The sequence below is a fragment of the Ruditapes philippinarum genome, unplaced genomic scaffold (assembly GCF_026571515.1).
Source record: "Ruditapes philippinarum isolate M1 unplaced genomic scaffold, ASM2657151v2 ctg2500_1_1_1_1, whole genome shotgun sequence".
Taxonomy (NCBI): Eukaryota; Metazoa; Mollusca; class Bivalvia; order Venerida; family Veneridae; genus Ruditapes; species Ruditapes philippinarum.
In genome coordinates this window covers 50,086-122,174 of record NW_026852457.1, presented here as the reverse complement: position 1 = coordinate 122,174, position 72,089 = coordinate 50,086, and the positions used below count along the sequence as shown (strand labels likewise).

Sequence of the window (72,089 nt, the reverse complement as noted above, 5' to 3'; positions counted from 1 at the left end):
TTGAACATTAAATACAATATAAAAATATAATAACGTTTCGACTTCATGTTGTTGTATATAAATACTAAACACAAGTTATTACGAAGTGTACAAGTAGATATGCAATTTGTAATTTTCTGTTCAAGAATGACTAAAACATCGATTGATAATATTAAGTATAAAATTCTTTGTACATCCTTTATGAAAGACATGTTATATCCTATATCTTTAAAGCCACAGCAATTCGATATTCTGTCGAAATCATATTTCATTTGCTTTAATTCAGTTCTATGCTATATGAAGTTCTTTTATATTTCTTCTTCTTATTCTTAACAGAGTTGACTCTGAGGAAATGCGGTGTTATAGTTTAGAAGTAAGAGGTACAGTTATAAATTTTTTAATTAACTTTAAAATTTTTTTTTTTAAAACTTAACCCCATTAAAATTATTTTAATTTTAAAACAAGTTATTTTTTTCTAAAAACCCCAAAATTTTTTCTATACTTAATGCTTTTAAAAAACATATACTTTTTTTTTCGGGACATTTTTAACAACTCGGTGTCAACTAAAAAACCCGGTTATGTGTTTTTTTGTGTTTTAAAATTTGTTATTTAATCCCTTAATTTTTATCGTGTACATTAAAAATTATAACTCATTTTTTGCTTTTGGGCCCCAATGAAATGTCATATAACGCCAAATTTAAAAAAGTATTTTGGGTTTTGCGGGGGAACCCAATTTCATTGTTTACCCCGTTTTAAACCCAAATTTGTAAATTGAAAAATTTTTGGGTTCCATTTGCTTTTTTTCCCAATCTATTTAATTTCGTCTGTTTTAAGTATATTGAACATTAAATCTAACGAAACCCATCTTTTTTAAAAATTTTTATTTTAAAGGGTTTTAAAATCGGGATTTTGTTTCATTTTCTCTTTTATATTCTGTTTAAAATGGAAATCTGACTAAATTTGTTTTTTTAAAAGTAACTTTAGGAATTAACAATGTAAAAATTTGCTTTAAGCTTTATCCCTAAAACGGGCGTTTAAACATTTTTTTGATGCTTTGGGCCTACTTATTTTGGGGTTTTCGGGCCCGAAGGCTTTTTTGTTTTTCTATCGTTTGGGACGCGGGGGGTTTGGTTCAAAACAGTTTGATATTTTTTTATACTTGTTTCCCGTAAATTGAAATTCTAAAAACATTTATTGTACCATTTTTTACCCTTAATTAAAAATGCTTAGTCACAGGCGGGAATTGCTTAAAAATTTTCCGTTTGGAAACTTTTAATTTGAAAAACAATAAAAACCTAAGGGGAAAACCTGTATCTAAAAGGGTCTAAAATAAAACCCCAAAAAAAAACTTTCTTCGTTTTGTCTATAAATTAGGGATTTTTTTTTCTTTTATTGTCGGTTTTAAAAATGTTTTTAAGGGCGCCTTTATTCTTTTTAAAGGTGTAAAACAGTCCTGTTGTTAAAAGGTTTTGTGGATGAAAGGGTCGTTAAGAAAACCCTTTTGACTTACAAAAGGGGGCAAACCATCTATAAACCCATTTTTCATTTACTCACATGATGCCAGGTGTTCAGAGAATATGTCTTATAGCGACAGATGATAACAAGTATGTATTTACATTATCTAACAAATCCCGGTTTTCAAGAGTTTGTTTTCTTTAAAACTATAGAGAACAAGAAATATCTTAAGGCGACAACAGACACTTCCCATGGTTCTACAATAAATGTCATTTAAACCAACTTGATTTAGTAAAAGTTGTTATTTATTTAAATCTTGTGCATTGAATGTGTTTGATCTTCATATAAAATAACATATTTAAAATGCCTTTGTAAATACATATAATTGATTTGAAACATAATTTGTTTTATTTTAAATCGTCTTTTCAAAGTCATTCTTTATTTTTATTTTTTGTCATCAAACTTTTGGAATATATACAGGATAATGATATCTGACTAACCTTGTCTCATATTTTTCCAACTTTTTTCTTTTTTTTTTACCTCAAGTCAAACAATTTTTACAACATTTTTCACAGTACATATTACGTAATCAAAGATCGCTGGATAAGCAAACAAAAATCCTGACACGGATTCCTCCGAAAATGATTACCCTTTCGTGTGCTTCAAACCGCATGTTCTTTACTTGATCATTAGAATTGTTATGCCGATTCAAAGTTAGTCCGATTCGCAACAAACAAAGTGTCATAAATCGGCTGTTCTCTGTCACAATAACGACTACGACGGGACACAGGCTGATCACATCTACCATACAAAACAAAGCACAACTCAGTACAAACTATTTAACATTTTAATTACAAAAATAAATGATTATTTATAATGAAAGTAAATGTATGAATGAATGAAAAAAAAAAGTTCCGTGTCACGCTTCTAATGTCCTGTCGAAAAGCACCTTTTCCCGATGGCTGACTCAAAACAAATATTCACTGATACTCGAGATGTGACCCATCCAAAGCAGAAAGATCGACTCTGTACTGTCTACAAAGTGTAGATCCAAGACTGTGGATGTGGCGTATAAAACATGGTTAATATCCATGGTACACAAATATAAGGGTATAAGTATGTCCCTTTGGAATAGCCGGACCTTTGTCGGATTCTTATATAGAAAGCTTCTAAAAATATAATGACCCTTATGGAACGCCATACACACTGGTATAATAAATTTCACCATTGATTATATATCGTAAGCACGTAGTTGTAAGATATAAAACATAAAGCCGACCGGAATGCCACCTAAATATCGCCAAAAATCCTTCTTGAATCGAATCCATATTATTTCGTAAAAAAAGAAAATGATGATGAGTGGAAATAAGAGATTATTATAAAAAAAGAACATCTGGATCGACTTAAGCGTGTTTTAGACTGCGAGCGCAACATTTTTCAATTTTGTTGGGCTTTCTTTAGGGATTTTCTTAGTTTCTCCATTTTTCGCCCCATCAGCATTGTTTGTGCCCGTGTGGAGGCTGTAAAAAGTCGCCCCGTACATTAATCAGGGATGTTATATTTCCGATCCTTAAAGTCGTTCAGCACGGCCATTATTGCTGTACTTGTGGATTTTTAGTTCTTTCTACTTTTCTGATCTTACTTGTTGGGGCTGGTTCCAGTATTTTCCTAAAATTGAATACTGTTGAAATCACCCTTTGGATATGTGCCTGCTTTTTGAATTTGTCTTTGAAGTCTATCTGTGTTATGCAGGCTACTAAACCTCAGATCCCCCTTTTCGAAAATCCATTTTTTTGTTCCGGGCCCATTTGTTTTTCTCGTTTAGGGGCACACACATTTTTTTACTTGGGGACCATATGCGCTTTTCGTTGCATGGCCTAACATTCCATTGAAGGGTTCAATGATAACCCCATATAAAATCTGCGGATTGTTTCAAAATTCTAAATTTTTTCCCAATTCAGTAAAATGTTGAATTCTGTTAAAAGCTGGTGCTAGGGGGCGTTGGACGGTTGGTTTTTGCCTTGACGTTCCGTGCCGATGAAACGAGGCTCAAAAAAACCCAGCCGCAAATTTTCAATTTTGCCGTGTTAGGCTTTCTTTATGGATTCTTATTTTCTCCCCTTTTAATTATAAATGATTTTTTGTGTATTAAACAAGAACTGAATCTTTTTTCAGAAAAATTTAATGAAAAAGCATGATTTAAAATAAGTGCACTCAAAGGCCAAAGGCCCTTTCCCAAATAAAAACTATCAAAAATAATAAAAAAATTCCCTATTCAAATAATGAAAGAACCTAGAGTTTTTAAATCCCCAGAAAAGGGGCAAGCTTAAAAATTTTTAACAAAAAAATAAAAATGTCTGTAAATTGACCCTTTTGCGTTTTAAATCTAATTTTCGAGTCCCCAAAGAAGATTTAAAAAATCGCCCATTTATAGGCAAATCACCCTGATGGGAAACGTGAAATATAATTCACATTTTCTTGCTTCCCGAAATGTTTTAAAAAATTTGAGGACCCCTAATATAAATTTTTTTGAAATAAATAAATTTGCAGTTTTCACAAAAAACTAACTTTCTTTTATGGACCAAAATTTTTTTGAAAAAATTTTTCAAAAAGCTTTGGAAAAGATACCCAAAAAATTTAAAACAAACAATAAAAAACTGAATAAGTAATTTTTCCCCGTAACTCTGAATTTTTTTAAAAAATGTACAATAAATTTAAAAATTGGATTTTATTAAAATGAGGTTCGGCATGAAAAAATAAAAAAATTAAAAAACAAAAATACTGAAAAACACCTGAGCATTTCGAAATATTTCTTTTGGACAAAGTTTTCAGCTAAATTTTTGCATTACCTTCCTGCTTCCTTTTTTTGAATATTCATCTTGACGTCATAGAGATTCAGTTTATTTTTGGACATACAATAAATTCCATACTTTGTCCCAGGTTTATTAGTACTGTTTACTGGTGAACAATATATTCAAAGCATTCGCTTAAAATATATTTTCATATCTGTCCGATTTTTTTATTGATTTGTAACGACATTAACAACCGCTCACTATCGTAAAAATATTTAAAAAACTTTTTCGGGACTCTGAAACCCCCGTCATTACGCGTTCACCTTCCCGATTCCCCGGGCATAAAAAATTTTTTCAAAAATTAAAAAAAAAAAAAGGAGGGTTCATTGTTTCAAGCATCCCGTTGTCTTTCGTTTTCTGCTATGCTAAAATTTTTTGGTCATCTTGGGGTCAAATTTTTTAATTTGTAAAAGGGGCTAAAAAAAAGTGCGTATTATGTTAGATATTTTAAAAAGATGTGCTTTGTATGCTATTCCGAGTATTTGCATAAAATCGCCCATTTTTCCCTCTTTTGCCATTTTTTTAACGGGAACCAAAATATGTCTTTTAAAAAATCCACGCTCATGTTTTGGGCCCGGTTTTACCTATGCGCAATACATACGGGCCCCAAAAAAAAACAGAAAATTTTGGGAAATTTGCCTGTTTTGCCAAAAAAGGCGCTCTTGTTATATTGAAAAGATTTTTCGAGGCCTCAATACATAAAGCGAGCACATTCAGGTAAATATGCCCGGGAAACACGGGTTAAAATCGCCGCTAATTTGGTTGTTGCCTTTTTTAGAACGGAAGTTTCAAAAGTAAAAAAATATCTTTATTCTTTTTTAAACCCCCGATTGACTAAAAAAAACAAATAACAAAAAAAATTGATAATGTTGTTTTTTTGAGTTTACATTGTAAAAAGCTTTTATATTTTTTTGAGAGAATAATGTTTGTGCCTGATGTTTTTAAATTGGTTTCTTTGAAAAAAAAAAGATTCTGGGGGTCATGATCTTTTTTTTCCTCAAAACTCAAATCATTTTAGGAATTTTGGGGTCATGTTTTTTCCCTTTGTAAGTTATTTAATGTTTAATTTTTTGCGTTAAAAATCTCCAAAGTTACTTTTTTAAAACAATTAAAATTCAAATTTTGTTGGGTTTGGCATTTGTATTTCTCAAGTTGTTGTCGGGAAAAAAAAAAACGCAACGTAAACATGTTAAAATTGGGTAAATCCCCGCCCAACAAAAGGGAAATAAATTGTTTTTTGGACTATATGTACTCAAAAATCTGTTCAAAAATTTTTATGCTTAAAGTCAACCCCGTTATTTTTGTTATAAAGTTGCAGGCCCATTTTAACTTCCAAATCCTTTCCTCGGCTCTGCGACGTTAAAAACCCGGGAAAAAACGTGCGTTAACCTTGTTCATTTTTTCCGTGTTGGGTTTTCTTTGGGGATTCTGTTTTTCTCTATTTCCTTGTCACACCCGTTATTTGTCATGTGGGTCTGAAAAAAGTCTCCCTGTCCTTTAATAATGATGTTATATTTCATTTGAAATCGATTAGCACGACATTTTTTGTGTAAACATTAGATGGATTTTGTTTCTTGATTTTGGCCTTTTTCAATTTGGGTGGTTTCCAGTTTCCTTCTTAATACTGTAAAATCCGCTGTTTGTTGCCGCTTTTTTTTTTTGTTTTTTGACGTTTTTCTGTGATATGCAGGTTCATAACCCCTGTCCCCCTTTCAATTTTAATTTATTTTGTTCCGCCCCTTTTTTTTCGTTTGGTACACTTTCTTTTTCTTGGGGGAAACCCGTTTTTTAGGGAAGACACTACTGTGTCATTTGAAGGGTTCCATGATAACCCCCGGTTGCAAAAAAATCTGCGGATGTTTTAAAAATTTAAAATTTTACATTTTTGTTTTTTAAAGTTGAATTTGCTTAAAACCGGGGCAGGGGCTTTTACGGGGAAATTGAATTTCCATAAACCGTCCTGAAAAGGCTCAATCAAAACCGAAACCCGCAAAATTTTACAAATTTTTTTTGTTAGCCTTTTTTTGGATTCTGTTTTTCTCTATTTTTAGAATAAACGGTATTCCATTATCTGGTTTTTTTTTGTACATCAACAGGGGGGGGGGGCGTTTATCGTTAACTTGACCGGTTACGATCTCATAGCAGATCAATGTTTTACAGGCACCGTCTTAAACGTTGAAAACGATGTTTGACGACTGCTTTCAAATTAAATCAGATGGTTCAGAGAAGGTTTGGTATTCTCTTTTGAGGTATTTTAGTGTAATTGAATACGTTGTCACCTTTAAAACTGGCACTAACCGTGTAAACTTAAGTTAACATTGCGGAAGTATTTCTAGTCGTTTTTGTTCAGTTTAAGTCGGAATAGAACTGTTATGTTACTAGGTACGTTTTTACATTAAAATGATTTGTTAATAAGTTCTAATTTCCCCTTTATCTATGAGTTGAGCTTTAATGTGTTTATGTAGATTTCAATGAAATTATTATTTTTCCTCTATACTTATTCCATGCTTTTTCATACATTCATTTCACATCATTCATTTCATCAATACAATATATGTAAATCATTATATATTGTAAAATATTTAATGTTTTATTACTTACTTAACTTTGTATTGTCTACTGTTTTAATCTTTCATAAAAGGGATTGATGGTGAAAGAGAGGATCTATCCATGTTTCTTTAAAGCATATTTAGTGTCATTATCTTATAATGTGTAATGGTTGAATGTTTGTGGTAGACAGAGTAATACTTTAATTTTAAAATAACCATTTCTTAAGACGGTACCAACCCTGTATTGATAGTTTCATTTTCTTTTTCAATAGTAAGTTGAGTTTTAGATGTTAAGAAATGGTTCGAAAAACAGGTAATTTTGTTATTTCTGTTGAAAATTAAAGATTTTATAAGTACATAGGATTCATTATCTTTCAACTGTTTGCGCAATTACCAACCTTATGTTCGTTAACAGAAAAGGGTTCCGTTTAAAATTAGAATCTTATTATATTCCACTAGTTTGAAATATATAATCCAGATAGTTATGCCATATGTTTAGCGCTGAAAGTTACCAATTAACAAATTTGTACTTCAATAATTTCATTTATAGTTTTATTTGTGAATATTCGCATATACTATTTTCTGAAAGTTCGTTATTTTGGTTCAGAGTAGTTCAATTTGGCTTATTACTGTTCCTTTTATTCTTATTTTCCCATTATTCTCATTTATTTTCAGATTATTTTTGTTTTATTACCCATTTCTTCTTTGTAAGTAATTAATTTGGTGTTTTACTTTCTTTGATTTGGGTCTTTACTTGAGTATAAATGATATTTTCATCTTCAAGATTTTGTTATATATCTTTTATGAAAACTTATTGTTCGCGATGTCATTTATTGTTCATCTTTTCAATCAAATGATAAATGATCTTTAGGTTTGCTACTTATAACTTAAAATTGCTTATCATTTTTTCGACATGTCAGTGATGACAAGCGATTGTATGTTGTTGACTGACCTAAGCTTAATGTTTTCAGTACTATTGTGTTGAATTAAATTCCCGGCACAAAAACTCTCCAATTTTAATTTCGAGGCGTAGCCTTTCCACTGGATAACTTTAGAACTATATTCGAGATATCAAACTATTGCTTTAATATGCACTATACATATATTTAACAAGTTTTAGTTAATTCTTTGTTAATCTTCCCTTGGTTCGTTTTAAGTACTTTTAAAAACGACAGAGACTTTGTGAAATGGCACAACTTTTCATATTTTATACATGATTAGACTTATATTTAGAAGTCTATAAATGTGTTATAGACTTTCACCAATATTTTGAAATAGTCTGTTTATGTTTAGTTAATCGTATTAATATAATCTTGTGATTAAGATTATACATTTTATTCGCCTTCTTACGTTCAATATTGCATTATTTCATTAATAGTATTGGTCCCGTTTTACAGCGACCTGACTTTCTTTCAGTTGATGGGAACTTTTAATCTTACTAAGATTGACATGTACTATTTGTAAGTGTTTTTCTCATGGTTGAACTTAATGCGAAAAGTTCTATGCCAAAAATATCACTTGTGCATGCTGTGAGAACTATCATCTAACTTTGTTAATTAAGATAAAAGTCATTTTACAACATTCTGTTGCCTATTATTATTACAACATAGTTTTACTAAAGACTCAATTGACTTTTTCGGTCGATTTTTTAAGTCGGATTTTAGCATTTTATATACAAAAAAAATATTTTTATTTTCTTATGTTTGCACGGTTTTGACGAAGTAGTTTTGATATTATAATAATGTTTAGTCTTTAAACTAAACCTACCTAGCTCACAATAGATAAAATTCTTTTGTAAGGTCTTTTTCACTTAAAATAATTTCTTGTAGAATTTTAAATGTACCTTTTCTATGGAAATATTTTAGGAAAACCACATCACCCACATCCATTGATTAGATGGGTACTATCAATTACTGCTTAGAAAGCTATATGTGTGAGCTAAAATGTTGTTGAGTTGGTCGCTAGTGTACTTTGTGCTATAGTTAAAGATTTACCACAGGTATAAACGATAACTAAATGAATTTAAATCTGAACAATTTCAATGTCTTCATGTCGTAGTGAAAATTAATATTTCTTTGAAATGGACTCCCTCTATAAAATATCCTTACTTTTTGTTTTTGATGTATCAACTTTCATTTTGCGAGGTTAACACTACTGTTAATAGATATATATCCTACCTACTGCAATTTTTTTCCAGAGTTACCAATTATTACTATGTAACCTTAATGTAATATGTATTAAATATGCATATAACTATATTGTTACCCACTATGGCTGTGCATAACTACTAAATCATTTATACATGAAGAAATGGAGTAATTCCTTTTTTTTAAGCAAAGATTAATTGGGAGCATACTTATTTTTCATTATTGCTTTATGTTGATACTAGATTTCATTTGTACAATACAATTTTACTTTTAGATTATCTTTACCAAGTTTGCTCTAACTATATCCAAAGCATTGAAAAGACGACGAAACAATGGTTGTTTTTCTGTTTCTCTACCTATTTTGAACTGTAAATAATTTCCAAGCATCGCGATATGTAATGCATTGTAATTATCATAATTGCATTACCTATTTTAATTTCAAAAGGACAATTAGCCTCTGCTCATTACTCGGGTTTTCATTTCAAATAGGAGTTTAAAACACTTATTTAAACAGAGATCATTTTCTTCATAGTGAAGACTTTGTTCACAATTGGTCCCCGACTTTCTTCATTTTTAATTGTTAGTTGATGAATTAGGCTATGAAACATGTTACTCTAATTCAGCAAACAACATTAAAATATTATTCTACTTAACGCTCACAAGTGTATAATCTTGAAGCTGTAAGCATTTACTGTCAGATACTGCTAATATAATTTCATGATGAATGATAATTTTTAATTTTTAATACGTGTTTTTAGCATGTTTCTAATCACTACATTCATATCATTCCATGGATTTTTTCTGTTACAGTCGAGACTGAGATTGACCTTTGAATGATATTTAAGCAACATGTCTTTTTACTTTACCTTTCTATAACTCTGTGAATACTGCAGGTAAATGTTTGTTGTATGGTCCTTTTCAGATGTATGAATGGTCTGTTTATGCCTGTAAGGACATAAACATACGCCTTGATAAATAAATAAATAAATAAGATAAACAATTTTTGGCGCAAACCAATAGAAATATTTATATCAAAGTGCATAAATACAGTTCCGAAATACATAAACGATCAATGGAAATATGCATGATAATGAGACATAATGAATAACAACAATTACCTGTAAGGACATAAACATACGCCTTGATAAATAAATAAATAAATAAGATAAACAATTTCTGGCGCAAACAAATAGAAATATTTATATCAAAGTGCGCATGCATAAGATGGTTTTTCCGGGAAGTTTGTAAAAGCGGTGGCCCGGCATGCAAATTATGTCAAAATGAAATATGAGAAATTAGTTGTTATAATGAGATGATGAAATGGAATGATATAGGAATGATTTGGGATAATGGATTGTATATCGGACTGTAAAAAAACATAGATAACAGACAAATATACACAAAATATATATATACAAATACAAGGACAAAATGATACATAAAAACGATATTCAAAAACACGAATATCGACCACATGTTACTTCCTCACTTTGGGGAATGTCGCCCCGACATTCATAAAATATTAAAGAGGAAGAGCTTGAATCAGACATTGCAAGTAGTAAGCTTAGACCATAAAGTAACTAAACTACTAGGTACTACATAACTAAATCTAAATACTGAAGGCAATTACAACCTGTGAGTAAATATATAATACCCGGGCAAAATACCTTAAACTCAAGCATGTTCCACAAAAATACCGTATGCCGCGAATCACGAAAAAAATATATGTCACGCGGAAATAAAATTTTAATTTATCAATAGATCTGTGAATTCATTGAAGATGTGCACTCTCAACAATAAATCCTTTATTTTCAAAGTACTGTAAAGTACATTTATAAATTATCAAGGTAAAATATATGGTACATGATATGAAACATAAAACGAAACACATCAGGTACCGAACAACGCCTAACTTCAAAGTTGAAACACACCTATATAGAAAAGAAAAAGCATAAATCTAATTTCCAGTTATCATTTAGCATCCATCCGGGTTTCTTTCTTGTACGTTTCTGCCTCTGTAAGTTGTTGTTGTTGTCCTTAGTTGGATTTCTCAGTGCAGGAATAACATATTTTGAACCTGTAACAGAATGAGATGGTTTATTTGGAACAGAATAAGAAGTTAGAGTTGTTGACGTGACATCTTGTTTGCTGTTTAATGTTCCTGTAAAAGAAGTTAACATACAATTGTTAGAATCATGTATTGTGGAAGAATTGCTTTGTGATGGACTTGATGTAAGTAAGGAATTGGAATCTAACGGAGCTGTAACGGAAACATCAGAGGAGGGATTAGAGAACGAGTTCTGATCCGAATGTAAGTCAGAGGAAGCTGACTTGTATAAGGCCTCAGTTGTTCCCCCACACTGGCCACCAATGTCGTATGGTCCTTTTCAGATGTATGAATGGTCTGTTTATGCCTGTAAGGACGCCTTGATAAATAAATAAATAAATAAGATAAATTTCTGGCGCAAACCAATAGAAATATATCAAAGTGCATAAATACAGTTCCGAAATACATAAACGATCAATGAAATATGCATGATAATGAGACATATATTACCTGTAAGGACATAAACATACGCCTTGATAAATAGATAAATAAATAAGATAAACAATTTCTGGCGCAAACCAATAGAAATATTTATATCAAAGTGCGCATGCGTGAGATGGTTTTTCCGGGAAGTTTGTAAAAACGGAGGCCCGGCATGCAAATTATGTCAAAATGAAATATGAGAAATTAGTTGTTATAATGAGATGATGAAATGGAATGATATAGGAATGATATGGGATAATGGATTGTATATCGGACTGTAAAAAAACATAGATAACAGACAAATACAAGAGATGTATATACAAATACAAGGACAAAATGATACATAAAACGATATTCAAAAACACGAATATCGACCACATGACATGTTGATACCAAACCATTTAAAGAGATCTTCATGTTCTTTAAAGAATTATTTTTTATCATAGATTGCCTACGTCCGACATATGTCAGAACACAAGTAAAAGTATTTTTCAGGAGAAAGTTTCCCCTGAAATATTTATCCATAAAACATCACACTGATTCGTTAATAAATTAAGTGTCATTTAAAATCAATTTATTTTTACATGAATAACAATCGCATACGAATAACTTTTACTGGAAGATTAAGTATATTTTCTATGCATTATAATATAGAAATAGAACAGAGAATAACGGAATCCCTTAAAAACGCAAGTCTACATTTAGATCTAAGCATCCATCACTTCAGGTCTCAGTTGACATAACAATATCATAACTATCATAAGAAACGTTTGAAATAGTCACTTTTAAATGTTAGTTCTTTTTGTCACTAGCCCCTGTACATTCAACAAAGCACATCGTTAATAAACCATATCCACGTCGTCTTTGTTGACACCACAGAAGTTAATTGGGTCGTCTCGTGCTGATGTCTTATAAAAGTAATTTGCAGTTTTTGCTCTCTGTTCTCTGATTCACTACAACAGTAAGGCTTGGATTGTTGCGTCCACCGGCGCCTAAAACTACAGGTGACGCGCACGTGGATTATGAGCCAGTGCTTTACGTTGACTGTCCCAGCATATGTTAAAAGCTGAATTGATCTATTTAGTGACTTGTGTATTTATGAAAATGGAAAAAGATATACACGTAATCATTTGATTAAGGATAATTTGGCGCGGGTTGCATTGGCCAAGTGGTTTAAATAGTGATGTGCGGCCGGAATGGGCGAGCGCTGGGACGAATATTTTGTCGTAACAGTTTTCTCAGCATACTTATAGAGCCCCTGAATTGGCATAATCAACATTAAATGCGTCTAAGATTTCTAATCGAGGTTTTGTCGCCTAGTCACTTCGTGTTAATAAGCATTAGTCATATATTCAAAACATTAAGTGGCAAGGAGTAGAGGTTTCTAAAACATTTTTACTCAGCAACTCTCATTACAGCCCTTGATATTGCATACAAGCATAATAATAGTGTCAGCCTGTGATATTCGATTTAGATGTGTTGCTCTATAGCAATTTATGTTTATATTGACTTTGTTAAATTTGGCGATAATTAATGGTAGCATTGTAACATACATAATTGGTAAATCATCACCCGGCATTTTTCTGTTTGACCCATTTTTAGGTAACATGTTGCTTATCAACGCAATGATTATAACTATTGTATAAGTAGCAATCTCACTGTTTTGTCTATTGAATTTATTTGAATAGTTTATAAATTTTATGTATTGAAGCTAACATGTGAAAGCGCCGATCATTTGTCCTGTCATGGCCTTTATAAAGATAAATGAATAATAAAGACAACATAAAAATATGTATAAATGAAGCCATGTGCAATTTGTCAGCAAGGATTCCCGAAATTCATGCAGGTTCAGATTGTTTATGGTCATGTACCAATAGTTGGTGTCTATCTCTTGTTAAAATAGTGTAAACGTCACGTGTGGTTATACATTTATCAGTATTTTTTCTAATGGAATATTTGCAAATTGATGTGGTTCAAGTATTAATTAATGATGTGTGTCAGGAATAAGTAATATTACTTGCGTATTCTAACGATCGGTGCTTTGAAGTTGATAGTTACTGAACTTGAAATATAAAATTGAGGTGTAGCTGTTCAGGCATCCTAATATAAGGGAAAACTCTGGGATATTTCGATTTGCAATACTTTAGTATAAACAACGACTGTAGGAATAAATAGCTCGCAGAGATTCAAATAAATAATTATGCTAAATATTAAATTATTATTTTGTGATATGTTGATCTTTGTGGCAGCTGGCTAAGACTGAGTAATGCTTTTGTGGTATTTGAGGTATTTATACTCGCCACTTAGGTGCCCATAAGGCTGTCCGTCAGGCTTTGAGCTCTAATTGTTCGGCAATGATGAGTTTATTTTTAATGATAAATGCAAGTGAGGAAAGTCAAGATCCAGAATATTTGATTACTGGGTCTGAATATTGGTCACGAATGGCAATTAAGTTCGAATGCGTTGAGTACGAATTGTTCTAACTGAGTTTATATTTTACAAATAAAAAAAAATAACCTGGTTATATTTCAAAATAGATGGGTTATGAATATCATGCTTTTATATTAATAGTTTTATTTATGTATCTTTTTGTAGCTTAGCTGATAAGAAATATTGTTTTAAAGCAATAGATGAAAATGTCATCCATATTATCTGTTTTCGCAATATAGGTTTAAACCACTAATAGATATGAAAGATCTAGTGCTGAAGAGAATAAATTGTCACAATACATTGGACTTGTTAACCACTGCGATTTGTTTTTACTCTACGGCGTTTCTTTTGTAACACCTTGCGATATTAACTTTCTGAGTTAGCGGGATATACATGGTGAATACCGGATAAGCTTTCCTTTATTCACAGACCAGAAACAGCTGTGTAGTATATCAAATATAATGTCTATCGCACCGTTAAGTTGCGCTATAAAGGTTCAGTTGTATAATGCATAGAACAAGATGAATATGTCTCATATTTAAGCGCTTAATCTTACGTATTTTTACGACTTATCGAATATTAATATCTCGTGCACTGGACAGTTAATAATCAGAGTAGGATGAGACAGGTGAATAAATCAAGTCAAGTAGGCCGGAGTGTAATTTTTTATCTCATTCCAGTGACCATGCGTCGAATGTTTGATCAACACCGGAAATTGGCTCTCAGGTTTGAATTTTAACTTTATTGTCATAAACCCTGTAATGTTTGTAAATCTACTTTACAGGTAAAAAGGTAGTTACGTCCTTGATTATTATAGATTCAAGATTATCATTTACTTAGAATAATGCAAAAGTGGTAAACTAATTAAGTCTAACTAGAAATTTTAAAAATAATTTGTAGGACGGAGCAATGAAGGTAGTTATATATTCTTAATATATAAATTTTAAACGATTTTCCTAAAATTGATTGTATAATTTAATTAAAAGAGTTCTGTTTTTAATACGTTTATAATTCAGATGCATGTTTTATCTGCCATGTTCGAAACTCGGCTACTTGCAAACGATAAATTGAGAGGGGAACTTTCTTTGTGATGTGTATATTATGACAGTTTTCAAAGAGAAGGCGGTTGGCGAAATAAGTAAGGTGTTTTTGAGACATATATATTGATGTTTGACTATATTTGATCAATATAAATTTGAGTTGGAGAATCTAATGTGTGGATTCTTTAGTAAATTTTAAAAAATTTTTAGATATACATATACTGTTTAATGAGATTAAAAAAGATTTGGTTTATTAAGACACAGACTATCTCAACCCAAATACATGTATTGATCGGCAATACAAGGAGAAATATTCACTGGCTTCATGTTATTGTGTGAGATGATTTAAGCCATCATTGTGAAACATAGTAAAGCCAAAAACAATACTTTACTAAGAAATGTTGTGACTTGCATTCAGATAATTAGGTTACGGTATATGATTAAAGATAACTTGTTTTGTCGCATATTTTTGTTGCTGACAAGTTTTCAGCAACCATATCCACTGAATTCCCCAAATCTCTAAGGCATTTTACTAATATTAAGTTCAATTGCAATATGCATATGTGGATGTTTCTAAATAGAATTTTACTCAGTTATATTAAGTGTCAAATTGCTGTTTAACCAGATAAAGGGGGCGGTGGTACAGCAAATGTGACGTTCTTTACCTGAACAGTAAAGCTCAGTCAGAATTAGCCTAAAATTTTCAGTTTGTCGTTCTTGTGCAATCTTTGGGATTCTTTTTTTTTTCTCTGTAAAGAGATGTCAAGAGATGCTCGCACAGAGTATGACAATTGATGCATTTCTTTGTTAGGTTTGTCCAGTAAAACCAAGATATTGTTATTTTCCAAAACTTTCAATGAATACTATATTTGATAGATATGGTCAATGTGTAAGACATTTCCCTGTTACTTTATTTAGTGATTGGTTTTTCCTTACGAGGCATTTTTGAGGATTATTGTTTGTTCTTTTCTTGAATTATTGTTAAAGTGTTTAAAATAAAATTATCATTTAAAGAAGCAGCTTCAATTTATGCTTATATTTTGTATTGAACTTGAATTTAGAGCATAGTATTAATTTAGTGAAGTTCCAAAAAGTAATGTAATTTACACATTTCAAATTGGCTAACACGGATGTAAATTACATTAGAGCTAAATGCTGCAAAAGAATAGCTTATCACTGATAGCTGCATAGAATACTGAAACAGATCGGATTAATCGCTAAAAACATAGTATTAATAATAGCATTTTGTATCTTTATAATTTTTTAGTTACATGTTTTCACGTGTTTTTATGGAAATATTTTGCTCTGCTCGAAGCGGCTCGGCTTTAAATAAAGTAATTCAAGTCATTTTAAATGGACTTAAAATTCTACGGAGATTACCAAATACAGGTTTCTATAATAACATTATGCCTTAGGCTAGTTATTTTCAGTGATTAGTAATCGAATACTAAATCTGTTTTTAATTCCACAACAGTCATGCAATTATGGCTTGAATATGAATGTTTTAGATTTTTTAAACTAAGAACAATGTTTGTGAAGATAATCTATTTTTGAACTATTTTAGCCTCATGATTCGAGGATAAGTTTATTATAAATTATAGATATACTTAGTTGTTCAACTGACATACAATGTAAAATGTATAATATCCGTAGCGGATTATTGGTGCAAAATTTATATAATATTAATTATAACAAAAAAGTTGAATATTTCATTAAGTGTATTTTTGCTCAGAAGATGTGAAATTACATGACATTAGCATTGCAAATTTATCACATCGTCAAGTCCATATCTCAAAGGATAAAACGAGTATCAATTAAAATTGTTACTGCGTTATCCTTATAGTATCCTAACGAAAAGTACACATTTATGGGAACAATACTGAATGGTATAGTATCAATTGGAAATGTTATTGAAATTGTTTAATGAAGGATTAGAGTCAAGTCATTTATAGCCATGTGATATAAATATTATCAGTTTGCCAGTTAGTTGATGATGTTTTGATGGCTTGACTGCTTCTAGACCAAATAGGATGGTAGTTATTAATAATGTACCCAGAATACAAACCATAAATAGTGAAAATCACAGAGGAGTACATAGCGCACTTCGAGGGTTATTTAGATAAAATGTACTGCAGGAATTGTTCTATGCCCAAATGAATTTAACATTAAAGAGTAATTTGAGGGATATGTTATTTATTGTAACGCATGCTGAAAACATCATTGTTTTAAACTTTATCATGTTCGGAACGTAATTAAAGAATTGGTAGATATCGCGCGAATATTGTAAGTTTGGGCAAATTCATTTTCATTGTAATTGTTTTTCATTATACTTAATTAAAAAAGGAATAACAGAAACGCAGTATTGCAGAAATTAAATTAATTGTTGCTTTGATGTTGCATAATTTTTATATATATGATTTTAATTAGTTTCAGAATAGTGTTTGACCGAATTTCTCAGTATTTCATTACTCTGAGATACTAATATGTTGCAATAATATTAATAGCCTGTCCAAATATATATTCTGTTTACACAAATGGTCTCTATAGACATTGACTTCGTAGTCTACTACGGCCAACTTGTTGAATTGAAATTCAAAGTCTGTAAATAGTTTTGGGGCCATTATGATACTTGGTAATTGTTGGATGATATCATAACCATACAGCAGTACGTATCTTATTCTTAAAGGGACCTAAGTAGAGAAATTGAGTTTTAGATGCTTCGTCGGAGTCAGTATACGCTGAATGATCGATGATTTATCGGTAAATGTGTCGTCCTGAGTGCTGAATTAGTATCCTGCAAACATGGAATACATTATAATTTTATAAATCTGTTGAATCACGGCATCGTAATTTTATTAGTGGAGAAAAAGATAAATTATATCTTTAATTCAGAAAAATTTGAAGTAGATATACGTTTACATAAAGAAGATTCTTTCCATGTATAGTTTAAAATGAACATGTAGGATCTGATGAAGAAGTTTGTAAAGCCTCCCTGTTTTATTAGATGAATCTTAGTATCATGTTTGAATAACAGTTATCATATCAGATAATATGCATTCCAAATGGAATTATTGTGCAGTGAGTACTGAATTATTTATTTATGTTAAGTTTCTTCACATCAGGAAATTAGACATGCATTAATAACACTTCCCGCTACTCTAAGTGAAATTCTTAACATGATAATCCTTGTTTCTATCAATATTCCTAAATAATTAAAACCAGTGAACTAAATTGAATGCATATTATCTTTTCTAGATTGTGAGACATTTTATCATTGTCTACTAAATAGTGAACTAAATTTGACAGATTTTGAATTTAGTATTGTTATATCAGATCGTGGTGGGATGTACTCAAGCTACATCATATGGGTAAATCGCAAGTAATAAGATTCTAGAGGCGTGCGTATTGTTGATGAGTTTAATGAAATGTTGAATTTAATCATTACTTTGGCAAACCTTTATTTAAAACAGGCTTGCATAATTGGGTAAATATTTTATAAAATTTATCTATGAATTCTGATTCAATTTAAATTTAATTATTATTTAAAAACGCCTTTAATGACATGGTAAAAGCATGATTATTGTGGTTTAAAACTGTCGTCGGCTAGGTCTTGTAATTTTCTGTGTCTTTACGTAAAATATAACGGTTTATTAAAAGAGTTATTATCCTTATATTAAGGCAAAGGTGTTCAAACCTTTACAGTTGGGACGCTGACTTCTTTTTCTTTTGATTACAATCTACGAACTCAAGTGGGAAACTATGACGGAAGTTCTTTAAGCCGCTTTGATTGAATCGATTAATTTTCTTACTGTCTTGCTTTCGTTTGGGCCTTGTAGGTGTTTTATGTTGCCTGCTTAATTTAACACATCGAAGTACTTGGTAATGGTCATTAGGGCTATAGTTTTTGTACAATTTACAGGACGAATTTCTGTGTCATCTTATCGTTTTAAGGTTACATGATATGGTAGGAACTCACTTGGTGGGGTCCTGGCTTTCATCTAGAAAGATATGGGCTTAAGAAGTGAGGTTTAGGGCGCACGAAAAAGGTTAATTTCTAGTGGGTACATGACTTAAGACCTATACAGGCGGTATCTCTGTGTTATTTACGTTGTTTCATAGATTGTATGTATTACTTGTTTTGAATGTTGCATGTTTGTGAGTCTTCCTATTAATTCGTAACGTGTTAGTATGTTTCACCCCACGCTTCTCTCAATTATGAATACGTTTTTGTCACCCCTTGGTCTTTATTTTATATGAACGTGTTTTAGTCGTTACCTCATTATTTCAACACAAAGATTACTCCACTTTTTTCGCCGCCTATCCTCCACTCCTGATGTTGGTTGCGGTGCCTCTGAGATGCCTTGCTTGTGGTTGGTATTGGGTGTGGTCGGGGTGCGTCTGTGAACGTTGCCTTTGCCATGTTGATCTTTATTCTCGTCTTTTAACAAAAAAGTTCTTCTTCATCAGTAAATAAGTAAGTCTTATCTAAAATTATTAAACCTGCATTTATCTTGAAAGAATAAAGACATATTCGAATAAATAAATAAATGACAAACTCCGATCATTATAACATTTTATCTAATTTTAAGATGTAAACGACTGTGTAAACAATTACTGTGATTCAAACGGAGGAACCTGTAGAGATCAAGTTAACAAATATGCCTGTGACTGTTACCAACGTTATGAGGGAACAAACTGTAGTGTTGGTGAGAATGAATTATTTTGATTCAATTAGATTAATTTGTTTATATCTGTACTTCTGTTCATGTTTGTTTCAATTAATGTCGGATTTTGTGTGTGTTTGTGTGTCTTGATCTATAACAGGACAACGGAAATCTAAAATAACATTACCGTTATAGCTTTACATACTACATAACCCTATTCTTTTTAAGATCTTTGCCCGACTGTGACTTCTGATCTTACAGAATGCCCGACAGGTATGTTGATTTGCATTGTATAATTGCTAAATGATATACGAATTACGAAACTTTTTTCTTTTTAGGCCCAACATGGGGTAACCCCATTTGTTCGCTTCGTCACATTACCATTTATTGTTGGAGAACATCCCACAGTGGTTTTACATTCTTTTATCATGCATAGGAACGGGGTACACTAGATGTGAAACTATTAATGGGAAAGAAATAAAAACAACAATAACAAAAAAGACGATAAAAAACAACAACACACACACACACACACACAAACAACAACAACACAAAGAATCAAGGACGACACATGCATTCACACTCGCACTCACAACTTTATTAAAAAAATTAATGCATGCTTTTTTGGCTTGAATTATTTCTTAAATACATAAACTCAAAACTATACTTTTCAGAGTAGAAAAAGGATTTTCTCAGCTGACATTTTTCTTTTTGAAATAAAGACTTAAATTTTCTTAAATGACTCCAAATTTTATCAAACTTATTATTTATGATTTCTACTTTTGTGGCAGTCTTGAGGTTTTGTGTTATAAAGTTTTTCGCTCCAAACATTGATAAAGACAGATCAAGCATTTTACACTGAGATATTTTTTCGTTGGATAGATCATCTTTTACATTATAACCAAACATCATTTCTTTTTTACTCAAATATAAAAAGGTTCTTTATTTATTATAAGAAATTAGAAATTCATTTATATTCTTTTGACAATGGGACACAGCCAAAATAGGTGCTCAATGCTTTCAGCATCATTACTACAAAAAGAACATAAAGGACTTTCTTTATACTTAATTTTGCATAAAAGATTATTGGTTCTAATAGTTCTGTGTAAAATTCTTGTTTGGAACCATTGAAACTTGGCACATTTTGTCATTCTGAAAGGCATTTCAAATATAATCTTCCATTCATTTTCACTAAAAGCTAAATTAAGGTTTATTGTCTATTTTTTCGAAACCTGTCGGCTTTGATTTTTGTTTATTTAATTTATTATAGAAAGGTTTTGTCCATTTATGTCTGATATCATATCTGTAAAGTAAAACGGTATGTCTTGACCAATGTTTATCTGTGGGATGTTAGATATTATATCATAGTTCTCTAAAAATTGCTTTACTGATGATAGCATACCGTTGAAAATTTACATATTAGTTTGAACAGTGTATCTATTAATAAATTAATTATAACACAAGAACTTTCCATCAGATGCTTTAAGGTATTCTTTGTTATATACACCAGCATCGAACCTCGGTTTAAAATATACACTTTTTTAACCTATAAATATGTTATTGTTATAAGATAAAGGATGTTTTCCGAAAGAATGATTTTCTTTTTGAATTAATTCTATATATCTTGATAACGCTCAAAAAAAAATTGTTTGTTTATCAAAGTAAAGGTTTCCGCAGTGAAAATATTTTTACCTATCTGGTTTGTCGTAAAGAATAGTTTTCCTTATTCTTTTAAACCATGTTATTTTTAATGCCATGATAAAGGCAGAAATATTTATCAGCTGCAAGTCGCCCTCAGCATAGTTTTTTAAATAACAGAAGTCTTTATTTGTTACATTTCCTTGCCAAATAAAATAAATCATAAACATTTTATTTAATACACTGATTACATCTTCAGAAGGGTTTGGTAGTGAAATTAATAAATGATTTAGAGATGAAATCAAAAGAGATTTTAACAGCAATAGGTGTGACAATTCTTCTTTTCCAATGTTGAATAACCTTTCGAAAATTTTCTATTCTTTCGCTATAGTTTAAATCTATAATTTTATTTAAGTCAACATAAAAATTTATGCCCAACATTTTAAATTGATGTCGAATTACATAACTTGATATTTCTTATAAAATCTAAAAGAATTACAAGACTTGAACATTGAATGTATACATTAAAAGAAATATTATATTGTCATTTTGATGTGGAAACCTTTTGGTTTATATGTTTTGTGTTTTTTTTTCGGTTCTAGTCGGTTGTCATCCTAGCTCATGTTCGGGTACTGGTGTATGTTTGAAAGGTGGTCAATGTTTATGTCCGTTGGGATATTCTCCTGACGACAACTGTTCTAAAAGTATTTAAATTTTATTATCATTTAAAAGAAATGCGATCCATTTAAATCTGATTGAAAAGCTTAAAAAAACTTTCTTAATGTTCTTCAAAACCAAATGACAATATTTCAGTTAACAATTATTCCTAAATACAATCAACAAATTGATGACTGAACTGGCAGCTTAATGTCTTATCGTTGTTGCTTAAATAATGTCTTAAACACATTTAAAAAAAGAAAACTATTTTTAGCTCTATGTTTGATGATTCGATATGCAATTTATCTTATTATAGGTATTGGAAACCTTACTGGTTTTGTAAGTATTTAAATGCCTATTGTTGACTAATTGTTTATATATATAATATTTGTCTTTATAAAAACTGCTGCCTATTGTTGACTAATTGTTTATATATAAAATATTTGTCTTTATAAAAACTGCTTGTTACCATATGTGAAAAATTTCAGAATAACCCTTTAAAGTAAAAACCTATTGTTAATGCATGAAAGAACATATTAACATTTTATCATTTAATTACAGTTGTTTGTTAAAGATCTTTAAAATATCTTTAGAGTGTCAAAGAAGTAAAAAAAATACAATGTTAAAGGCGCATGGTTTATGACATCATCGTATTTCTACCCATTTACTTATTAATTACATTAAGCTCAATCTTTTTCATAGTTCGAAGTTATGTCTTTTTTTAATTGTAAATGACTTTGGCTAGTTCGAATAATTTTATTTGTACAAACTTCAAGATAAATTATCAATATACTTTTAATTTTCATTAACATAAACACATCTTGAGGCTTGCTTTTCAACTGCTTATATCTGTTTATAGAATGGGATCAAGTTTGTTCCACCAACACCTACGGATAAAAGTATATTTACCTGTGTTATTGAATCAAAACGTATAGCACCATGTCTTCTGTATATATTCATATCCACTTTGTCAGGGTAAGAAGTAATATATTTGTACCTGTGTAAAGCATGCAGCCATTACATGTATGTAAGCTATAAAATATGTTTTAATCAACATATGTTTATTGTTTGTGTCACAGTGCTGATGTACATTATAAGTAATTGCAAATATTTATGGATAGTAGTTTTCTTTTATCTTTAAGTCATCAAACTTATTATATCTGTAATGCCAAATGTAAGTTTAATATTCATTAAATTTCATTCAAACATTATATCAAAGTTGCTTTCAGTTTGCATTTTTATGCATTCTAAAAAGGAAAATATTTTATTGGCAATGATGTAATAAATTACTAATTCAATCTTTAAAGCAACTATTTGCGTACCACAATCATTTGAATGTATTTGAAAAAACGACAACAAAAGAACAACCTGGCAAGTGTGAGATTTAAACTCGTTCCATTTACCGTAGAAATACAAAAACGATAAATAATAAAGTAATTTTCTTACCTAGCTGACAATAGTTATTAGTGTGCATCAACTTATGCGTAACATACCCCGTCTTATGTATACCATTTTTAGGGGTGATGGAAAAAACTTTTTATAAAAGAAAAAAGTTTCAATGATCTGTTAATTATGATTTTATTTGTATATATAGTATATGAATAGGAATCCTTGACGAACCCTATCTTATTAATAACGTTTATAACTACATACATCTGAAATACTAATCGTCCCAAGTAAGGTTTGACCATTTTATGAAAGTGAAATAATTCAATGTTCAGTTACTTTTCATTTTATTTGTATATATAGTTTACGAACGTGAATCCCGGACGAACCCTATTTTAATAATAAATTATATGGGTACATACATCTAAAATACTTATCGTTACAAGTAAGGTTTGACCATTTTATAAAAGTGAAATAGTTCAATGTTCAGTTAATTTTGATTTTATTTGTACATAAAGTTTACGAACGGGAATCCCGGACAAACTCTATCTTATAAATAAAATGTATAGATTCATATGTCTGAAATACTTATCGTCCCAAGCAAGGCTTGATGTCGGTGAAGGCCGGTGCTAGGGGGCGTGGACAGTAGGTTTTACTTGACAGAACCGTCCATGAACAGGCTCAATCAAACCGAGGCTGCAACATTTTCAATTTTGCCGTGTTGGGCTTTCTTTGGGGATTCTTATTTCTCTCTATTTTGACTAAATGCTCATATTCCGTAGATACTAAAATAAATGGATAGCTTTGACATTGTTTAAAGAAAGTTGTTTCTTTTAGAATTATCATTATAAGAATGCAGTATGTCATACAATTTAAAAAATGCTTTGTGATATGTACACCGTTTTGAATTTTCAGGAATAAACCATCATTAACAATAGAAACGTCCGTAGATATAAGTGAAAACACAACTGTAGAAAGTATAAAGAATTCTTCAGTTCATAAAGGAATACAAAATGTGTTTAGCGCTCAGATATTGATCAAGGGAACTATACAGGCACAAACGGAACAGTATATTTGCGTCACAGCTCATGATAGGTAATAAGATGTGTTTTGATAATCTAATACATTAATTAAACAAAATAAACTAAACTAAAATAAAATGAAATAAAGAAAATTGCACTTGCCTTTTCGATAATGTAGATTAACCAATAATATGTACCAGCCAGTATTGGCATTGTAATAAATATAACAAGTTATGTCATAACATAGAATATGATGTATTTATTATAACACTTAGCTGTTTCTTTTGTGCGTAATTGTTTCTTTTGTGCGTAATTGAAAATTCAATGATGTAATTCGTTGTATGGTCGACATGTATGGTTTGACTTATTTAAAGATAAAAGTGAAAATTTCAATGAAATGTCGTAATGGTTTTTTCAAATATTGTAATTACATGTTCATGTCTATTCAGTTCAGCAGAAGATAATCTATGCTTGCAACTGAAGTTTACATATGCAGGTAAGTTAATTGTTTAATATTTTAAAGTTTCAATGTTAAGGAATTTCACACAGCTAAAACACCTCGGATATTGATGAAGATTACATAAACTTCAGTAAAAACAGAGTATCCACATTTTCTATCTTTTAAAAAATATTGTCAAATCAAAACAAAAAGTTTTCCATGAACATGTTTGTTTAAAGGGAGTTTGCAATATTGTCGTTCTTGGCGTACTTTAGGGACATATGTGTTCTTTATTAGACAAGGTATAATGATAACAAGGTATAATCAATATACTGTGGACATTTCAATCATTTTAACTGAATAAAAATACATTTTCAGAAATATACATAGTCCAATATGTTTGAAAATAATTAAAATGAAGACATTCAAACCAAATTATTTTTGATAGAGATAAATTGTTATTTTGTAAGACTTACGGCGTTAATCATTCTTCTGTTGTGTTTTGAGTACAAAACAAAATGGGATTTAATCGTTATTTACAATTTTAATTTGATTTGTATTTAATGCTGTAATTGTTGGTGACTGTTGAAGATAATCATATTTTAAGTAGTATAAGCTGTTTTTAATTTTGGCTAAAAGCTCTTTCTATGCAAGATTATAGATATGTCAAAAACTTGTTGTATTATGACAGTATTGGATATAGAAATTGGGCTTCTCATGTTAAATGGTTTATATAGAAATGGTTTTGGTTTTGGGAACAGCAGCATGTTTCAAATATAAAGTTATTTTTAAAACAGCTCGATTTAAGGCTTAAAGATCAATATCTACGAGTACAAGATTGGTCTGCTGAATGTCATTCAAATGCTAAACTTACTTCTTATGTTAATAATAAATCAGTTTTTGAGTATGAAAATTACCTTGAAATTGTTGACAGCAAGAAATTGAGAAATGCTTTAGTAAGTCTTCAGTCATCATTGCACCCTTTAATGATTGAAAAAGGGAGACACATAGGTATTGACAGAAATCAAATATTTTGTTTCTTTTGTGAGGACCAGATTGAAAATGAATTTCATTTTAATTTCGTTTGTCCAACTTAAAGTCATCTAAGAGAAAATCATATTAATAAAAGATATTAAAATAATCCAACTTTGAACAAATTTCATGTATTAATGTCATCCAGAAAAGAGCAGACAATAAAATGTATAGCTATGTTTATTTATTATGCTCTAAAGCTGAGGTTATCAATATTGCATTGTTAAAATTTTGATCAATTTTATATGTCAATAAATTATACCAACAATCTAGATTATCTAGATTTAATACTTGAAGGTAATTTCCCTTATTTAAGGGCATATTTTAAATAATGTAACCTTGTTCGTGTTTTTTCTTGTTTTTCGTTTCTTCAAGATGCAGGAACAGGCAAATAGTTACCCTTTATAATTATGTATTTATAAAAGTTCTTGTATACTTGTTTATATATGTTAATTTGTTGATTACTGTAGATTTTCACTGTATTTGCTATTATTTGTTATAATATGTAAATATGTTGTGTGTTTATTGTAATGTATGGGCTTGTTGGCCTTAATGTAGAATTAAAAAAAATAAAATTGAACTAATTTAAACGGCAATGAAATTATTTTTGAAAAGGTGCTACAGAAGGGCAGCCTTGTGTAAAGGTGTCTACCTTTTATCAAATAGATTGTGGATTAAACTTACCTGTTTGAAATTAGAAATTTTCTTAAAATACCACAAGTACTGGCTAGTTTCAGGAACATTGCACTCACAGGTGACAACGGGTAAAATTGATACGTATGTATTAAAGTAATAAACAGACTTGTACCATAAACAACAAGTTAGGATTGGCGACTAGCAACACCTGCTTTTCTGTTTCATTGAAAACATTGTTTGTCAGAAAAGATCATATTCAAACTCAACCAAAAGTATAACAGAAACGTTTTAGCTACTTTTACTTAACTGTTAAATTCCAGTCAAAGTATTTTGTTTTAATTTCAGCAAAACTTGATGATCTGCAGAAAAATGTAAGTTTTTTGTGATTTTTTTTAAATTGGTTGTTTGTTATACATTAAACAAAATACTTTCAATGTCAGTTAGCAATTGAAAGTCATTTAAGTTAATTTTGTATTAAATACAAAATAATTGAATATAAGTAAGACAAAAACTGCGACAGACAAACATTGTTTTCGTAACTAAATTCAAATTATCGCTTTATGTGCCCGTCGGGTAAAACATAAACTAGCTCTTTGGGAGATGTACGGTTAATTGCTATACTCTTGCTTCTTTCGAAATACAACATGTCGCCGAGTAAGTCAACAAAAATAAGGTGTATCTATATTCTAAACATGATTATTGTTAGCTCTCATCGAATTTTGAAAAATTGCAAAATAATATACTATGTTGTCGTCATTACTGATTAAAGTCAACTTAAAGTTGGTGATTGTAGTTTGATGGCAGAGTTTCCACCTCGCAAATTTAGCATTGAAATGGACCGTTTTGTCTTAAAGAAAATAGTATTGCTTCATGTCTTCATATAGACAGCAACTAACAGTTAAAACGAATACGTTCCAAGCAGATGACAGGTCTTGAATGCGATTAAGTTTTAAATGATTCCCCACAAACGAAGTTGAGGGCATAAATAGGAGTCAGCTTTGTAGTACGTCGGTCGGTCCACTACATGGTTTCCGGACAATAACAATTTGGTATAAAGCAAGCTATTATGAAGACACGACGACTAACATTAAGGTCAATGTCACTGTTATTAAACACAGCCAAAGTGGTTTCCGGAAAGAAAACTAGAGTTAGGAAACAGATATAACTAAAAAAATTGATATATAGCAAGCTTACATGGTGACCAAAATTAGGATTGCTTTTCGGTCTTTTGGGGTCAAGGTTCAAAGTCTCTGTTTCTTAAAATAGATAGATAGAATTTTGGACTTTAATTAAAGTTAGGTATGACATTATGTAATAGAAGACGAGAAAAAGATAAACAAGGCAAATGCAACGTTTATAGGACGCAGCCAGGAATGGTATGTTACTTGGTATGTTGCAAGCTTATATAAAGACCCTAATTTGAATTGGTTTTAGATCCCATTTGCTCAATGAAAAGATCAACGTCAAAAAAATAGCAAAACTGGTTTCAGAATGATGACTAAATTAAGGAATGAAATATTGTGATCAATCGCAGTACATAGTCATGTTATGCAATGACTTGGGAATGCTTTTGGACCTGCCTTGGTCAAAGTCAATGTCACTGTTATAAAAAATAGTCAACGGACAATAACTTAGGTTAAATATAAGATAATGTAAAATAAAGAAAAACAGAATCCCTGAAGAAAGCCAAACAAGGCAAAATTGTAAATGTTGCAGGCTCGGTTTGATTGAGCCTGTCCATGGACGGTACTGGAAAGTGCAAGTTTACCGTCCACGCCCCCTAGCACCGGCTTAAGCAGAATTCAACATTTAAACACAAAAATGGTGAAATTTGGAATTAAGTAACATCCGTAGATGTGTACATACGGCGGTTATCATGGAACCTTCAATGTGGCACAGTAGTGCCATTCCATGAAAAGCGGCGTATGGTCCCCAATTAAAAAAAATGCGTGTGCCCTAAACGAGAAAACAATGGGCGAAACTAATAACAATTTAAAAAGCAGGCAACACAATTTTGCATTCAGCAGGCTTATGGGGAGACCTTGTTTGGGATTGTTGTTAGATTCTCTATGTTTAAGGTCAAGGTTAATAGTATTTAAAAAAGAAAAATGATTTCTGTAAGATAGGCAATTAATTAATTGTTATAATTATAAGTACACAGGTGAGACATCTTAAATATCGGTCGAGTATAAATTTTGCTTTACACTACTTTTTCAAAAAAATTCAGGTGGCTGGTGGGGTTATGAATCACCTTCATTGATAGATTTAGTATAAGGAGGTATAAGATGTATAGTCTGCGAGACAGCGTTTTCCAGATAGTAGTCAAAATAGAACGACTTACTTTATAGACCCTGTCAAATAAGATCAGATGCAAGTTGTCACGTTTTGATTATGTCATTGGAGGATAAGACAGACATATTCAATACGACTAAATACTCTTATAAACACTTATGAAGATATAAATCCTTACTCTTGTAAGATGCGCAGAATGAAATCGCAAAACTTTTGTATTTTATTTATCTGATAGTTATTTGGTGTTTCAAAGGTGTAAGTATTCCTTAGTTTTTTAAAACGGGGCGTAATAATCAATTACAAAATACTGGTTGAATAAATATATATCCATAATTAAACGATGTGAAATTATTTCAATACTGAAACTTTCGATAGGCTTCCTACTTGAATACTGTCTAATCACCCTTAGGATATGTTGCCTGCTTTTTAAATTGTCTTTTGACGTCTTATCTGTGATATGCAGGCTTCATAACCTCAGATCCCCTTTCAAAATTCCATTTTATTTAGTTCGGCCCATTGTTTTCTCGTTTAGGGTACACGCATTTTTCTTACTTGGGGACCATATGACGCTTTTCATGGAATGGCACTTACGTGTCACGTTGAAGGTTCCATGATAACCGTCATAGGAACACATCTGCGGATGTTTAAAAATTCAAAATTGAACCAGTTGGTGTTTAAATGTTGAATTCTGCTTAAGCCGGTGCTAGGGGGCGTGGTCGGTAACTTGCACTTTCAGTACCGTCCATGAACAGGCTCAATGAAACCGAGCCTGCAACATTTTCAATTTTGTCGTGTTGGGCTTTCTTTAGGGATTCTTTTTTTCTCTATTTTACATTCGAAACGGTCTGTATATTACTCAGTAAAGAAGAATATCCTACTTACATCACATTTTTAAGGGAAATTACTCTTCTTTGACGCTTATTGCTTAAATAGACGGATCTATATATAAGAAAGAAGCAGATTTATTGTTTACTAGCCGTGTAAAATAGTCCGGTGATACTTATTCCTCATATGACAGGCAGCAACAAAGTTTATCCAGCCTACACAGGTTGAAGGAAGCATTTTAACTGGGTACATAGGTGACAGATATACAGTTCTTTTGTACACAACAAATAATTCGCCTTGGTAAGTCATTTCAAGAAATAACAATTTGAAATCTACATTATCTGAATCAAAACACAAATGTCAAATGTCAAAAATGCATGTATGTTTTTATCATTTAATGTAGTTTAAATAGGCATATAAAGCTTTTTAGAGCTGTGCTGTGACCGATTTCTTAAAATAAAAATTACTTTCACAATAGCTCTTGTTTGCGAGTAATTGCTTTTTTACCCGTAATGTATTTTTCATGTTCAAAATGTTCTTTTATAACTATATAATAAATAACACGATCTTTTTCAGTGAAAAAGTTATATCGACATCCAAAGATGCCAGCGTTTTTGCACCATTCAAGGATAGTACGTCGTGTGTAACAGAAGTCTCTTTCATTTTTAAGACCGAAGGACCATCAGTCATTTGTTTCCTTTCGGCGTACGTGCACAAATTATCAAATTTCTCTAAATTTCCTTAGAATTATATGTTATTGCATTATTCTGTCAACAAGTCCCTATATAAAGAAAGCCGTCTACAAGTTAATATTAAGCTCATCTTTTGATGTATATATTTATTTTTTATTTGACAGGAGGAAGCATTTCCAAAAGCGATGCTATGTTGCAGTTGGAAAAACCAACAAGTCTGGTAACTATTGTATGAACTAAACACAATTCTATAAAATTATGCAATACATTAATTCCTTAATACACGCAATAAGTAACTTGTCAGTTAAAGACATTTTTTTTATACATTGATATGTATTATATTTCTATGTTATTGGTTCAAAATTTTGCGAAACAAAGAAAAGAACAATTGAATTAGAATTATTCTTAAAATCTAGTGTATGATACCTTTCAATTGGATTAATACCAATGTAGATGAAATACAACAGTTTTAAGAAATATACAGAAAATCCACAACCCACTGATCTCTGGATGGCCGGTCAAGTACACTACTACACTACAGCGGCCATTGTGTTTTTAAGATATTTAGAAGAAGAAAATGTGAGTGTGATTGAGTCACCAAACTGAGGTTAAAGTAGCTATAAATAGCATGCCGCTATGGTAATAAAAGTAATGACGTCACAAAAATAATAAGAAGATAAAAGGTCAGTTCGCAGGAAAAAACGCAACGACCGCTGTGGTGAAATGGTTAGCAAACTGGACTAGCAATTCAGAAAATCCGTTATTTTATGTAACAGAAAGACTCCGTATCTGTACAATCCGTAGAACAAACGTCAAAATTCGGCCCATTTCCCAGTAATAGACATAAATTTGTCATTTCTTCATTACAAAAGATATTGAAAACTGATCTAAATATGTTACAAAAATCAAAATATGAACATATATAGTCAATATTGAATTAAGACATTTTGTAATAACACATTCTTTCAGATACATGCTCAAGTTTTCCATGTCAGAACGGTGGTCATTGTTTCCCGCAACAATTGTTGCAAGGCTACCAATGTATATGCAAGACAAACTACATTGGTAAACAATGTCAAGAAGGTATAGTACCGTATTTTACCTTTAAACAATATATTCAAATGTTACATCATTTTATATATAGAGTTATTTATGCAATTGAAAAAAAAACTTTTGTATTTGTAAAGGTCCTTGTCTAAAGAACGACTGTGAAAATGGTGCGTTTTGTAAAATCAAAAATGGAAACCAAACATGCATATGCAAAGCGGGATATATCGGCATTAAATGTGGTATGTAGTATCTCTAATGTAAATGTTTAAAGATTGCACATATGCCATTTTGAAAATGCACTTACTTTTCCGAACAGCATTTAAATGGTTTAAAAAGTTTTTTTAAACATAAAAATATTTGTAAAATAGTTAATAGATTTGCAAGAACATTGATTATATATTGATATGTAAATGTATTTAAATTAATTTTGGCTATATAATCGTGATTTTTAAACATATAGTATAATTGAAATTTTAACTTTAAAAATAACTAATTGGTGATGTGATCTATGGATTTATCTTTTTGTTTATATTCAGAGAAAGAGAGCTCGAGCATTGAACAGAAAGTAAGCACTTTTACAAAACTCATTTTCTGGACAGGATACATTTTGATTACTTTATACAAGATGTTTTAAAGTCCTCTTTATGTCTAAATGTGTTTAAATTTAATTTAAGTGTCACGGTTTAGAACTGTTCAATTATTAGGGGAGATGATGTGTAAGTGGCCGGAAAACTCAGTCGGTAGAACTGCAGAACGGTGTTCCGAGGGTCCTGGGTTCGAGTCCCGATTAGGCTGCACATCTTTCTCACCCTGTGACATTTGGCTCCCAACGTGGGGCCGTGACTGGATAAGCTCAGAGTTTGATTTACATTGCTCTGTGACTCTTTGAAGTTCGAGTATAGCAGTATATTTCAGTATAGCAGGGTAGTATGTCACGGCTCAGAACTGTTCATTTATTAGGGGAGAAAATGTCTGAGTGTCTGGAAAGCTCAGTGGGTAGAGCCGCGGAACGGGGTCCCGGCTTCGAGTCCCGGTCAGACTGCACTTTTTCTAACAATGTGACTTAAGTTTACTGTAGACGATGCGGTTGGATAGAGAGAAAATTAAACTATGTTTTTCAACTGTTAAATTAGATTTCCGCTTTTCAAAGTTAAATACGTCAGTAAAAATACACAAGGTCTAAAGGTCATTTACGATTTTTTTTGCTTTTGTTAGGTCGAAATTATATATAACGAATAAACTTATATGTAATGAGTGCATCTATCTGTCATTTGTGTTTAAAACAGAACTTGGAAGAACTTTATAGTATTATGCTAATATACTCATGAAATATATTTCATATTATTCTCAATGCATGAAATTTCATTTGTACACAAAGCGTTATATGTGAAGTTAAGACGCTTGGTAAAAGTATAGTTTTTGTTTATTTATTTTCATTTTTCAAAAAGTTTTGCATGGGAAAGTTACCTTCTTAGCATGTAAAGCCTTTCTTTACAAACTACATTCTGAAAAATTATATTATGTTTGTGACAAAGTGTGTAAAGCACTCTCTTGTTTCCTTTTAAATACATTTATATCAGGTTAACGCAGATTCAAACAGATTAAAGGTATTCCTATTGGTAGTTACTGTGCTACTTTGATTGCCTTTTTGTGTCGCCTCTACGTAGTAGTGGCGACATATAGGGATCATTTCTCCGTCGTCTGTCTGTCCGTCTGTCTGTTTGTCTGTCCGTCTGTCCGTCACAAAACTTGTCCGGACTACTCCTCATAAACTACTGGTGCAATTTCATCCAAACTTTACAGGAATGATCAGTACTAAGTCTAGTTGTGCATATTGTCAGCATTTTCCGGTTCAATAATTTTTGTCAGAGTTATGGCCCTTTAATAATTTTTATTTTTAAAGTTTGTCCGGACTACTTCTCTTATACCACTAATGCAATTTCAATGAAACTTTACAGAAATGATCTGTAGCTCAAGTCCTTGTGCATATTGCAAGGGTTTTTTGGTTGAATGATTTTTGGTCGAGTCATGGCCCTTTGATAAAAAGGTGTTTTTCTCTGTGTGTTGCCAGATACATACAAGCTTGTCCAGACTACTCTGCATAAACTACTTGTGCAATTTCATCCAAACTTTACAAGAATTATCAGTACCAAGTCTAGTTGTGCATATTGTCAGCATTTTTTTGTTTCAATGATTTTTGTCAGAGTTATGGCCCTTTAATAATTTTTATTTTTAAAGTCTGTCCGGACTACTTCTCTTATACCACTAATGCAATTTCAATGAAACTTTACAGGATTGAACTGTAGCTCAAGTCCTTGAGCATATTGCACGGGTTTTTTGGTTGAATGATTTTTGGCTGAGCTATGGCCCTTTGATAAAAAGATGTTTTTTTCTGTGTGTTGCCAGATATACAAAAGCTTGTCCGGACTACTCCTTATAAACTACTGGTGCAATATAATCCAAACTTTACAGGAATGATCAGTACCAAGTCTAGTTGTACACTGTCCGTCTGTCTGTCCGTCTGTCACAAAACTTGTCCCAACATGAAATCGGTCATCATGAGGCGACACATGTGATCACTGATCTCTCTTGTTTCATTTAAAAACCGATGTAACATTTTGTTTTGTACAGTGTAGAAAATCGGATGGCGCAATCGCCTTGGTGTAGGCGTTGTCGTGAATTTCCTTTTAATTTTATTTTATAATCCAAGACATAGGAAGAAAGAACACATTTCCGTTTTAAATATTAATTTATTTTATCTAATTTAACTTAACACAACAAGTTTTAATCCATTTAAACGATCTCATTTAATAATGACAAAAATAATCCAATTAATTGACCTTTAATTAACAAATAAGTCTCACTAATTTTATTTCACCCACAAGTAACTTATAAAATGTCCCGTTTTATATAGCAAAACTTTCCTGCCTTTACAATTAAGCATGGCAAGAAAAGCATGTAAAACAGATATCTCGTGCACAATAATTCACCTTCTGGGAACTGTTACAATAGATTTACTAAATGCACGTGAAAAACATTGAATTGGCTGAAAGAACACGTGCAAAATACTACTTCATTTTCACCGTCTGATTACTTAACAACAGAACTTTAAAGGCACGGTGATTAATTATGTAACTTGCTAAGAAAATAATGTTTGATAAAAATAGAAATATATTAAGATACATGTATATCGCAATATCTGCGACAGGCGTAAAGTGTAAATGATTATCAATGAAAATTGAGGAGGGTCCTCTTTCGACGACCTAGTTTTAATACTAAGAAAAGTACAAATATCTTCTTGCAAATAATTATTAATACTTTGTCATTTTAAGTTATAAACCAGATCTTACAGTCTGACTGTTGGACACACTTGGACAGTTTGGTAGATATTTTATCTAACAAGGGCGTAAAATAACATCATATACCAAATAATTGCTTGTTGGGGCGGTTTCCCGTGGCAGAAATATATCGAATATTTAGCAGATTTAGAAGCCATGGATGTGATGTATCATGTTTAAAGAGGGGACATTATTTGATATCCCTAAACAAATACAATATGAATATAAATAAAAATACTAGTCAGTAAATAATTGTATTTTCAGATGACATTTATAGATGCAGCAACGCCAAAGCAGTTTGAGTGTGTTTTATACCAACAATGTGGCATTGCTTTACTGTTTAGTAATGGTTTAACTAGGTAAGATACAGGAATTTGCAACTAAGCTTGTTATGTTGCTATACATACCTATGTGTAAAGATTCTCGTAGTAAAAAGTAACTTTAATCTTTTTTCAGGCCTCAAATTGCCGTTGGTTATGTCAATCCTGCAATTCTTGTTAAAGATATTCAAACATTGGACTTACATGAGTCTGGTTGCTCCCGAGTCAGTATCAATCTAATACCTAAAGAAGTAGGAGTGAAGGACGTATGCATCCAGTCCTTCGATACAATTGGGTAAATGTTTATAAGACTCAACTTAAGTTATCTTTACTTGAACAGAATTCATTGTAAAGCTTAAATCATTTATATACAAGTTACAGTTTATGTGATAATATTCGTTGTAATATTTTTTATAAGCAAATGCGTAAGGCTTTTTCTACATTTGTACTACATGTATTTGTATGGTTTACTAACACTAGTTAATCGATATTCAAAATGACCATACTCCAAATATATTGATGACTTAAAAAGTAACTGATGACTTAAAACATCACTGATGACTTAAAAGGTAAAGGTAATGAAAAATGTCAATTTATATATATTAACTAAGAAAATTCCAGAAAGGTCTATTATGTTCTCAAGTAATCATAATCTAGCAACTTCAACAATAAAGAACATTCCAGAAGTTTCTATCTAAATATAATGCATGAGTTTTCTACAACAGTTAAGAAAGTTCTAGTACATACATGTAGTTAATGTTCTAAAAATAGAACAATGATAATATTGGAAATACCAACTGGTCAGATATGAATTATATACATGTAATATGTTGCATACATAACAAAATAAAATCTTAAAAAGACAAACACCTAATGCTTAAAGAACGCCTAAAACGACAAAATTGAAATTGTTTCAGGCTCGGTTTTATTAAGCTTGTTCATGGACGTAACTGGAAAGTGCAAGGCACCGTCCCCGCCCCTTAGCAGATCATTGAAGTAATGCAAATTTGAATTTTTAAACATCTGCAGATATGTTAAATTGGCAGGTATCATTGAACCTTCTACGAGATACGTTAGTGCTATTCCATGAAAAGCAGCGTGTGATGTTCTGTTTACGAACTACATGTTCCCTAAACAGGAAAATAATGATCGGAACTCAATAAATGAAATTTTTAAACGGAAACGTAGGTTATGAAGTCTGCATATCACAGATAACAACGGAACATAGTGCACTAAATAAAGGCCTTGACGTCAACACATTGTGCACTGAAAAAAATCAAAACATCTAAACGTGATGTACACATACGATATAAACATCAACAGATGTTAAACTCGACTTAGATCTAGAGATCAAATAATGGTAAACTTACAAGATCTAAACATCAACACATGGTGTCATCAAATAAGACTTTAACATCAACACATGGTGTACTCATCAGATCTAAACATCGGTTGGTACACTTATATTATACATAGATTTCAAAACAGGGTACACTTATGAACTGTTAACTTCAACACATGGTTCACTTGAATAAGCAATAATAACACATGTCATACTCATAAAGTCTAATCAGCAACACAAAATAGAGAAAATAAGAATTTCCAAAGAAAGTCCAAAGCGACAAAGTTAAAAATGGTGCAGGCTTGGTTTGATTGAGCCTGTTTATGGACGGTACTGTAGAGTGCAATCTACTGTCCACTCCTCCTAGCACCAGCTTGAGCAGATTTCAACATTTAAACATGAAAAGGTAAAATTTTGAATTTAAAATTATCCGCAGATGTGTTCATTCGACGGTAATCATGAAACCTTCAATGTGACAAGCGACGTATGGTCCCATGTTATAGAAAGTGTGTGCCTTAAACGAGAAAATAATGGGCGGAACTAAATAAAATGGAATTTTGAAAGGGGATCAGAGGTTATAAAGCCTGCATATTTCAGAAAGACGTCAAAAGACAAAATTAAAAAGCAGACAACATATCCTAAGGGTGATTCAACATTATTCAAAAAGGAATATTGGAACCATCTAATAAGAAAATGCCAAAAAGTTAAACTATAAATACCACAAAGTCTAATCGAGACACATGGTGCATCTATAAAGACTTAATATTAACACATGGTGAAATAATAAGATCTAAATATCAACATTTGGTGCACTTACAATATCTAAACATCAACAAATGTTGCACTCAAATAAGATTAAAATATCAAAACATGTTTACTTATAAGATCTAAACATCAGCGCTTCTACAAAATCTGTAAACAATTACAAAAAATTATTTGATAACTTTAATGTGCAAATCTTAAATTATATACTAATATGAATCATTCTTCATGCGTTGATTCAAGCCTCCTACTTTTATAATCTCAGCCATGTTTCCATCTTTGAAAACTTATGACAAAATTAATGACACAATTGGCGTCAAATGCCTTATTCTATATGTCTAACAAAAACTTTCTTTACAAGAACTGAATCGTATTATCTCTCAATTACGCAGAAAGTTATAAAGCTTATTTGAATTGTCACATATTAAAAGTTTACTGTTCAAAACATGTTTCTTGCAATCAATTTACAAATAATGCGAATATTTTTTCAGTGTAAATCAGGACGAGTTATGCTTTAAAGTCATTGTGACAGTAGGTATGTATGCTTAATGATATTCTTAAGAGTACGAAATAGTATAATAAAAGTTATTATCAAAATATGTTTATTTTCGGTAACCGTCGGTAAATATTTCTAACGGTAATTACTTTCTATTTATAAAAAAGAAATAAAAGATTTATTGACTTAACGCCTCCTCGGATAAACAGTTTATACATTTTTATAAAGTTTTTTATCTCTGATAACATTTCAACCCTGATTTATTGATTCATTTGAGTGAAATTTTACTACTCTTGGAAACTTCTTTCAGATATGTCTTCATTATTTGGAATACCGGTAAGAAGCATCATTCTTCATAATGAATCAATATTAAAGATATTGAACTTCAATGTAGACAAGATGTATATTTTGACTTAAAAATACTTGATGTTTATACATGACTGATGCTTTTGTTGTTGTAATTGTGATTATATTTGTTATACGTGGTGTACTAAAGTAACCCTTTCACATTTTCTTTCATAAAGATCATGTAACTTAAATTTTTTAAGGTGGACGGTAGTTTGCACTTGTTTTCAATTTTGCCGTTTTAGACTTTTTTAGGGATTCTTATTTTTTTTCTATTTTATATCAAGTTCCAAAAAGCTTTATTTGTAAAGCTATTACCGAATTAACGAATTTACAATTTCATGTAAATAAAGGGAGGTGATCAGAAATTAATCACGACAAAGTCTTAGCCAATTTTTGTTTCATAAGAAGTGAATGCATACATTTAAATGATAACTTATAATGTGATTTAACATCTGCAATACATATTTTTCATATTCATGAATATTTGGAAATTGTTTAAGAAGAACAATATTAAACAAATATAAAATTTCACTTAAATGTTGTAACATCCTTTATTACAATATACAGGGTCTTTAATTGCTTATTTTATTCAAGTATGTAGATAACCCTTTTTCATAAGGCTTATATAATTTTTCATATAAGTTCATTTGCAGTAACTAAATAATAATATTTTTAAGGATCGCCCTCATTTTGTATACCCGAGTATGCCTGATAAGACTCAAGTTGAATGTCAAGAAGGTAGACCTTGCCACGTACTCTATGAAATTACCGCTGGGGAAGGCAATGAAGATAAATGGTAATTATTTTATCAAATAAAACTATCAATCATTCTAAGAATAAATATTCATCACGAATTGTGCCATTTACGAGTTATTTAAGTGTATGGCAGATAGTAAATAAAATAAAAATATTAATGTTATGGTAATGACTATGTACGCCGTTCACTTTGGTTCATCGCCATTTGAGTGATCAAACAAAGTAGACAATTTTTTATTCAATTAAGATAATTTATAAAGAAGTCTTTGCGACTTGAAAACATTCGTTTCGTTTACAGTTAACTTCACTTTTCAGCCTAATTAAGGCCAAAATTTGCTTTTATTCCATTCTTAAAGTCTTTACATTATAGGCTCATTAAGGCCTAATTTTGCTTAAAATCCATTTTTAAAATGTTTTTTTCATCACATCATTCCATATTGGTACCTTGTTTAATTTATTTGCCATATTAAGTCATTTGTGTTTTGCATAGATTATAACTATTTATAACTTAAATTTTATGTCATTTTTTATTACAATTTGTTTTCTGAAATATAAAAACACAGATTGCTTTTACGACTAATACGTTTACACCAAAGCTAAATATATATTTATGTTTAATCATTTTCTTGAAAAACCGAACAGAATATACATGTTTCTTTTATTTTCCATTGTTGAATTTGATTAATAGATTGAAATATAAAAGCTTCATAAATAGTATTCAAGCATAGATACCGAATTCTAAAAGGTGTACTTTATGGTAACAGGGTTTCACGTTATTATGTCAATGCAGTTTTGCCTCGCGTGCTAAAGTATATGTATGAACTAACAAATACGACGTACGTTCAAAAAGTTCGTGGACTTTTGCTGTCATTTTTTACTTGGTATATAAAAACAACATTGATTGATATGACTCGAACTAGTGTTTTTATTTCTAAAAGTAAGTTTTACTTTTATCTTAAACTTTTACATCCGTTGCAAACTATGTGCACTTCATTATTCATTGCAACGCAACATCGGCGCATGCCAAAATTTTCATATTATATTTAAACATAAACAAATGTCGAAATAAATTGAACGGTTATTTCATCAGATAAAATACGGGTAAACAACTGGTAATATTTAAATGATATGAATCCGAAATTTGGCGTCATTTGGACGTTGAATGGCTAAACAAACCAAGTTTTGAGCAGCAGTGGTCAGTAGCGTTAATTGCGAAATGCGAAGCCCATTTTAAAAACTAGAAATTCACACTTTCGGGAAGTTTTGCCATCAATTAGGGGATACTCCTTCATCTTCATATGAGGTGGTTAAATTTACAAAAGGCAAGGAGTCGGCGACCAGGTCACTCGGTTTCAGCTGGCGCAAGTGATTCAAAACCGGCGAATACATGATCACAGACAGAAAGGGGGAGGGAGAAAAAGGCGAATTATCATTACAAAAGTTTTACAGGAGGGTGGACATTATGAAATGTGTGCGAGCTGTCCGGCATGTTTAATTGCTGCATCGGGTCTACACATTCAATTCTGACCAAACAATTAAATTAAAACAATATTTTATTTTATTATTTATATCAGGATGCATGCGTATTAACAATAGGTAAATGTAGCTACTATATGTATTGCATGTATTTTCCCTGACTTAGATTTACCGCATATAACAATTGTCAGTCAATAATATATATATTTTTTTACTGTTAAGAATCATATTGTTTAAAGATCAGACAATGGTAGTTTTAAATTGATACTATAAATTACCAATTGAATCAACTTGATAGCAATGTCCGTAAAGTGTCGGGATTACTCAAAATCGCGATAAAGAAAATGGTCAGCTCTATGTTCCTTATTCGGAGAATCGAAGGAAACTGTGACCATTTTCTATCTTGCTACATCACAATAAACAGAGAAATGGTTATGGTTATATTATTTTGGCGATATAGAACACACGAACATGTATTTTCATAAGCAATGACGCTGGTAACATTTTAATTAAAATTTCTACGTCAAGGACGTCATTTTGTTTTATCATTAGCGTGCGCCGGTTCGCTTACTCCTTGTTACTTGTAATTTTCACAGGATTGTTATTTGTAAACACATTTCATTGTTGTTGTGTTTTTTCACTGTATTTTAAGGACATGCTCCAAAATTTGTCTCTTGTAAAATCGTGTATGCAAAATAAAAGATGTGAACAGTAGAGCCGCAGTCAACGAACTTTTTGAACTTGTAGATACCAAATTCTAAAAGATTTATTTAATAATTTTACGGTTAAAGGGTTTAACGTTATTATATTAATACACAATCTTGCAACGCGTGCTAAAGTTTATTTCAGTAACAATGCATTGCAAAATATGCTTGATAAATGATTTATGACATTTTTTAAGAAACAAGTGAAATGTATATACTGCTGAACTAGGAACACCTTTCTATTTATCAAGCGTTACATTAACACCGACAGAAAGCACAGAGATTTCAAACTATCATATATTTACAACATGTGAATCATGTATCCCAGGACAGACTAGTTTTGGAAATTGTTCCGTCGATATCTCTTTACTTCCACATGCTACTAACGGAATTCAGTCAGAAAGTTTTTGTGTTACTTTAAGCTTAACCGGGTAAGTTATGCTATGTCTAAAATTGAAATCGACAAAGAAGGGAATGACATTTAATTTGATTATGTCTTCTAGATAAACTTATATTTTCTTATAACACTATGGCGTTTGTGAATTATTTTGATTAATAAATTACAGTCCGACAGCTGAATAGCACACAAAGCCGGGAAAATCGAAAAGTTATAAATCAATATTCTTAAAATAAATTTACATATTTGCTTTACTTATATAAAAAATGTATATAAAATCTATAAGTAAGTGGCATTCGCTTGAACCTTTTAAATTTGTTATTAATTCGTTTGGTATCTTTTTTCAGATCTTCTAACGTCGGTGAAAAACGTTGCTTTAACTTGAATGTAAAATCAAAAGATCATGTTGAAGGTAAGTAAACTGTTATTTTGCCAATTTTATCGAAATTACAATATGTGCATACATTGTTTCAAATAGCTTAAAACACAAGAATAAAGATCAACAAGGCAAAGGCAAAGTTCACAGGACGTAGCCCCCCGACACATCCAAGTAGGGTACCCAGAAGGCACCAAACAAAAACATGGAGTGGACATAAAGGTGAAAAGAGTGGGACATATAATGTGAAATAATATAAACTAAAACGGGACCATATAGGAATTAATAGGATAAGGGCTGTAGGCGTGAAATGGGAAGGGGGTAAAAATATGGGTCGCTACGTATCTTCTACATTCCATTCTAAAAATAATTCATGAATGAAAACTACTCTGGAATATTAATTATGATATTTTTTTAGAGAAAAAAGGCTGCCAATTGATACGGTGTAAGAATAGCGGGTTTTGTGATGGACATATACCTTCAACACCGAGATGTTACTGTAAAAAAGGCTACTTCGGAGACAAATGTGATGAAGGTATCTTATATTAGAACTTATATTTTGTTGAAATAACGGTCAGCTTATAAATAGTTTTCTTTTTTTGTAAACTACATGTATATATATGATATATGCACGTGTGTTAATGATACTGTTAACTAGAAAATGAATTTGTATCCCGAAGTCAAATCCAGGATTAGGCATTCTGTTTCAAGGTAAGAATTTATTTCAGCCATGTGTTATATGATATAAATTTGAAAATACGAAACAAAATAAAAGTACACAGAAAACAATTCTTATTCCTTATAAATTATAATTGCCTTTCTTTTCGTTTTAGATTATTTTTTTTTTAATTTCTGCATTACTTACTTTTACCTTTTCCAGATGGAAGTTCGTCCTCGTTAGCAAGTGGACCCTCACATGTACGTTCAGATTAACGTATTTTACAATTTATTGAATATGCCAAATGGCAATTCTGTAGAGGAATGAAATCAACTGTATAAGAAGCTTTTTTTTTAAATTTTATTTATACATACATGGATATAAATATGAATTGTATTTAACTTTACCAGAAACATATATCATATTGCTTATTGGCATATTCTAACAACGTATACTAGAACTAAATGAAAAACAGACTACTTCCATATAAGACTGGTATGAGATGCCATAAATAAAATATTTAAGTTTTGATATATTGCGTGTGTGTTTGTTCTAAGTTAAGTAAGGGTGCATCCGCCCTTTTAGGCAATGAGAATACGGACCCCTGACATGTAACAAATCATACCCTTAAAAAGAATATAAAGTTGAGGAATGGTTATTTTGGTAAATTGCCTTAAACATGACATTTTATGATTATCATTTAAACTTATCTTTATTAAGTCAATTTTGATGTCAGACAGCCCAAAACATGTGTTTTGCACACTGTCTCATTATAAGCAATATTTCTGCAAAATAAATCACTTTCTTTCTGATCAAAAGATACAAAGCGGAGCGGACACACATTTTTTAAATTGATACAAATTGACTAAGTGTGACCTTAAATCTGGAAACTAAGTGATCCTCGGAAGCATTAATCACAACAAAATTACATCAAAATTGCAGACTCAGTACAACATCCTTCACGCCCCTGTACAGGCTTGAGCGATACTCAATTCTCAACTCTTAAAAAAATTGTTAAAATTTAAAAAAAAATTCTGTGTTATTTTTGTGATATTGTAGAGAAAACACACATTTTTTAAAGTAAATATCATGATATTGATAGATAAAGATTTAAGAGGCTATATAATCTAGTTGTATTTGGAAAATGGCAAAACCAACCTATAAGACTTGAGAAAATAATTCTTGACACATATAAATGCCAGTCTATGTAAAATAATAAAAGGTTACCGAGAGGCCTTGATCTTAGAAAAACTTAATCGTAGACGCTGAAGGTATAGTACTATGTAACTTTATTATGACATACATGAACAATAGATAAAACATAAATTAAAATTTAAAAATATAATGAGTATCGACTTATAACTTTTGTGTTATTTACAAATTAAAATGCTGGGCAATTATAAACAAATGACAAAAAAAGAAACTTTTAGACATAATTGCCTTTATCTCTTTTCTTAAACATTGTAAATAATATTTTCAGAGTTTTTTTGGAGATCTAGGGATTCCGACTGAAATAAAGTGCAATGTTGGCAGATTATGTTATTTCCCTTTCGAAATTATATCTGACGATGGAAAGCCGTAAGACTTTTTATGCCTCTAACATTTTTTTACTGTTAAAATGCAATGCTATGGTGGCATATATTTGCCAACAGCTAACTATATAATTATCGAGTTTATTATCTAACTCACTAGTTATTTTGACGAACATATCTAGTATTCTGATAGATATCTGTTGTTTATCTTGGTAACTCAAAACCTAACTAGTTAGTCAGATAGTTTACGCGATAACTATGTGGTTTACTGTTGGATGAAATATGCCTCAATAAAATACATATTCCATCATGTTGCTCGTTCTTTGTCGGTATGTAAGTCATTCCTCAACAATAATTCAAAAAGGATACCCTGTATAACTATGGATACTGCAGACATATTGATTTATGGCATAGGACAATCGTGCTTTAAATAATGTAGACATCTTAAAAAATTAAAATGTGCTTGCAAATTTAATGCAATATGAGCAAGCTTATCTCATGTGTGATTAACAGGTATTTCAAATTATTAATCTAGATTTAAAGTTTCACTGGGTTATGCTGATCCAAGATTATCGGCGCATGAACCATCGTATGCAGCTTCAGCTAATTCAAATACAGTTACATTGGGATCGATTAAACTTAATCCCTCAGAAAAAGGATCGTTTAAAGTTTGCCTTCAAATAAATGTTCACAGGTAAGTTTCTAGGCTCTGCACTTAATATGTAACTGAAAGGTTATTTTATATATTTATATTTGCTGGTAGAAAATTATAGAAGACAACATTTCAGAAAGAGATCAAAGAAAGAGTTTTAAATACCAGCCCGGAGAGAAATGACTTTTCAATGCTGTCAAGGGATCTCATTTCATCAAGATATATATACTCACAACAACAGTTTGTTATGTAATTTATTTCTCTGTTGTTATATTTTTCTTATCCTTCAGGATCATTTATTCAAATGCTTATTTGTATTGATAATTGAATACAGCTTAAGTTATTGTTTTACATATTGTACGCCTTACAATTTCCAATGAACTGACAGTCTGAAAAACCGAGTCAGCTATTTTGAGTTTTTACTATGTTTTAATTAATATTGTGTGATCTTCTATTTTCGAAATATTAAATATGTCACCATAAGAATATAATTATAAGGTCTTTTAAAGATAAGTCTTAAAACCAACGAACTATTTACAAAATTCGAGATAAAAAATATAGTTCATACAGATCTTTACAAAGAAAGAAAAAAAAATTGAGACTTCTGATCGAGATAACAAAAAAATCGCGAAACGCGATGTCTAGATAACGATAGTTGTCTTTATCATATACTTTTTTCTTTATTTTATTAATGATCTTATTAGGCATTGTTCACTTGATGTTAATACTTATCTTACTTATAATTTCTTTATTTTATAAATATTTTATAGTTTTTGAAAAACAGATAATGTCATGTTGTTATCATTTCATTCATTTACTTCTCGGCTATAATAATCAAATGATGTTTATATTTTTAATGATATAATTTAATTACCATTTTGACTACAATGATTTTACTAGATACTGAATAATAACTACAACAACAATAACAAATACTTTTATTTACAATCAGGTCACATAACAACATGATAAAAAGGTTTTTGTCTACATATGGGCGTTTTAATCATATTTTCAAGCTATATCCAATAAAATATTAAATGACTATAGCTATGATGAGAGTATTATAAGTGACGGGTGGGAACAGTAGTTTTCGTATGCAACAACTACACAAAATACAATGTGTAAAATTAGCAGTAAGCTTTTTCTCTAGATAAATAAGGTATCTTATTAAAGCAAATTGAATAAAATAGAAAAAATAAGAATCCCTTAAGATAGCCCAACACGGCAAAATTGAAAATGTTGCAGGCTCGGTTTGATTGAGCCTGTTCATGAACGGTACTGACAAGTGCAAACTACCGTCAACACCCCCTAGCACTGGCTTAAGCAGAATTCAACATTAAACATGAACTGGAATAATTTTGAATTTTGAAACAGCCACAGATGTGTTCATATGGCGGTTATCATGGAACCTTCGATGTGGCACTTCAGTTCCATTCCCTAAAAAAACGGCATATGGTTCCCAAGTAAAAGAAAGTGTGTGCCCTAAACGAGAAAACAATGTGCGGAACTAAATGAAATGGAATTTTGAAAGGGGATCCGAGGTTATGTAGCCTGCATATCAAAGGAAAAATTTAAAAAGCAGGCCACATATACTAAAGGTGATTCAACAGTATTCAAGTGAGGAATATTGGAACCACCCAACAAGAAAACAACCGGATAGAAAGAACTAAATTACCACAAGCACAATAATAACGTCGTGCTGAACGATCTTTAAGGGTCGGAAATATAACATCTCTGACTGAATGTACGGGGCGACTTTTTACAGCCTCCACACGGCACAAACAACTCTGATGTGGCGATAAAATAGAGAAAATAAGAATCCCTAAAGATAGTTTAACACGGCAAAATTGTAAATGTTTCAGGCTTTCTTGTAAGGTTATTTAAGATCTTACAGGACAAATGAAATCATTAAATTGTTAAAACGTAATTTTTACAAATTTTACTATCAATTTTCTTATCGCACGCGAATCAAGATTTTTCATTAATAGAAAATCTTAAATATGCGAGGCAAAGACCGAAGATCTTTCAGCGCGTTATCTAAAATCACGAACAAAAGTGCTCGCGTACTTCAAAATTTGACTAAGAAATGTATACAAATGCAAGCTTTGAATCATACAATACATGACTAGAAAAGACAAAAGACTTTTCAGATCACTAAGTACTTTTGATATGAAAACTCTTGGCACAATTCTTGGCAAGATGATTTAACATTTATTCATTTAATCCTAGCACAGGACAGTAAAACTTTTAACACTTACAATCAAAGTTCATAGCAGAATTGAATCAAGATTGCTTTATTCATGAGAAAGCTTTAATGCAGGATAAATAATTTACAGTCTGAAATGTTCTGTACAGATAATTGACCAAATGTGTACATATATACTTCAGCAAGTTTTAAAGAGTATAATCATATACATGTTCATAATCAGTTGATTCAAATAATATTACATTATGTAGAAGAGTAACATAACTATGATACACAAATATTCAAATGTCAATATAATGCATTGAGCATGTCATTTAATAGAAATCTATTGCATTCAATCTGAGACTATGATTTCATTTGAATTTGAAAAGATTGTAATTTAAGAATAAGACAAAAATCACTGTGATACTTTTGTATTCAAAAATCTTAGCAATAACAAAAGTAGAACTTTTTTTTTCGGGAAGTTTGGTCTCTTCTTATAAGTTTTCGGGATTTTATTTATTCTGGCTTGACTAAAAATAGGGACATTTAAATAAATAGTGAGATTCGTCGCCGATTTTGCTTGATGGGCACAAAACGCATTTCTATTTTATGTAAGACGTGAAAGTTGTACCATCGACCCGTTTCAACCGGTAATTTATGAAATACAGACATTCTCAAATGACTTGGTAAATGTTTTATATAGTGTTCAGGTTTAACGTCGTTTTTGTAAGTTAGTTGACGAAGAATTCACTTGGCTATTCCATTTCTGTAAAAACTGATAATTAAGTTACTGGTATTTATGTGCATCCAAAAAAGGTGTAACCGTGAAATTAAGAATATCTCTGACAAAATTCAACCACTTGTTATTTGTATTGGCGTTTAACATTATCGTTACATATTTTAGATGTTTTGTTTTGATTTCCGAAGACTAATTTGCTCCTGAATTTAATAATTCACGATTCAATTATAATTTCTTTATTTCATGTATATATGAACGAAGAAACAACTGTTTACATTCATTAATTAGGCAATATTAACATCATTTCAAAACAATTGTATAAAATAGATAAATACAGAATCCCTAAAGAAAGCCCAACACGGCAAAATTGAAAATGTTGCAGGCTCGGTTTGATTGAGCCTGTTCATGGACTGTATTGGAAAGTGCAAGTTACCTTCCACGCCCCCTAGCACCGGCTTAAGCAGAATTCAACATTTAAACATGAAATAGTAAAATTTTGAATTTAGAAACATTCGCAGATGTGTTCATACGGCGGTTATCATGGAACCTTCAATGTGACACTTCCATGTCATTCCATGAAAAGCGGCGTATGGTCCCCAATTAATAAAAAGCGTGTGCCCTAAACGAGAAAACAATGGGCGGAACTAAATAAAATGGAATTTTGAAAGGGGATCAGAGGTTATGAAGCCTGCGTATCACAGATAAGACGTCAAAAGACAAATTTAAAAAGCAGGCAACATATCCTAAGGGTGATTCAACATTATTCAAGTAGGAATATTGGAACCACCCAACTAGAAAATGCCGAAGAGTTGAAACTAAAAATACCACAAGCACAACAAAAATGTCGTGCTGAACGATCTTCAAGGATCGAAAATATAACATCATTGATTAAATGTACGGGGAGACTTTTCACAGACGCCACACGGCACAAATAACACGGATGTGATCATAAAATAGATAAATACAGAATCCCTAAAGAAAGCCAACACGGCAACATTGAAAATGTTGCAGGCTCGGTTTGATAAAGTAATGTTTACTTCTAGAGGGCGTCTTTAGCTGAATGGATAACGTCGTTAACTTCAAACTATTGGTCTCTCACTGCTGTGGGTTCGCATTCAACAGTTGTGTTGGATTCTCTTATGAAAGTAGTAATTTGGTGTCGGTAGTTCTGAAAGGGCCTTTCATGTCTTTATTAATGTACAGACGGGCAAACGAGATGGTACATTACGTAACAATTTTATTTAGCTGTATTAAATTTATGTCTTATCTAGTATCACTATTTTTATTTTTCAAGCTATTCATACGTGCTTAAAGTAGTCTGATTAAGTGGTGTTAACTTCAATTTTTACAATGATCGAATCATGTATGTTTTGCTTCATTCGTTATAATGATTTACTTCAGTAGTGTTTCCTTTATTCTGATTAGTTTGGGTCTCATACACCCGCACCCAACAAAACAATGTGAAAGATGTATATCATACTAATAATATTAAATTTTTGAAATGCTAACTGCATTAAAAGATCAATTTTAAATATGATTCGTTTATTCATAAAATGATTTTATCCAGTGATAGATGTTTATTGTATTTTCATAACAAATTTAAATAATTATGTTCATTTTTAATCATAATATTTAGTAATGTTAGAATGGCGGCGTGGCCGAGTGGTTAACACGTCGGACTAGTAATCTAAGGGGGTTCAAATCCAGTCAGGGACCAGCCGTTGTTTCCTTGAGCGAGAAAAATTTACAGTGCTTGCTTTGTACTGGTTGGTTCAGGCTCGGATTCGAGTGTTTCAATAAGCTTATAGCTTCCGACACTATCGAACCAAAATAAATTTGTATAAACTAAACTAGTAATGTTTATTTCATTTTTCATGATCAAATCAGGGAATTACTTCATTTATAGCTCTAATCTAGTAATGTTGAATAATTTGGAATAATGGTAGGATTACATTTTAATAATCGTAAAAATCCTCGCGTCATTTTATATTTTAATACAGTAAAGTTAACTTCATTTTATAATGTTTTGGTAGAACATAAATTTGATAACCTATTCGACATTTTTTATTTATTGTATTTCTTATCTATTTGCAGTGAAACAAAGAACGAAATGTGTGTTACAGCGACAGTTTCAGGTAAGGATATTATCCAGTTGACATTGGTCTGAATCTTCGCTAATGAGGTCTATTGTTAAGTAAATCAAGAACTGATTATCAAACGAAACTTTATCTTGTTTAAGATATTATATCCTTTTTTGTAAAGAGAATCACGTTTAAACTCTTTGAAATTATTTAAAAATGTCAAGTAACACAAAAAGATATGTATAAAAAATTATTTTGTAAGGTGTGTTATGAAAAAAATATTAATTGATACATGAAAAATGAATGTATTATGTAAAAAAAAACATAACTGGGCCTTTAACTTTGTTAAATAAAAAAGAACTGAATATCATTTTAAAAGATACAATCTTGAAATTGAAATTCATTAGTATGTATGTTACTTATCTATGTTGTTTATATGTTGTAGATGATAACAGGCAACAGATAGACACGGTAAGAAGTTTTTTTATGCAAACTGGAGAGCATATAGTCGCAGCCTTATCTTATAATTTGTTTAAACTGCACACAATCGTAGAGGGCATTGAGGCATATTGCTGTGCAAAAGAACCACTTTATTTTCCCTTTTTTGAATAATTTCCCGTTTTAGAAAAATCTTTTCCGGGGCATTACCTTAAAGCCCTTAGATATAATTTGTTTAAACTGCATGTGTGGTAGAGGGCATTTCGGCAGAGTGAAATCGATTTTACACAGTTTTTGAATTGCCTCCCCTTTTAGAAAAATCTTGTTAACCTGAAAACCCTTGTTTTACTTTGATCTTTGTCCGGGACATAGCTCTGAAACAATAAAAAGTATCAACAAGAAAATTTGTAGACAGATAGATTTCATTTAATAAAACTGCAATGCAAAAGAATCGTAACTGCTCTGCCGAATGTTGGACCTTTTTCAGTTTTACACTTTAAACTTTCCCGGGACATAACTCAAATACTATAAGAGATATTAACATGTAACTTTGCAGGTAAATTGTTATCATCTGGTTAAAGTTCCATTGCAAAAAAATCCAAAACTCTTCTTTCCCTATTTTTGGAATTATTGCCCTTTGTTCATTTTTTACATTTTAAACTTTGTCGGAAAGATAGCTCTGGAAACATAAGAGGTATCAACAAGAAACTTTGTAGGTAGATAGATCTTATTAAATAGAAGTGCAGTGAAAAAAACCGTAACTCTGCCTTGCCTGGTTTTGGAGTTATTGACCTTTTCAATTTTACATTATAAACTTTGTCCGTGACATAGCCATGGAACTATTATATGTATCAACAAGAAACTAAGTCGGTAGATAGATCTAATTAAGTAAAACTGTAGTGCAAAGAACAGCCTTATCTAGTTTTAGAATAATTGCACTTTGAACTTTGTCCGGGACAAAACACTGAAACTTCAACAGGTGTACTTTTCTGTGTCCAAACCTATTCGGTTCCAACCGGCTCTTGTTATTTTGTATTTGTTTAACAGACATACTGAAGATATGATAAGTAAACAGTTATGTTTCGATACTGTTGCTTGTTTAATATTTTTACAATATTTAAAACAGTAAAGAGTGTTTTAAATGCTGGCTTTGAAAAATAAATGTATGTAGCGATTGTGGGTTTATAAATTTAATAATAATTAAATAATTAAATACTTTAATAACAAATTAATTATACAAAATACATTTATTGTTATTAATATCAAAGGCAAAACCACATTTTCTGGACCCAACCATCTTGGACGACTCAACAATTATTTGCCAGACAGGCAAGTCGTGCCATATAGATTTATATTCGACGAACGGAGACAACTTTGGAGTGGCTGGAAAATGGTAACGAAATATATAAGTAATGTTACTAGCAGTTTAGCAAATTTCTTGCTCTTAAAACTAAACATTTAAAAGTTGTAACTATACGATAGCGTTGATATGGTGGATGAGTATTCGATATAATCTTAACTAGAATGAATACGGCTTCTATATATAGAGATGTACTTATGCACACAAAAAAGATTCGAATCGCCAGGCATAATGAATTTGCTGTTCCTGTCTTTCATAGTTATTTTTCAGTCTTAGACTATATGTGGTTTTTATCTTACGTTATGATGTTATGTACTTATGAATAATTTTCTTTTTTATTAAATGTTCATTTGCAGTCCAACGGTGTCAGAGACCGGTTTAAGTGACGCCAATGAAGTTCGCATATTTTCATCAATATACCAGACTGACAGTTGTGTCGCTGATGTCCTATATACAGCTAAAGAAACGAAAAAATTGTGTTTCCAAGTTTCATTTCCAGGGTAAACAATTAAAAGATTTTTCATAATTCTCGATTCCTCCTACAAATATTAAAAATTGAAGTGAATTTTGAGTATCGAATTCTAATATCTTCAGTGTTGCTTCTCATCGATAAAATTAGTTCACTAATGTTGTTTAATTTTTCTGGTTCATTAATTAATTTAATAATTTGGCGATATCGATTGACACTACAGACTAGTTAGTCAGATAAAAATATCTCATTTTAATATATACTTTGATAGTTATATAATTTACAGCAAACGAGGTGAAAGCAGATGTTATACAATAAAAGCCGTAACAGACTTATCAAACGAAGGTATTCTTTATCTACATGTAGATAAAATTTTATTTTGAATTTCGATTGACTGCTCAATACATGGTATATTAAAATCTCAAATGTATGTATTAGGTCGCAAGTTCACTCGCAACTACGATAAATATTATACATGACAATTTTCTAATTTTAGTGAAATATCCGTGTAGCGGTGCAATATGCAAAAATGGTGGGAAATGTATTTCCGACCTTATATCCATCCCTTTTAAATCATCATGTGTTTGTGCCCAAGGATTTAAAGGCAATGACTGTAATTTACGTAAGTTGTATTAACAATGATTCTTTGAATAGCACATATATAGATTCTCGGTCATTATTTTCATGGAAAATATTTTGATTTTGATCGCGCTGATTACATTGCATATTTCAGGTCATTGACCTGCTTGAAAAAATATCTAAACGATAAACATTGTAATATTCTATGGTAGTGCAACAGAAAACATCATTTTCATTGTATTATTCTCATGTAAAACTAATGATAAATATAATGCAATACATCTTTTAGTTAATTGATCTAATGTTTATCGTCCTTAAAATATGAGCATCCCCGAAAGGTTTGTTTTTGTGAAACATACTTTAATATTTCAGCCGTTAATAAAACGATGAGCCTACAGGGAATAAGCAATTTGCTTAACGGAACAGTTGTAGCCAATCAGTCCTTCGATATCTATGCTGCAGTGCCAAAACATGTTAACTGTGATGACCCAATCCGTTGCTGTGTAGTTGTTCCTTTCCATGGCGACGGCAATACACCGTAAGATTCTAACGGTTGTATTGACCTAATTTAAAACAAGTTATTTTTAAAGAGCTCTATTGCATTTCAAATTATGATATTTCTCCTAAATTAAAATGTATTTAGTTTCAAAACCCTTTTGGTTTGTTGTGTTTTATCATGTAAAATCAACTTTAATGTTTCATGTCTGTAGAATATGTTTAAATGATTTACATTGTAATAAGTAGTTTATTTTCATGTATAGACCAACTTTAGGATTCACAGACAGTGACCTGAGTATTGTTTCAAAGATAACCATTGCTGCAAACAATTCTCTCAACTCTTTACATTATTTCCAAACGTGTATGAAAGGACCGCCTGGAGGGAAACGTAGACTTTGCTTACAAACAACAGCAAATAATTTGCAACAAAGGTATATTCAGTACATAAGTCCGTATTTATATATATTTTATACTCAAGATTTAAGAGTAATTCCTCAATATAAAACAAATAGAGCATGATATCATAGGCCAATAACCCAAAAGGTTGAAAATTGGTACATGAGAGCTATTCACCTGCTATTCACCTATGAAGTTTCAAGCTAATATCTCTTTCAAATAATTGAGTAATCGCCTGTAAAATGCAAATTAAGGATGAAAAAAACAATACGAATGTTATTTTTAAAGATAAAATGTAAAATAAAAAATGAGAACAAAGAGCAAGAACTCTTAAAGAAAAAAATGAGGAGAATTGTCATTTTTGTCAATTGCATACCTTCTTACTGTTATCTATCCTCCAGTTAAGGTTAGAATTAATATTTCTTAAGCGTTATGAGTTATGGTCTGGACAAACAAAGTGTAAGATAAGAATGAAATAACTTTTGTAAGAATTAGTTTTCATTGTGGTGGACTGCTTCTTTATTAGATGTGTCCACATTTGGTTTCAAAAACTGTTTTAGTTTTTAGTTATGTTTGGACAAAAATGAAGCTTGAAAAATAACAAAGTGAGAAGAAAATATAAATAGGAGAGGCATATCTTTTGTGCACTGTTTCTCTCCCTAATAAGATCTATTCACCCTAACCCTGAAGATTTTAGTTGATATCTCAGATATTTTTCAAAACATATTTAGGTCAACATTAAGCATGAACAGTAAGTAAACTAGTAACTAAAAATTATGGAAGGCAGCGTTATAATTTGTATACAATACATTCTCCCGTAAGGGGTTTCACACCACATTTAAAACAAGAGCCGTCTGTAGCACAGAAACGCTCGACTGTTCTTAGTGCTTGATAGTAAAAAAAGTCTTGATTGAAAGGTAAAATTTTCTCAGTAAAGGAAAAGGCAATTTTTTAAATTCTTTAAATCCATATTACAGTTATAGGCCTTGGAGAGAGTCCTATAATGGTCTCAAAGAAGAGTATAAAATTTCAACATGTTTCAAAATTCTGGAAACAAAGTGATCCCTCGGAAGCATTAATCACAACAAAATAACTTAAGAATTGCAGAGTGGTTTGATTGAGTCTGTACATGAGGGATAATGAATAAGTGCAACATTGAGGTATTTTAAACGTAAATTCTAAGTCGAAAAAGGGGCATAATTCTGTCAAAATGCTTGATAGAGTTACCTCCTCCTGTTTACAGTTTGGGGTCATGATGGTCAACAAGTACATGCAAAGTTTTAAGGCCATATGTCAATGGACTATGAAAATATTTGAGGTATTACAAAAACTGTAACGTAAATTTTAAGTCGAAAAAGGGGCATAATTCTGTCAAAATGCTTGATAGAGTTATTTTCTCCTGTTTACAGGTTAGGGTTATGATGGTTAACAAGTATGCAAAGTTTCAAAAATCTGGAAGCAAAGTGATCCCTCGGAAGCATTAATCACAACAAAATTACATAAGAATTGCAGACTCTGTTTGATTGAGTCTGTGCATGAGGGATAATGAATATGTGCAACATCCCTCACGCCCCCTAGCACCGCCTTGAGTGGTACTCAATTCTCAACATTTAATAGTGCTGGCATCAATGATCCCGAAGGACCAGAAAAATATAACAACACTGAAGTGAAGTACGGGGCAATTTTTACAGCTGCCACACAGCACTTGACACCTGCTGTTGTGAAGTATAAAAATCTGGAAACAAAGTGATCCCTCGGAAGCATTTATCACAACAAAATTACAAGAGAATTGCAGACTCGGTTTGATTGAGTCTGTACATGAGGGATAATGAATATGTGCAACATCCCTCACGCCCCCTAGCACCGGCTTGAGCGGTACTCAATTCTCAACACTTAATAGTGCTGGCATCAATGATCCCGAAGGACCAGAAAAATATAATAACACTGAAATGAAGTACGGGTCATCTTTTTACAGCTGCCACACAGCACTTGACACCTGCTGTTTTGAAGTATAAAGATCCGGAAAAAAAGATCCTTCGGAAGCATTAATTACAACAAAATTACATGAAAACTGCAGACTCGGTTTGTTTTAGACTGTACATGAGGGATAATGAATATGTGCAACATCCCTCACGCCCCCTAGCACCGGCTTGAGCGGTACTCAATTCTCAACACTTAATAGTGCTTGCATCAATGATCCCGAAGGACCAGAAAAATATAACAACACTGAAGTGAAGTACGGGGCAACTTTTTACAGCTGCCACACAGCACTTGACACCTGCTGTTGTGAAGTATAAAAATCTGGAAACAAAGTGATCCCTCGGAAGCATTAATCACAACAAAATTACATAAGAATTGCAGACTCGGTTTGATTGAGTCTGTACATGAGGGATAATAAATATGTGCAACATCCCTCACACCCCTAGCACCGGCTTGAGCGGTACTCAATTCTCAACACTTAATAGTGCTAGCATCAATGATCCCGAAGGACCATATGTCAATGGACTTTGAAAATATTTGAGGTATTACAAAAACTTTAACATAAGTGGTTACGCCGACGCCGACGCTCGGGTGACTACAATAGCTCTACTTATTCTTATCGAATAAACGAGCTAAAAATGAGAACAGAGAACAACAATGCATGGTAACGTTCACAAAGCGCAGCCATCTCTGAACAAATAGCCAAGTTGATACCTCAAATTCTTTTCGAGTTATGCTCTGTATAATGAGCATGATAATATCAAAGGAAAATAACAATAACTAAAATTATTGATGAGTGTCATTCTAGTGAAAATCAATATGACAAAAAGTATTAATGCTCCGGACAAAAAATAATTGTAAAGTTATCATTGAAATCCTCCTAAATGAAATCTTTTCAGCTATGAACTTTCAAATTGATATTTCAAATACTTTTTACGTTACATACCGGACAATAAATAACCATAGAAAATGATTAAGTATGAAATATAACTAATAGGCAATAATTCATAATTTATAAAATCAAAGGGCAATTACTCAATAACCAGAAATGGAACAGTTATTATCCGAGTTTAAGTTGTGGGACGGACGAACGCAGACTATTACCATATCCTTTGTGTTATTTAGAATATGATATGTATATTTCTTGTATCACACCACCATCAGTTTAAAGCAGCACGCCTCTAAATTTATGCCTATTTTCATGAAATATTTTAAAATAGAATTCAATAGTGAAATAAAGATGAATAATGGAAGTAATATAAAGATTGCAAACGACACTAAAATCTAATAAAATTACCAATATGGACAATAATACGGAATAATAGCCCTTAGTTCGTTAGTCACTGGTCACCCAGTAGAAATATGGTGATAGATACTGCAAAATCAGTCAAAAGTTGCATACACGTTTCATATTACTTTTCTTAAAATGTTCAGTGTGCTTTCTGTAAATAGTTTTGCTTATCTGGGAGCATGCAGTTTTAATGTTGTCTGTTTCATCATAAACATTATTCTTACATTTTTGTAAATCTACTGATTTCATTGAAACTATTTACTTAAAACGTTATGTTAATGTTTTCAGAATTAATGTTGATGAAATATGCATCGAGGTAGAATTTAACGATCAAGGTAATGTATTACTAAATTAATTTAAACGGCCCTGAATATGAAACATAATTTATTAGGATGAGTTTGAAAATTTATTTGTTGTAAAAATGTGTCCATTGTGTTAAATGTGTGACAAGACGCATGTATACTGATAGATCTTTTGAGAATATAGAATTAAATAAAGACTTTGTGAGTTATTGGAAGAACCATAGACATTGTAAATTGAATATAAGTATAGTTGTGAATTCCATTTGAATGTGGTTTTATTTTGTATATTTTATTTGTTTTTTAGATAAAGGTGTTCCTTTGGTAAGATATTTGTCTTAAAAATTAGATTTATTACCCTCGCGCTTTTAATACATGCTTATCATAAAGAAACTGAAAAAATAGAAAAACACCTAAATTCAGACCAAAGAACTTCAGAATAGATGTCTGTTGCTAAAAATATTAATTATAATATAAAAAAACCATTATTATGGTCGTTGTTCTTCTCTTACATATAAGACCTAAACGTAGATATGAATCATGTAATAGTTTAGAGAACATGAAACTGCATTTTTTTTTAAAAATAAGTTTACCTTTGTCATCTCATCTTTAATTAAGTTTCGAAGAAATGGAAGAAAATAAAATGAACGAGTAAGAGATATAAATAAAATATTATGCTTTACTTTGAACTTATGGTTGAAGAAGGTAATATTATATAATTTCAGACAGAACACAAATTTACAGGAGGTCTATCAAATGGATCCAGTGTTTTATGTCAAACTTCTTCTATGTGTCATATTCCAATTATTACGGACCAAAAGTCTGGAATTTGGTAATGATTTATCTTTTTCTGTGCAGTGATGCCTCATTTCATATACAATCAACTCTATAACGACGATATAATAATTTACTTGAAAAATAGATACATTTATGAATACCGCAGTACATATCCCTTGCAGTCTTGGTGTATAGTCATGCATAGGTCTATTTCCACAACATTACACATTTAGTGTGTAAAATTCACAATGTGTATATTTTACATATGCACATATTTATGGGAATATATCAGAGATCTTTAATTAAACGTATTTCACTGTATGCTGTTGGGAGATTGATTAATAATCTATATCTAAATTGTTCACCATTATGAGGGTTTGCTCTCATATTGTCTGTCTTTTTATCTGTCATTTTATCATTTTCAATTCAACAATTGTTTCTGTCATTTCTTTTCTCCTCAAACAATTATAATCCCGTAGGTTATGGAGGTGGACTCATAAATATCTTTATCTGAAACATGTCAACATTTATCAATTTAACTTTGATAAGTCATAATTACCCAGTCAGAAATGAATGGAACATATAAATTGCATTATATAAAATTATATATTTTTATCAAGTGAACAATTAAAGGAATGTGGAGAAGGTCTAGCAGGAACGCATGTATTTACTACTGAAAACATTGACAATAAATGTGTGACGAATGTAGCTATCAGAACAAGTGGAGATGAAAAAACAGAATCACTCTGTATTTCGGCTGGGTGAGTTACTTACCTAAAAGGTTTTTGCATTTTTATGTACAAAGCTGTGTAAGGAAGATATTGATAAACAAACATTAAAGCTACACGCCTCCAGATGAGCGAAAATATTTCAAGAAATTCAATCTTTAGAAAAATGTATAAAGATCTTACGAAAAGTAAAAATATTCAATATTTAATTAGTTATTTTCATTTTATGTGCGGTTAATGATTGATTTTGCAGTATCAATCATTATAATTTTATTGCGTTACTAACGCAATAAGAGGCATTTATGTATGACCTCTTTTTTGGTTATTAACGTGGATTGTAAGTGCCATTTGCAATTTGTAAATTACTTTCTTTGTTTACTTTTAAATACATTTTCAAAATTTTCATGAAAATCTGGAGGCATGCTGCTTTAATATTTCAAAACAATTTTAACAATTGAATATAAAGATGGACAAGTAAACTCACTGTTATTTCCTATTTCTTATACCTTTGTTTCTGTTCACAGATTTGGCGGCGAAGAAAATGTTATAAAAGTGATAACTACAACAACAAGAGGTAAGCAATAAATTTATAAAATTATTTTAAAAGACTGTTGTTGATTCGTGATAAAATCTTGAAAAGATTATAACACAATAAACATATTAACGTATAATGATTTATTGTACAAGAGACAACTTTTTCAATAACAAAAAGATTTCACTAATCACATTTCAGTATCTCGTATAACATGCTTAATAAGTCTTTACCATTGCCCTGTGACCATTTCTATCTTAATACAAAACATAATAGCAAATATCAATAAGTGAGGGCGAATTTAAAAGATCACAAACTCAACAAAAATCAACTTTCATTGTGTAAAAAAAAAATTGTATATCATAATTATATACTATAAATGACACTATGTACAGAATTCAGTCCATGTAGCAAGAAACATTGTTTAAACGGAGGACGATGTGTGTCAACAACCAACACAATAGCTGTGTGCAAATGCCAACCAGGGTTTTCCGGCGATCTTTGCGATACAGGTATTATCAAAAGTGTAAACTTTAACGAAACTTTTTGATCATTTATATTATCGCCATGTATTTAAAGACAATCAATTCGATCAGGACACACGCAGTTCTATGTTGACAAGTATATGCCAATCATGTGTACTTCACTTCAGTGTTGTTTATTTTTCTAGCCTTCCAGCACTTTAAGGTGTTTTAAATTGAGTACCACTCAAGCCGGTGCTAGGAGGAGTTAGGGATGGTGTACGTTTTCATGATTTCTCATGTACAGACTCAATCAAACTGAGTCTATAATTTTCATGTTATTTTGCTGTTTTTTATTCTTTCAAGGGATCACTTCTTTCCAGATATTAACAAATATTTATGGCACTGTCTAAAACATAGCGCTATGATTATTTTGGAACGTGTTCCTAGTCACATGTGAAAAATGGTTACATGCAAACTATCAAATAATAAACAAACAAATGTTTGCCCTGACTCTAAATCACGATGTTTATTTTTTCGTCATATCTTTTTAAACATTGCATGGTTTATACACGTACTTAAACAGTTAAACTATATTTATATAATCGGGATGTATAATGTTATATCATTATGCGGTTGTTTTATTGAATCATAATCAAGACAAAAGTTATACAATTTATCTGGAAAAAATTTAATTAAATTGACAGGAATTTCTTGAACAATAATAACAGAAATAATCTCTGTGCAATAATACGGCTGGAATTCTTGAAAGTTATTGCCTAATTCAAATGTCAAGTTTAACAGATTATTTAGTTGTACGAGGATTGGTCAATATGAAATGCAATATAAAGTAGCGCATCTGTTTTCAAATCATATGTGTAGTCAACCGATCGTAAGGTATGGCCGGTTAACGCTCTGTATAAGGGGCTTAAAAACGAGCTTGTATAAAAGTTAAAGTAATATTTTGAAAACCAGCTATAATCGGTAATATTTATGTCAATAATTAAGCATTTTATGCAACTGTATTGAAGTGGCTGCATATATTTAAATGGGCACGAGTCAATTAAGTTTCGCAGAACGACGCTTCATAGTTACTGAAAAGAAGCTCACAAAGTCTAGTTCATCATTGATCAAGATGCCAATTACATACTCATTTTCCTAAATAACATATATCGCAGTGATATCAGAAGAGTCCACTCATATGATTCTGAGGAATCACTTGAAAGTTAGCCGAATACCTGCTAGTTGGATATCCCATTTGCTTTTATCTAAGGACAGGAAGTTTTGAGCTAAGTGTGCTTGGCAATTAATGAAAATGTTTCTTAAATATGACAATCGCCGTTTTTGTAATGTTGTGACTGGTGATGAAAGCTGTAACTGTCCTTAAAAAAAATCCACTTTTTTACCAGATATAAAGACTTATATATGTATAAATATAAACGGCACAGAGCCACATTTACAAAACACTCTTCAAAGATATATGTCTCTTAACGTTTGACCATTTTAGTGCATTATATCCGTTTTGAAGAGTATTCAAATAAGCTAGAAAGTTAATGCATATTTGGTTCAAAATTAAGACGCGTCAACATTTTTTTTCTTAAACATTATTCATGTTTCTTTCAGATCCATGTTGAAAGAAAAAAGAAAAAAAATGTTTAATTATAATTAATATATGTATTTATTGACTAGATAGATCTACATCTAATAACACATATGGCTTCTGATATTTTCAAAGTCTAATAAAAACAAAACTACACACAAAAGCATGAAAAGGGTTTCATATTTTACTAGATCAACTAATAGACCTTTGAAAAATATTAGCGAAACAATTCCTTATTTTGTTAAATTTTAGGGATTTTTTTTAAATTAGGCTCTCTAATAAAGAAAATGGTCAAACACGTGCAAAAACGGGTGGAGTAGGGTAACATTTTTATACATTTTTCATAAATTTTGAGAAGAAACAATCATTTTGCATGTGTGGATTGTTAACTGAATGTTATCTTCTTTTTTTCTAAACAATACTTTATGGAAAACACTTTTAATAAGAATGATATTGAAGATTTGTTTTTATAAGATTCCGAACATTTTTGAAGAAAAAATATTATGAATCGATATCATAATTTCCAGCTTTAATGTTAAAAAAAACGTCAAATGATATCCGCTCTGCTCAGTCAACACAAACTATTGTTGAAAATAGATGTGCAACAAATACACTTAAGCACAGCGTAATAATGGTATCAAATTATTAAGGCGAAGTTGATATGTATTCGAAGAAGCTAGGCTAGCCGCGTTTTCCAGCATAGCCCTTAGCTTCTTGATGTTCTTATTTTAAATCTAATTTAAATAACAAAGGCATATATGATGAACATTGAATTCATAAAATAATCACTAAGCTCTAAATTTAGTTTTAATGACATTAAGCTCCTAATGAATTTACATGTATAAGGATCTGTCTTAAATTTTCTAATTGCATTGCCAATGATATCTTAAACATTTTTATTAGCTTGTGACATGTAAGCAAAAATGCAAAAATTCTTGTCTTTAGTGTTCTTTTATGATCTAGTATCAACAACAGTACCAACAAAAAATACTGTCTCGACAACACCTATTCCAACAACAGGCACTACCAAAACTGTTCCAGTGACAATACCAACATCGGCGTCTAAATCGTCAGGTACAGTTTGCATCGCCATAGCATGATTGTGTTAAAGTAGCATTTCTTTCCGAATAACATTATCTTTAAAAGTGAAATAATTATTTAAAAAATCAAAAAATTAAGAAATCGTTAAATTTCAAAATAATCATTTAAGAAGACATGTCTAACATTTTTAATTTTGATCGATCTGATCAAATTACTTTTATTCGTAATTTTATTTTTTAAATATATATTGTTTTAAACAGATGTGCAACAAATACACTTAAAGGGACATCACTGAGGTTTAAAAGCCTAAAAGACATAAATTTAAATTTCTTACATAAATGATCTGGGACACTTTAAACAGAAATATATGAAAAAATAGTTAAAAAATATACTTTGAAATAAATTGAAAATCGTCTTTTTATGATTTTCTAAACCTGATTTGAGTGAAATGAGTTTAAACTCTTTTCATTTTGGGTCATTTCTTTACAATTTGAATAATTATTCTGGAAAAACCAAGTGCGCGAATGATCTGAAATTTTGCACAAAGATTAGTGGTCTAAACCTACATTAAATGTAACATATATCTGGAAAAAATATTTTCAGTCTCATCATGTCTAAAAACCTCAGTGGTGTCCCTTTAAGCACAGCATACTAATGGTATCAAATTATTAAGGCGAAGTTGACATGTATTCGAAGAAGCTAGGCTAGCCGCGTTTTCCAGCATAAACCTTAGCTTCTTGATGTTCTAATTTTAAATCTAATTTAAATAACAAAGGCATATATGATGAACATTGTATTCATAAAATAATTACTTAGCCCTTAATTCAGTTTTAATGAAACTGAGCTCGTAATAAATTTACATGTATAGGGATCTGTCTTAAACATTCTCATTGCATTGCCATATCTCATACTTTTTTATAAGCTTATTGTATGTAAGCAAAAATGCAAACATTATTGTCTTTAGTGTTCTTTTATGATCTTGTATCAACAACAGTACCAACAAAAAATACTGTCTCGACAACACCTATTCCAACAACAGGCACTACCAAAACTGTGTCAATAACAACGACAATACCAACACCGGCGTCTAAATCGTCAGGTACAGTTTGCATCGCTATAACATGATTAAATGTGTTAATAGAGCATTCCTTTCCGAATAGCATAATCTTTAGATAGTGAAATAATTATTTAAAAAAATCAAGGCAATTAAGAAACCGTTGAATTTCAAAGTAATCATTTTAGAACAAATGTCTTACAATTTTCATTTGGATCGAACTGATAAAGTTACTTTTAATCGTAATTTAATTTTTGAAATAAATATTGTTTATAAACAGATGTGCAACAAATACACTTAAGCATAGCATAATAATGGTATCAAATTATTAAGGCGAAGTTGACATGTATTCGAAGACGCTAGGCTAGCCGCGTTTTCCAGCATAGCCCTTAGCTTCTTGATGTTCTTATTTTAAATCTAATTTAAATAACAAAGGCATATATGATGAACATTGAATTCACAAAATAATTACTTAGCTCTTAATTCAGTTTTAATTAAATAAAGCTCCTAATGAATTTACATGTATAGGGATCTGTCTTAAACTTTCTCATTGCATTGCCAATGATATCTTATACTGTTTTATAAGCTTGTTATATGTAAGCAAAAAATGCAAAAATTATTGTCTTTAGTGTTCTTTTATGATCTAGTATCAACAACAGTACCAACAAAAAATACTGTCTCGACAGCACCTATTCCAACAACAGGCACTACCAAAACTGTTTCAGTGACCTCGACAATGCCAACATCGGCGTCTAAATCGTCAGGTACAGTTTGCATCGCTATAACATGGTTAAATGTGTTAAAGTAGCATTTCTTTCCGAATAGAATAATCTTTAGAAAGTTAAATCATTATTTAAAAAAAATCAAAGTACATGTAGTTAAGAAACCGTTGAATTTCAAATTTGTAAATTTGATTTTTTAAATATATATTGTTTTTAAACAGATGTGCAACAAATAAACTTAAGCACAGCATAATAATGGTATGTATCAAATTATTAAGGCGAAGTTGACATGTAATCGAAGAAGCTAGGCTTGCTGCGTTTTCCAGCATAGCCCTTAGATTCTTGATGTTCTTATTTTAAATCTAATATTTAAATAACAAAGGCATATATGATGAACATTGAATTGCATTGCCAATGATATCTTTTACATTTTTATAAGCTTTTTATATGCAAGGAAAATATGCAAAATTATTGTTTTTAGTGTTCTTTTATGATCTAGTACCAACAACAGTACCAACAAAAAATACTGTCTCGACAGCACCTATTCCAACAACAGGCACTACCAAAACTGTTTCAATAACATCGACAATACCAACATCGGCGTCTAAATCGTCAGGTACAGTTTGCATCGCTTTAGCATGATTAAATGAGTTAAAGTATCATTTCCTTCCGAAAAGCATAATCTTTACAAAGTTTAATAATCATTTAAAAAATCAAAGTAACTAAGAAACCGTTGAATTTCAAAGTAATCATTTAAGAAGACATGTATAACACTTTTAATTTTGATTGAACTGATATAGTTACATTTATTCGTAATTTGATTTATTAAATATATTTTGTTTTTAAACAGATGTGCAACAAATAAACTTAAGCACAGCATAATAATGGTATCAAATTATTAAGGCGAAGTTGACATGTATTCGATGAATTTAGGCTTGACGCGTTTTCCAGCATAGCCCTTAGCTTCTTGATGCTCTCATTTTAAATCTAAATTTAAATAAAAAAAGGCATATATAAGATGAACATTGAATTCATAAAACAATTCCATGGTTTTTTATTCAGTTTTAATGAACCTTAGCGCGTAATGAATTAAGATGTATATGGATGTGTCTTAAACTTTCTCATTGCATTGCCAATGATATCTTTTACTTTTTATTAGCTTTTTATATGTACGCAAAATATTCAAAAATTATTGCCTTAGTGTTCTTTTATGATCTAGTACCAACAACAGTACCAACGAAAAATGCTGTCTCGACAACACCTATTCCAACAACAGGTACTACCAAAACTGTTTCAATGACCTCGACAATACCAACATCGGCGTCTAAATCGTCAGGTACAGTTTGCATCGCCATAGCATGATTAAATGTGTTAAAGTAGCATTTCTTTCCGAATAGCATAATCTTAAGAGAGTGAAATAATTATTTAAAAAATCAAAGAAGTTAGAAAACTGTTGAATTTCAAATTTTTAAATTTGATTTTTTTAAATATATAATGTTCCTAAACAGATGTGCAACAAATAAACTTAAGCACAAAATAATAATGGTTTCAAATTATTAAGGCGAAGTTGACATATATTCTATGAAGTTAGGCTAGTCGCGTTTTCCAGCATATCCCTTAGCTTCTTGATGCTCTATTCAAAAATCAAATTTAAATCACCATAACTAAACCTTGACATGTATGATGAATATTAATTAATAAAACAATTTCAGGGTTCTTTATTCAGTCTTAACGAATTTAACATCGTAATGAATTTATATGGTACGGTCCTAAACTTTCTCCATGCCACAAATATCCAAAATAATCTGATACTTTAAATCAATTTGTTAGCTTCAAGACAATATTTATTTTTTTTAACTGTCTATAGTATTCTTTTATGATCTAGTATCAACAGCAGAGTCAACAACAATTACAACACCTTCATCAGCTACTGCCACTACTCTTTCTAAAGTGTCCGATCGTGTCAAGACAACCCAAACTATGTCAGTTACCTCGACAATTCCAACACCAGTTTCTAAATCGTCAGGTACAGTTTGCTTCGCGATAATATTATAAAAATTGTTAAAATAGCAATTCTTTTCGAATAGCATTATCTTTAGAAAATTGATAAACAAATCAAGGTAAGGCAGAAACCGTTGAATATTAATGAAATTATTTAAGAGGTAATGTCTAAGACTTTTCATTTTGATCGGACTGATATAGTAAATTATTATCTGGTATGATTTTTAAATATATTAAACAAAATAATTTGACGTATTTCCATACTTTTATTTTAGCAATTGTGAACTTACAGTGTATATCTTATAACCCTCTTAATTTCTCTCATTAACAAATATCCACAAAAGAAACCACATCAACTAAGGTCTCGACGAAACTTTCGTCAGCTACATTCATTTCTGCATCAAACCCGACGAATGGTGGAAGGACAAGCCAAACGGCTTCTAAGAAAATAACCTCGCAATTAACAACTCAGGCATCTGAATCTTCAGCTATAGGTTATACCGCTATAGTGTGATACAATTAGAATATGTTACTAAATAATCTAAATAATTAATAAATATGTAAATGAATGTCATTATTATTTTGTTGTCATAGAATGTCAATTAAATAGATAAAAACAGAATCCCTAAAGAAAGTCCAACACGACAAAATTGAAAATGAATGTTGCAGGCTCGGTTTGATTGAGCCTGTTTATGGACGGTACTGGAAAATGCAAGTTATCGTCTACGCCCCTAGCACCAGCTTAAGCAGAATTCAACATTTAAACATGAAATAGTAAAATTTTGAATTAAGAAACATCCGCAGATGTGTTCATACGGCGGTTAATAAAGCCTCGAAGATTTTTATGTCAGATAAAAAAAGCTGGTGAACTGGTGGATAATATAAATAAGTAAAAATATTTTTATAAGTTATCAGACCTAGTAAAACAGTTGTTAGCTGACAAAAACCTGACACACATTTACATTATACGAAGATATCAACATACTTTATGTTTTAAACTTGTCTTTATCTTTTTTACCTGACCTATTATCATTAACAGAAACAACCACGACTTCTGTCTCGGCAACTTCTTTGTCTGCTGTAAAAACAACTTCCTCAAAACTGACGGATGGTGTAATGAAATTCCAAACAGTTTCAAAGACTTCAAGTCTTCCAGTATTTTCGTCTAACTTATCTCACACAGGTTAGTCTCTTAGAACGAATACTGATTCTGATTTTTTTTAATGATTGCGTTTGTTTGTGTGCGTAAATTGCACTGAAATGTTAAATAAGATTGTTCACTAGACCTTTATAAATCAATGACATGTTAGGTCAAACGGTAATACATTGAAGTTATTATTTCTGTAGACTGTCATTACAAAATACATTACATTAATTTATGTGTGTTGTTTTTAGATAATTGTGACAAGACAAAAGGTAAGCTATTTTCGAAAAATAAAATATATCAATGATCACTGTAATAACAATACTCAGAATACACTGGGAAAAGGAAAAAATATAACGGCCTGTCAATTATTTAGAAGTAAATAAAGGGATATGCTTCTACGAATTATCTATTACACAGTCTATTAATTATTTAGAATAAGCATAAGAATATAGTTCCCTATTAATTCTCGTAGCTCCCATTTATAAATGTACTTGCCTAGCGAACTTATTCGCACCGCAAATCCTAATATATAAACTGAATTGTGATATTTATCTATTCATAGAAAAGCTTACATAAAAATATAGGGCTTAATACATGCAATGGGGTTTCTATGACATTAAAATAGTCAAATACGTTTTAAGAAATGTGTACATGTATTTGTAGTTTACAATAAAATGTAAGAATATTTACAATCCATGTGAGTTTTTATATAATTGTGCAAAGTATGACATAATTTAACAGCAAAGCAGATCAAGAGAAATGACTATTAATCGATTTTCTTATGTGGATAAATAGTGTCTTGTGCTAGATTGAACCATCTACGAGACAAAAATTTTGCTCATAAATGTAATTTAAAAAATTCGAAAACAACAAGAATCTGTATGTGTTAAACCACTATAAACATTGATATATGTATATTCCTAATTTTGTTATTCTCTTGCATCCCTACATGTTTAAGTATCGTTAAAATTTAATTTTTAATTCTATTTTAGCTAAAGAACACGCTGTGAGTACTTTACTTTATTGAATTGCATATCATATGAAAAACTTTGAAATGCCTTTCCTCATTGATTTAAATGTAACATTTTGCAATTAAAGAGCATATTCTTGAATACCACAAAAGGACCTGACAACTTACAGTTACGTTCGTCTTTCTAATTTCGTAATTTCAAAACTTGCAGATAAAATTTCACGCATTTTATTTGTGTCTTTGTGCGTTGAATGAATGTGACAAATTGGACTCGAACTCAAGATCTCTCACATCCTAAGCGAAAAGATAACCGCTGCACTACGGGCGTCAGTAAAATTATCATGAAAAAGTCAGAAGCAAATTAAATTGGAATTTTCCTTATGTTAGAAATAACAGTAAGTTCACTTTCTGAGCAGACTTAAAATGATGAAAATGATATTATTAATACAATGTCGTGCGATTTCTTTGCTGAACATGTTACTACACATTTGTAGAATTTACATTAATTGACAATGTATTCTTAGAAGGGAGTCGCTTCCTACTAAAAGTTATTTATAGACATCATAAAAAGAAAGCAATATTGCCTCGGTCAATATCTTAGTATGCATGTATCTTACACACTCACATGGAGAAAAGTCATAAACATGACATCAAAATTAATAACTTATTCAAGTGATAGCAAAATAATTTTCTAATCGTAGGACTTTGAAATACCAACAAATTTTCTGAAGCTGTTAAACGCATATGAATGCAATCAATTGCCGTCTTTGTGAAAGGTCGTAAATTTAACTTAAATATTGACGAGAGTACCCTGCCGATTTTGCACAAACGAGGACCATGGATTGTCTGAGGGATGGATATTCAGATCACAGCAAAGACAAATAAGATATTTTAGTGAATATTCAACCAATAATGCTTTCCCATACCAGTCGATATTTCTAGCATGTATAAAACTAATGGATGGAAACCCAAGTCTAATATGCAAGAAAATATAGATGAATATAATATAGATTGATGTTAGTATAATGTTTGGTCGGTTTAAGTGGTTAGTTTTTACGCCGATTTTAACAATTTTTTATATGTATTTGGATATATATATTCTTTTGATGATATATTTAGTCATGTCGGCGATCGGTCCACCTATCCGGTTTTGATACAAACTGTAAAGTAATTTCCAATTTGTCTGTTGTTGTTGTTGTTGTTGTTTCACATACTAATCTTGATGTCAGTGTAAGGATAATTACAAATATACTTGACGGAGTATCTTCAGTCTAGATGATGTCAGTATGATATGTCTGGGCGGAGTATCACTGTTCAGCTCAAATCGAGAATATTCTTACTTGACGTGGTATTGCCGGTCAACTTAAAATCTGTTTGATATGACTTGCTTAAGAAAAATATCTTATGATTTGATAATGTATTTATATGGTATTAAGAATTATTTCAATATCAGTATGACTACTGGGAGTAAAGAATGATGTACCTTACATTACCGTTCATGAACAGATTCAATAAAATCGAATCTTCAATTTTCTCCTTTACTTTCGTCTTCCGTGAATCCGCAGAGCGATAATAAAGTAAACCTTGATGATATTGTATGCGCTGTATACACAAAATAGTTGAATTGATAAAGAAGACGCTGTAATCCAGCAAACTACAGCTAGGAAATAATTTAATTGGTGTCTTTATAATTCTGTGTAGAATATAAGTCATACCATCAGTAAGCTTAAACATATTTCTTTAGTTTACATAAGATAACGATTTTCATTTCATTTTATTCTTCATATTTTCAGAAAAAAATGGTTAAAACTGGTTATGCTAGCTGTTTTTGCATGGTGAAAGGAAAGAAAATGTATATCATAAAGAAGAGACCAGTACCAGAGAAAACGAATATGATGAAAGCAGCCGGGTTTGGAGCTGGGGGAATGGTGGGAACGCTGACTATCGGCGTTATCATCTATGCAATTGTTAATGCAAAACGACAACCAGTATCAATGAAACCTACGTCTCGCCCTAAAAGGATATCACGTGTACGTCCAGATATATATTAAATACAACATATTGCGACTACAAACTATGAACTATATTGTTAATCTTAATATATGACGTATTTCTACTTAGCTTTCATTTAGCATATAAAGTCAAATGTGTTTGTAGTGTTCTATGTTCTTAATTGCACCTTTTTATCTAAATGTATAAATGGAACATAAAAAATGATTAAGACAAATATGTTTCACAACCTTCGTGGAAAAATGGTGAAAATTAGCATTTACATTTTTCTGTAAGAACGAACATCACACTATTTTGAAATAATTAAAATCACACCTGTATACCTTTATCTTGCATATCGATGAACAATACTTTTAATTTAATAGCTTTATTTGGCTTGATGTAGATACTGCAACTGTAATAAAGTATATTCTGAGCATTATCAGGTTTTCTTCATTTAACATAAATTCTAACCCTATCGGAGGATACCCTTATATAAACAAAGAAGACCGGAAAGTTGATATATTTCAAAGCAGATACACTCGCCGTTCCTATTTCACCAAACCGATAGATTGACGGCCCCAATTTGTCAAAACTATCTGATAAATAAGAAAATAATGTTGACTTTTGCTCTAAAACTATCTAGAATGATAGAAAATGGTCTAACTAAGAAAATAAAATCGATCACCAATATCTTTAATTCACTAATTAACGCTGTAAAGTCGTTTGAAGTGTTGTTAAAGTGACGTCACAATTCAGCGTCAAACGGCGTTTGCAAAAAGCGTAAAAATCGATATTTTAATGTTGCAAAACAATTAAAAAACACTTTTTAATGTCACTAAAAATACATTGTATTTCTCTTGGAAAAATATATAACAAAATAAAATAAACACAAAAGACTTTATCAACGTTTTCAAAATTTGTTTTTCTCAAAATGATAATGCAAAAGATGGCAGTTCACGACAGTTTTATTCAACTGAATAGAATAACCTTTAAAGAACGTTGGTATTAGAAATTATGAGGCGAAAACAAATTTAACTTAGATAAAGTTAAATTTTCAGAAACTGATAACTTTTTGTTACCTGAGTGTGAAAGACATTTAAACAGAATCAGTGATATTTTATGGCTTGGCAATTCGTTTGAAATAGATAGTTTCTCCAATTTCGAGGAAAAGGCGTTTCTACGCCCTTTGCAAATCTGTAAATTCTGACTAAAATTGACTGTCACGTGATACGTTTTGGAATGAACAATGCATTTTCTTGCATAATAGTTGTTAAAGGGTTGATTATATTGTAAATTATTGTCATTTTAGTCATAATATTGTGATTTGTGTAGAAATATGTTTACGTATTTTTGGACACAAAATTGCCTGTCGGACCTCAGTGGAGTGCCTTTCAGAATGGAAATCTTGAGCATTCTGTGTTATACATATATCACGGTATGTCGTTCAGATGTTTGTAATTAATCACTTAGGTCTATGGCATTCGTTATTATATTACTGCGCATCTGAACTCCACAATGCTATATTAAAGCACATATCACTCAGTTGCAAAACAAAGGTCTATTTCCTAAATGAACACTTCGATGGGAACCTACTTGGTTGCAAGCGACCAAAATGAAGTTTCTCGGCAATTTCAAACAGTTCACTTTATTAATGTTTATCTGAATTAAGAACAGTGTTCCAAGACATCTTTAAACAAACTTTTTAAAACTGTGAAAATGACGTCTTGTCATAGACGAAGTAAGTTCTTGAAGTTTTCATGTTGCCATACCACAGAACACCTACATTTATTCAAACATAAAATTTTGTCCTTTTTTGAACTTTAAAGCATAATAAATTACAGTGATTTTTCTAACTAAGAAGCTCAAACACATCAATGATATATCACAAACCTTTGTTACGATATCCTCTGGACCGGGTTGTTCAAAACATTGGTTAGTTATTAATAATAACCAACGGATAAAATCATTATCCACTGGCTAAAATTGTCTGTTGGATAAATTATGTTGTTCAAAAGTTATCTAACGCATACAATGCGTTATCCAGTGGTTAACTTTTACCAGTCCTATGACCACCGGATAATGTCCTTAACCAGTGGTTAGCAATCATCATAAAAACAATTAAATCATTAAAACTTGTTTAAAACCAGATTTTCTTATAAATGTATGTTTATTTTTTTGTAAACTAGAGTATTTCATATGAAATGTATAGGAATAAATTGAGAATTTCTAAAAAAGTGCTTATGGAACCCTTTAATTGTTGTTGTAGAAAATTCA

General features: G+C 31.0%; 1 protein-coding gene and 1 long non-coding RNA gene across 2 annotated transcripts; both read left to right on the top strand.

Annotated features, from left to right (window-relative positions):
• Nucleotides 1–19,568: 19,568 nt before the first annotated feature.
• LOC132712956 (uncharacterized) lies at nt 19,569–21,992 on the top strand. Its single transcript, XR_009623386.1, has 3 exons — nt 19,569–19,688; nt 19,875–19,919; nt 21,887–21,992. It is a non-coding gene; the product is annotated as an uncharacterized LOC132712956 (long non-coding RNA).
• Nucleotides 21,993–24,040: 2,048 nt separating this feature from the next.
• LOC132712939 (uncharacterized) lies at nt 24,041–70,449 on the top strand. Its single transcript, XM_060695377.1, has 45 exons — nt 24,041–24,422; nt 24,799–24,845; nt 26,802–26,827; nt 29,767–29,873; nt 30,150–30,278; nt 30,430–30,485; nt 31,235–31,348; nt 31,453–31,554; nt 31,852–31,880; nt 34,918–35,012; nt 35,110–35,268; nt 37,569–37,612; nt 37,884–37,909; nt 38,599–38,717; nt 41,109–41,288; nt 41,602–41,666; nt 42,049–42,165; nt 42,511–42,548; nt 43,769–43,866; nt 44,356–44,514; nt 49,494–49,534; nt 49,926–49,951; nt 51,187–51,311; nt 51,635–51,778; nt 52,034–52,092; nt 52,244–52,369; nt 52,699–52,864; nt 53,088–53,255; nt 56,780–56,826; nt 57,098–57,114; nt 57,516–57,622; nt 58,188–58,328; nt 58,820–58,869; nt 59,223–59,339; nt 61,852–61,962; nt 62,894–63,028; nt 63,631–63,747; nt 64,205–64,321; nt 64,925–65,041; nt 65,591–65,731; nt 66,051–66,200; nt 66,746–66,889; nt 67,102–67,122; nt 67,846–67,859; nt 69,617–70,449. The coding sequence occupies exons 10-45, from the start codon at nt 34,918–34,920 to the stop codon at nt 69,872–69,874; spliced, it is 3,759 nt and encodes a 1,252-aa protein (XP_060551360.1). The 5' UTR covers nt 24,041–24,422; nt 24,799–24,845; nt 26,802–26,827; nt 29,767–29,873; nt 30,150–30,278; nt 30,430–30,485; nt 31,235–31,348; nt 31,453–31,554; nt 31,852–31,880; the 3' UTR covers nt 69,875–70,449.
• The last annotated feature ends 1,640 nt before the right edge of the window (nt 70,450–72,089 follow it).

What these genes read in the sequence shown, in the direction of transcription:
- LOC132712939 (XM_060695377.1), top strand. Translation starts at nt 34,918, where the DNA reads ATGACATTTATAGATGCAGCAACGCCAAAGCAGTTTGAGTGTGTTTTA. An exon ending in TTTAGTAATGGTTTAACTAG is followed by an intron (nt 35,013 to 35,109) that starts GTAAGATACAGG and finishes ATCTTTTTTCAG; the next exon opens with GCCTCAAATTGCCGTTGGTT. An exon ending in ATCGGCGTCTAAATCGTCAG is followed by an intron (nt 63,748 to 64,204) that starts GTACAGTTTGCA and finishes TTTATGATCTAG; the next exon opens with TACCAACAACAGTACCAACA.